Source organism: Nomascus leucogenys, chromosome 20, assembly GCF_006542625.1.
Source record: "Nomascus leucogenys isolate Asia chromosome 20, Asia_NLE_v1, whole genome shotgun sequence".
NCBI classification, from domain to species: Eukaryota; Metazoa; Chordata; class Mammalia; order Primates; family Hylobatidae; genus Nomascus; species Nomascus leucogenys.
This window is the reverse complement of record NC_044400.1, coordinates 27428097-27499142: the sequence shown is the minus strand read 5'-3', so window position 1 is coordinate 27499142 and position 71046 is coordinate 27428097. Positions and strand designations below refer to the sequence as shown.

General features: G+C 45.0%; 2 protein-coding genes and 1 pseudogene across 5 annotated transcripts; 2 read left to right on the top strand and 1 right to left on the bottom strand.

Annotated features, from left to right (window-relative positions):
* Window positions 1-3486: 3486 nt before the first annotated feature.
* TSN (translin) lies at window positions 3487-16152 on the bottom strand. Of its 3 annotated transcripts, none has more exons than XM_003277182.4 (6): window positions 15336-16152; window positions 13846-13939; window positions 12362-12458; window positions 9728-9843; window positions 8297-8376; window positions 3487-6204 (listed from the first exon to the last, which is right to left on the bottom strand). In XM_003277182.4, the coding sequence occupies exons 1-6, from the start codon at window positions 15399-15401 to the stop codon at window positions 5971-5973; spliced, it is 687 nt and encodes a 228-aa protein (XP_003277230.1). In that variant the 5' UTR covers window positions 15402-16152; the 3' UTR covers window positions 3487-5970. The 3 variants fall into 3 exon arrangements, with proteins under 3 accessions (XP_003277230.1, XP_030657300.1, XP_012353282.1); XM_030801440.1 differs by lacking the exon at window positions 15336-16152 and adding an exon at window positions 14487-15190; XM_012497828.2 differs by lacking the exon at window positions 8297-8376 and having other exon boundaries at window positions 6131-6204.
* A 17878-nt stretch (window positions 16153-34030) lies between these two features.
* NIFK (nucleolar protein interacting with the FHA domain of MKI67) lies at window positions 34031-60278 on the top strand. 2 transcript variants are annotated; one of them, XM_030801439.1, is made up of 8 exons: window positions 34031-34314; window positions 35304-35441; window positions 39089-39197; window positions 40189-40400; window positions 42742-42801; window positions 42922-42990; window positions 43366-43452; window positions 59688-60278. In XM_030801439.1, exons 1-8 carry the CDS (start codon window positions 34210-34212, stop codon window positions 59883-59885), a joined length of 978 nt encoding a protein of 325 aa, XP_030657299.1. In that variant the 5' UTR covers window positions 34031-34209; the 3' UTR covers window positions 59886-60278. The 2 variants fall into 2 exon arrangements, with proteins under 2 accessions (XP_030657299.1, XP_003277229.1); XM_003277181.4 differs by lacking the exon at window positions 59688-60278 and having other exon boundaries at window positions 34034-34314; window positions 43366-44295.
* A 2532-nt stretch (window positions 60279-62810) lies between these two features.
* Window positions 62811-62924, top strand: LOC115831972 (annotated as a pseudogene).
* Window positions 62925-71046: the final 8122 nt, after the last annotated feature.

Here is a 71046-nt window from a genome sequence, read left to right as displayed (position 1 = left end):
ACAATCCAACCTTGCCAGTTCCTCCTCGACTCACATGGGTGACATCCCTAACCCCATTAAATGTGATACGTTTCCACGTTGGTGTCAATTATTCTGCCCCAACCAAAATGACCTTCTCCTGGTTCCATGCTTGTCTAAATCTCACCTCTTTCAGTGGCGGCTCACGCCTGTAATCCCAGCACTTTGGGAGGCCAAGGCGGGTGGATGGCCTGAGGTCAGGAGTTCGAGACCAGCCTGGGCAACATGGTGAAACTCCGTCTCTACTAAAAATACAAAAATTAGCTGGGTGTGGTGACACACACCTATAGTCCCAGCTACTCAGGAGGCTCAGGCAGGAGAATTGCTTGAACCCAGGAGGTGGAGGTTGCAGTGAGCCAAGATTGTGCCACTGCACTCCAGCCTGGGCAACAGCGTAAGACTCTGTCTCAAAAAGAAAAAAAAACTCACTTCTTTCATGACCTAGTTCAAGCTACAGCTCCTAAACTATAGCAATTATTCACAAGTTATTTAGAAATTAAGTACTGTGACTATGACATCTTGTCTGTTATTGTCTTGAATTTAAACTCCTAGTAGGGAACCCTCATATATTGCTGGTGGGAATTTAAAATAGTGCAGCCACTTTGGAAACAGATTGGCAGTTTCTTAAAAAACTAAACATAAACTTACCATTTTTACCACAGATTCCTAGGTACCTATCCAAAAGAAATAGAAACTTACGTTCACACACAGACTTGCATGCTAATGTTCAGAGCAGCATTATTCATAATAGCCAAAAAAATGGAAACTTAAATGTGTCGTCATGTGATGAATGTATAGATAAAATGTGGAATATCTGGCCGGACTCATGCCTGTAATCTCAGCACTTTGGGAGGCCGAGGCAGGCAAATCACCTGAGGTCAGGAGTTCGAGACCAGCCTGGCCAACATGGCAAAACCCACCTGGCCAAGATGGCGAAACCCTGTCTCTACTAAAAATACAAAAATTAGCTGGGCATGGTGGCGCACACCTGTAATCCCAGCTATTCGGGAGGTTGACGCAGGAGAATCGCTTGAACCCGACAGGCAAAGATTACAGAGAGCCGAGATCGTGCCACTGCACTCCAGCCTGGGTGATAGAGCAAGACTCTGTCTCAAAAAAAAGAAAATGTGAAATATCCAAACAATGGAATACTACTCAGCAATAAAAACAAACTAACATATGTTATGAACCTTTAAAACATTATGCTAGGTGAAAAGACATGAGATCATATACTGTAGGAGTCTATTTCTATGAAATATCCAGAAAAGGCAAATTTATAGAGATGAAAATTAGATTAGTGTCGCCTAGGGCTGGCAGTAGGAGCAGGGATATTTTGGGGAGATTAAAAAAAAGTTCTAAAACTGATTTATGGTGATGCTTCCACCACAAGGTAAATTAAATCACTGAATCATATACTTGATATGGGTCAATTTTACATGTGAATGTATTTCAATAAAGCTGTTAAAAACAGATCATAGTAGGCACTCAAATATTGGTTGAATATTTAACCTCTTACCTGTTTAATCTCTTTTCTCACCACCTCCTCCCCTGCAACTAGACCTAAACATCTTGAGGGTGAGGACCAAGTCTATTTATTTTCATGCTTATTTTTATGATAAACCACACTTAGCCCAAAGTTAAACATACACTTTGTGCTCTTAACTATTTGTGGATTTGATGTTTGCCTTGTCAGGCTATGAAGGGATGCCATGCAAGAGCATCCAGGAAGAAATGGTCGGTTGGAATGTCAAGGCAGAATAACTGGGTTCTGAATAGCAGCTCTTTCATTTCATAACTATGAACTCACAGCAAGTTAATTGCCCTCTCTAAGTCAAGTCTAAAATAGGGAAAATAGTAGTAGCTACCTCATAGAGTTGTCTTATGTAAGGACAAAATGAGATAACTAAACAGAATGTTTAGCCCAACGCATGGACCACATAGAGCTCGCTGAATGTTGGCTTAAAATGTAACACAAATCCAACGCAAATGCACACATACCAGAGAACTCTGCCAAACAGGAGAGTGGTCCTGGGGCATCTTCTCTCCCTCCCAAACCAATTGGTGTTTATGTGTATATGGAAATATTACAACTATATATTTAACAAATTGAACAAAACATAAGCCCAAACTTCAGTATTTTGTCTATCCATCCTGACTCTCATCCTACAAGATAGGATTTCACTACCTGACCCCCTTGTGGTTTAGCAGGGCCACATGTCTAGCTCTAAACAATGAATTGAGGCTGGGTGTGGTGGCTCACACCTGTAATCCCAACACATTGGGAGGCCAAGGTGGGAGGATCACTTGAGCCCAGGAGTTTGAGACCAGCCTGGGCAACATAGCGAAACCCTGTCTCTATAAAAAATTTTAAAACTTTTAAAAATTTTACAGGCCAGGCATGGTAGCCTGCACCTGTAGTCCCAGCTATTGATACTAGGGAGACTGAGGTGGGAGGATCGCTTGAGCCCAGGAGGTGAAGGTTGCAGTGAGCCCAGATTGCACTAATGCACTCCAGCCCTGGTGACAGAGCCAGACTATCTCCAAAAAAAAAAAAAAAAACAGTAATTGTCAGAGTGACCAGATCATGTATTTGTGCAAGACACTCCACAGCTCCCTCCCTCTCCCACTAAAACTAGCAATGGTCCAGTTAGTGGCTGCTGTCACCCTAAGGACAACATGGAACAGATCCCCAGCTAAGCTGCAATGGAGAGGGAATGTGAGTGAGAAACCTTGTTCTTTGCCTATGAGCTCTGGTGGTGTTCCCACAGGATAACCTAGCCTAACCTGACAGATTAGTCATGGAGCTCCCAGGCTGTAGATTATTTTAAATCCCTCACCCAAAAACTTAAGACCCTTTATTCCCTGGCTTCTGAAACAAGCCACTCTTCCCATTCGGTTAGCCTGACCATTTCTCCACTTTCTCATGGACTCCATTTCCTCTGCCTACCTTCTTAAGCCATGCTGTTAACCAAGAATTTGTCCCCAGCTTGTGACTCTTCTCATTCTACACGCTCTCCAGGGAGATCTTACCCACTTTTGATTTATCCACCTGCCGCTCCACAGTGTCATAAATCCAACACATCCAAAAGCAAATGCATCAGCTGCCCAGCCCCCTCCAGACATGCGATCTTCCTACACTCCTCACCCCAGTGAATGGCACCAAACCTGGGCCAGAAACCTGGCAGCGATGCTAGATTCCTCCCCTTCCTGTCCCATCTCGTCCCACTACCCACAGCACCCAGCCCACTCATTCAACCAACCAGTCCTGGTAATTTTACCGCCCTTAAATGTTTGCTATTGCTGTTGCTGTTGTCCAGGGGAAGGGATATTGTTTATTTCTGCTTGTTTGATGCTTATTACAGTAGACATTTAAAAAAAAAAAAAATTATTTTAGGCTCAGAGAAAGTCTTATTTTGGTGTCAGCCCTGACTGTGGTGCTCTACCTGAAAAGGAGGACAAACAGTTTAATCCAGACCAAGAAACAAGCAAATTTTAATTTCTGAGTACACAATTATGAAACTATGCCAGTAGCAACCTGCATGTTTGTCTCATCTCTTTAGCCACTTAAGGTCTCAAAACACTGCCAAAGCTTCCTTCTCTATTAAACTCCCTTAAGCATTACTCATATTATTATTCAAGTTTAAGATGTGACAAATCTCCCCAAGTGTGTATGGCTGGTTCTCTTCTTATAAATGAATCCATAAGACAGTGTCCCCTAATTCATCTCTATTTTCTCTAACCTGCTTGATTTTCTAAAATTGGAAAAAAGTAATTCCGGTATACTAAAACCAGAGCCCAGGTTTCTCAACATCTTCAGTTAAATGACTTTTAATTCCCCAATCAAGGTATAACACACAAATGTTATCTGCGCTTTACAGTATAGAACTCTGAGCGGCTGGTATCTTTTGGTTAGTGTAACCATTACACAGCAGTATCTGCTTGTCACCCCAGTCTTCTTTAGCCTCAAAAAATATTCAGAATTTGTTATGCACATGGGATATTTCTTACAGCAGCACACTCACTTACAAAAAGACCAAAAAAAAATTTATTGCTTTACAACAAGCCAGCAACAAACACAACTCAATAGTTATAAACATGACACTTCTAAATCCTCAAATGGAATTCCAAGACCAGAGTGTGCTTCTCCACTTAAATAGCATTTGTTAAAACTGAAATCCACAACTTCTGGCAAGTACTTCAATATTCTCAAGCAGAATCAATACTTAAAGAGGTTAAAAAAAAAAAACTATTATCAAACGTATTGCCTTATGTGTGATGATCTAATTTAAAAGCCTTTCATGCTTGATCCTGGCAGTGCTATCACTGCACATTTTAAGTGACCATCATGGGCACTTTTAAGAACCTAACTTCACAAAAAGAGCTGTCACAAGAAAATTGTTCTAAAATCCCAATGCATAATAACTCATGCCTAATTTCAACTGCTTTCCTCGTAATGAAAAAATGTAGTCAGCCTTTAACTTGGCCTGATAAAAGCTGTGAAAGGTATACCAAATGGCCCCTTGTACAAACAGGAAGCCCAAATTGTTGATCAGGCAAGAAAAGGTGACACTTTTAGATACTTCGTATTATTCTGGAAAGCACTTTCCTTTCAGTGGGTGCAAAATAACTATGGATTAAGTCACCATTTTAATCATCTCAATTCAATAGCAAGAGTTTCCTGGCACATACTCTTAGTACTACTTGAAAATTGGGGCGTGGGGGGAAGATCACCAACAGTATTTACATGACTTGCCCCAAACTGTACATTTAAAACATGACTGTTGGGATAGTCACCAACAACCTGAAATTTCTTACTCTAAAACACATTGCCAAATCCCACTGATTTATTTTGTGTGTGCTTTCGTGTTTTTTGTTTTAATATAGAGATGGAGTCTCACTTTGTTGCCCAGACTGGTCTCGAACTCCTGAGCTCAAGCAATCCCCCTGCCTCGGCCTCCCAGTGTGCTGGGATTACAGGTGTGAGCCACCACACCCGGCCTGATTTATTTATAATTCACTATTTTATCTTTCTTCCAGACAAAGCAAAGCATTTTTCTCTAACAACATAATAGTCAGGATTTTGCTTATTAACTTACGTGGGTGGCTTTATACTCCCAGAACAAATGATCTAGCTGACTACTAGGAAAAAGGTTTCATAATTTAGGAATATATCACATCACCTGTTAGTTCCAAATGTACATGAAGACAATTTTTAATTGCTGCAATAGCAGAATATTAAGGCAACATCAGAAAGCAGAGGTGTTTTAAAACACTAAGCCCTACTCCCTGCCTGGTGGAGAACCAAATGATGTTACTAAATCCCTTAATACAAAAACTTTCCAAAATAATCTGTTGAGCTTGACTTTGCAGTTTAATCTTTTATATTTTGATGGCAGTGAGAGAACCTGGGGCTATAACTCCCTTGGCAAAAGAATTCAACATCTGATTTACTCACAATGCTTAAAATAAGGAAGGGAAAATATAAAATAAGTTTTCCTTGCTTGGCAACCGTCTTTTTAATTATCTATTTTTATACCGTATCCAGGCTATGCCTAGGTGTGGATGGCTAACTCGCATATAGAAAATATCAAGCATCACATCTGGAAGAATCACAAACGAGACAATGAACTTCTCAATCAGTACATCAACAGTCAAGGTAAGCAAGAAAAGGACTTTACCAAGAAACTAACATTTACACTTTTTGACAGAACTGAAATACACTGAATTACAGAGCAAATTCACTGAAACAACAAAGAAAATTCTGTAAATGTAAAGGCTATATTTTTTACCCCCAAAAAAGTGTTTCAATTCTGATACTCACACCACAACTGGTTAAGAAAATAAAGCGCAGTGTTTAGCAACTGGGCATCCTAACTACCGTAAGAGGCACTCTGTGCTCACCCCTTCCTGGCAACCGCTGAGGTCAGCAAGGCCAGGAGCAAGGAGAGCCTCCTATTTTTCAACACAAGCTGCTGCCGTCTCCTTATTGAAGCCCCGGATGGAGAGATCATAGACAACCTCCTCTACTTTCTTCACGTCATATTTCAATCCGTCGTAGCGCTTCCTCAGGGAGTCATTTTTCAGGTTGAGAAGGCGGAAACCGGAATCCAGCTCATTGATAAAGGTGGAGATGTGGAGGGGTCGGGAGTAGTCTCCAGCAGTCACGCTGTTGACAGACAGCCTCGACTGTACCAGGAAAGAGAAAACAGGGGCTTATTACAACATGGCTCCTCCTCAGCGCATCTTCCTCTGAATCACAACCAGAAGAACCGCAAGCCTAGACAGCTACGCTGATGTTCTATCTCAGGGTACACGCAAGACAAGACAGGAGCTTCTCTGAAAATAATCCCACTGAAAATGAGACCATTTCTGCCAAGTAAAATTTAATATTACTAACATCTAAAATTTCTCTAATTTCTTAGACTGGCTATTGCATAATAAAGTGTTACATTACACAAGCATCTTTACAGCTCATCTGCTATCATATCGAAGAAATAAACGACAAAGTAATCACAGCAGCTCCACTATCTCTTCCAACCTCGGCCATATGGTGGGCTCACATTTCTAGAGCCCATCTACTAAGCTGCAACTCCAGTCATCTAGAATCAAGTAAGGCAGACTTGGGATAAGAATCTGAAATTAAGTCAGTGTAACCCTGTCTTGAAGGAGAACTAAGATTGATTTCAAGACCCAACTCAAGACTCCCCTTCTCGGTGTCAGTATACAACCCCCCACTGCTCCATTTGACTGGCTTTAAAAAATATATTAAAATAATAAAAAAGATTCCCCTTTCTGTAAAATCCTCTCCACTTTTCCAGGCTTACCTACACCACCCCTTTAGTGCATTCTCAACATACGGGTTTTTTTTGGTCTCACATATGGGTTTTTTGTTGGTTTGTTTTTAACATAAATAGAGAAGGGGTCTTGCTTTGTTGCTTAGGCTGGTGTGGAACTCCTGGCCTCAAGTGATCCTCCCACCTTGGCCTCCAAAACTGCCAGGATTACAAGCGTAAGCCACTGCGCCCGGCCCCAACATGTATGGTCCTAAAGACACCTTACACTTAACAACTAATACTAACAAGATGCTTCATGTTTACTGGTCAGGTGTCTCCAACAAGCCAGACAAGTGGTACAGCCTGCAACTGGACCCCATTATCCATTCTCACCATCTTCCTCAGGTTTTCAGTGCACACATACCCACTCCAATAGACTCCATTTCCGCCTCCCCTGCAGGCAAGGCACCAGAATGTTAACAGAAGTTGTGTGTACAACTTCAAAGAAATGTCCTTAAAGCGGGAGGGCATACCGTTTCCCCTATTTCCTCCTACTGCTGGCTAGAGTGAAGATGTGACTAGAGCAACAGTTCTGGAACATAAGAAAGAAGCTGAAGCTAGAAGAACCTAGGGCCAAAGATCAAGGAATCATCAGACCAGCCCTGGACTGCTTTCCTCTGGAGCAAGGACAAGCAAACTTTTTCTTAACGAGCCAGATAGTAAATATTTACACCTCTGCAGACTGGCACAGTCTCTATCACAACTACTCAATTTTGCTACTGACAGCTTTTTTTTTCTTTAGACTTTACAGGGTAATTTCCCTAGATAGTGATTAAAGGAATAAAGGATTAGAATAACTTATTTATGTAGACAAATGAGTGCCCAAAACAATTACATGAATTAACAGTTACCAGGAATAGATGTTTTGCCACTACCCTAAAAGGAAGAGGTCTTACCATCTGTCAAAAATTCTTAACTCAGTAAGTATGCATTCATCATTTGATCTGGCTTTTCTCTGATGCCTAGTAAACTGTAACACATACAGTGCCAGTCAGTGACTACCTGGTGACTGAGAGATGGCTTAGAAAAGAATTAAGACGTTCTGAATTTTGGTACCCATTTTAAAAACAGACAGTGGGCCGGGCATGGTGGCTCATGCCTATAATCCCAGCACTTTGGGAGGCCGAGGTGGGCAGATCACGAGGTCAGGAGATCGAGACCATCCTGGCTAACACGGTGAAACCCCATCTCTACTAAAAATACAAAAAAAAATTAGTTTGGTGTGGTGGCGGGCGCCTGTAGTCCCAGCTACTCGGGAGGCTCAGGCAGGAGAATGGCGTGAACCCGGGAGGCGGAGCTTGCAGTGAGCCGAGATCACGCCACTGCACTCCAGCCTGGGCAACAGAGTGAGACTCCGTCTCAAAAAAAAAAAAAAAAAAAAAAAAAAAAAAACTGACAGTGAAGCAGAAAGATCGAAAAAGCAACCAGCAAGTTACTGAGCTTACCAGTTCACTGGCAAGAATTAGAACTCCTGAGAGATAATCTTCTACATCCAGATGAAATCCTTTCTCCCGATCTGGCTCAACTAAAAAACACATCAAAATAAAGACATGCTGTGAATGCAAGTTAAGCCTCAGAATATAAAAATATACACATAATTTCTCCCAAAGTAAGTGAAGACAGGATGAATCTTTTAAAAACTGGCTTTTTAATATATTCACACCCTTGGCAACTAGACCTCACTATGGATTTTTTGAGCTCTTAAGCAAAATTCAATTCAGTCTTCCCTCAAACATACTATCAAAAACGGTATCTAGTTGTGTCAGAGAATATACTTCTTGTTAGAAAGCGCATGAGAAAGCATTTAAGAAAGGAGTTATGATATTTGCAACTTTCAAGTGGCTGACAAAGACACACACAAAATGAGAAGATTAAGCAGATGCAGCAAAATGTTAACAAGTGGTAAATCTAAGTGGTGTGTAAACAGGTATTCGTTGTACTATTCTTTCAATTTTTCTGTAGGCTTGAAATTTTAAAAAATTCAATTTTAAAAACTAAAGCAAGTGCAAATGTGTTTGCCAGTGTTATTTTTAGCTTTTACATTTCCAAGCAGAGTCGGCCCTCTGCGCTAACCAACTATGGATAGAAAATATTTGGAAAAAGGCCAGGCGCGGTGGCTCATGCCTGTAATCCCAGCACTTTGGGAGGCTGAGGCGGGCGGATCACCTGAGGTCAGGAGTTCAAGACCAGCCTGACCAACATGGAGAAACCTCATCTCTACCAAAAATACAAAATTAGCCAGGTGTGGTGGTGCATGCCTGTAATTCCAGCTACTCAGGAGGCTGAGGTAGGAGAATTGCTTGAACCCAGGAGGTGGAGGTTGTGGTGAGCTGAGATTGCGTCATTGCACTACAGCCTGGGCAACAAGAGCAAAACTCCATTTCGGGGAAAAAAAAAAAAAATACAAAAAATTAGCTGGGTGTAGTGGCAGGCACCTATAATCCCAGCTACTCGGGAGGCTGAGGCAGGAGAATCACTTGAACCTGGGAGGTGGAGGTTGCAGTGAGCGGAGATTGCGCCACTGCACTCCAGCCTGGGCAACAGAGTGAGACTCTGTCTCAAAAAAAAAAAAATATTTACATAGCACTTATACTGTATTAGATATTTTAAGAAATCTAGAGATGATTTAAAGTATGTGGGAGGATGTGGATAGGTTATATGCAAATACTACACCAGTTATATAAGGGACTTGAACATCCTCAGATTTGGGTATTGGGAGAGCTCTGGAAGCAATCATCCTCAGATACCAAGCTACAACTGTAAGTGGTTTTTAGTTAATTCTTGTTTGTTTTAATAAACAAAGTACAACCACCCTTTCCACCAAAAACTAAGCAACCATGCCTGATTCTGCAGATCCCACTAATAAAGACACTTACTGCCAAGAATTTCTGTAACCGCTTCTCGAGTCACTAGTGTTTCTGTTTCCAAATACACAACAAATGCTGCCAAGAAGACCAAGCGCTGCAACACAAACCTCCAGTGCTCATGAAATCTGCATGAAAATAAGCACATTTAGCCTCCAAGGTTAGGGACCTTCAGAGAGATGGGTTTAACACAGCCACGTTCAAATGGTTTTTCAAATAAAATCTTACACAAACCCCCAATATATAAAGAGAAATACGACATTTAGCATAAATTTTACAAGTTCAAATTTATAACAATTATTTAAGTTTAATCAGTGAGAAATATGGTCTAATTTTGACGAGTATGAAAATTTACGCTGGGTGCAATGGCTCACGCCTGTAATCCCAGCACTTTGAGAAGCAGAGGCAGGTTGATCACCTGAGGTAAGGAGTTCAAGACCAGCCTGGCCAACATGGCAAAACCCCGTCTCTATTAAAAATACAAAAATTAGCCAGGCGTGGTGGCAGGCGCCCATAGTCCCAGCTACTCGGGAGGCTGAGGCATGAGAATTGCTTGAACCCGGGAGGCAGAGGTTGCAGTGAGCAAGATCACACCACTGCACTCCACCCTGAGTGACAGAGTGAGACTCTGTCTCAAAAAAAAAAGACAGAAAAAAAGAAAACAACTGAAGATTACAGATGACAAGAGCAATTGTGCTTTCTAAATTTTATCAGTAAGAACAATGATACTGCTCTGAAAAAAATAAAAATTTGCAACTGATGATTGAAGACAACTGCAGTTATATATCATCCTCAACATATTCCTACATTTTGATTTGAGTGCAGAATACCAAAACAATTCTGATTCACAAAATTACCATTTGCAATCACTAAACAAATGGACTTAAAATAGAATACTGAGCTAGAAGCCTGAAAAAAGGAAATTTTACAACCTGTGGATATTTACGCAATGCCTCCAGATTTTCAAATGTGGCAGTACATTCACAAAAAGGTCTCAATATAATGCAGGTCACACAAACCCTTCCTTCTGAAGGCCAAATCCAGCCAGAGGGCAGCCTGTGTGTGACCTCCAGAGAAGGTGGTCTCTAAAGACCCCACCTGTCCTACTGTCCTACCTCTCTCTGTGCTTCAGCTATTACAACAGCAGTCCCTGACCTTTTCAGCACCAGGGACCAGTTTCGTGGAAGACAATTTTTCCATAGAAGGCGGGCGGATGGTTTCAGGATGAAATTGTTCCACTTCAGATCATCAGGTATTAGATTCTCAAGAGGAGCACGCAATCTAGATCTCTCTCGTGCACAGTCCACAATAGGGTTCGCACTACTATAAGAATCGAATGCTGCCACCAATCTGACAGGAGGTGGAGCTCAGGCAGTGTTGCAAGTGATGGAGAGCAGCTGTAAATACAGATGAAGCTTCACTCGTTCACCCATGGCTCACCTCCTTCTGTGCGTCCCAGTTCCTAACAGGCCACAGACCAGTACCAGCCCATGGCCTGGGAGTTGGGAATCCCTGCCTTACAGCAAGGACAAACAAATCTTTTCTGTAAAGGGCCAAGTAGTAAATATTTTAGGCTTTGTGGGCCACTTTCACTGTTACATATTCTTATCTGGGATTTTCTTTTTTTTAACATCTCTTGAAAACACAAAAGCAATTCTTAGCTCCCAGAGGCAGCAGCCACTAGTGGTTTGTCAACCTCTGCCTTAAAAGAATATTCTCATAAGGTTATACTATCCACCCCTGAAAATACTCATCCTATTTACTGTTGATTCCGATGCAGTTTTTCCCAGTTTAACACCTATGAAACCAAGAGACATTTCACAATCCATGTTTCACAATTTTTTTTTTTTTTTAGATGGAGTCTCACTCTGTTGCCCAGGCTGGAGTGCAATGGCACGATCTCAGCTCACTGCAACCTCCGCCTGCCTGGTTCAAGTGATTCTCCTGCCTTAGCCTCTGAAGTGGCTGGGGTTACAGGCATAAGCCACCATACCTGGCTAATTTTCGTATTTTTAGGAGAGACGGGGTTTCGCCATGCTGGCCAGGCTGTCTCAAACTCCTGACCTCAGGTGATCTGCCCGCCTTGGCCTCCCAAAGTGCTAGGATTACAGACGTGAGCCACCACGCCTGGCCCATGTTTCACATTTATGACTGGCAAAATTTTCCTTCCCTACTGGTACATAAAATAATGGTGTATCTTAAAATCAACAGTGTTGATTTTAGTAAGAAGACATAGCATAAAATATTAGCTAATTACATCACTTGGCAGTGAAATTCAAGCTTCAAAGTAAAACTCGACTCCATATATATACTGCCACCTAATCTCATTATTTCACTAACTATAGTTCATCCAATTTCACGAGAAACTCGAATATAGCAAAAAGATATTCTCACTTTTGACCCTCATACCACATTTTCTAATTGTTTTACTGCAAAAGTAATACATGTTCCTTAAGACTTAGAAAGTAAAAAGAAGAAAAAAATAAAAGCACCAATTTTTGTCATGACCATTGTTAGTTCGGTTCTTTCTCTTTTTGTTACTTCCACACAGGATGTTTGCCTAGTTGTAAGCAATCATTTGGTACACATAATTTTTCTCCTTTTTTTTACTTAACATTATAAAATAATGCCATTTTTCTTACAAACCTGTAATACTGTTCAGCAGGAAATTTGGTCTTCAAAGATGTTAGATGTGTTTTTACTGTACCAAAATGTTCTCGAGCTTTCAAACACCTCTTTGGAACTAATCACAAAAGATAACCAAATGTAATAATGAAAAACTTAACCAAATTTCAAAGACAGTTCTTGCTTAATAATCTAAGTAATCTATCTGGAAATTAATCAACAAAAAAACCTCACAACTAATGTACACATCTGTGCTTTTCAACCTGGCTTTCAAAATATCATCCCCAGTTTCCCTACTAATTAGCTATACTGAAAAATAAACAACTTGCTAAAAGGGAATATATTAGGAGACACACTGGTAATTGGTTTGGTTGTCATAAATAACGTCATCCTTAAGGAGCTGCACACCAGCTGCTATTCCTGTTCACTCCTCAGAGGATGCCTAAAATTGGATTGCTTCTTCCTCCCATATTTGGCAGAAAAAAGCCTTTACCAAGTATTCACAATCAGGATGACCAACTCCGTATCATTAAGAAAAATCACTTGCCTCTGGCACATGTAAATGCATTATTATATCAGTCTTGTATCTGAAAATATACTTCAGCTCCTTTAGCTGTGCTGGCTATACCTTACAATGAAGGTTCCATGTCTAAACTTGACATATTTTATTTTCATTCAAGAGGCTGATTATAAACACATTAATTTGAGAACATTTTATACGGTTAATTTCATATTAAAAGGTATTCAATCACTGAAAGGCTGGATTCAAATACACACAGGTACATACACACACATACACACATACACACATACACACACACACACAAAGGGCCAAATAAAGTCTCTAGATAACACAAAAGAGTTACAAACCCTTGGGCCAGGTGCGGTGGCTCACGCCTGTAATCCCAGCACTTTGGGAGGCCCAGCCAGGCGGATCATCTGAGGTCAGGAGTGCAAGACCAGCCTGCCCAACAAAGTGAAACCCCATCTCTAATAAAAATACAAAAAAAAAAAGTAGCTGGGCGTGATGGCGGGCACCTGTAACACCAGCTACTAGGGAGGCTGAGGCAGGAGAACTGCTTGAACCCGGGAGGCAGAGGTTGCAGTGAGCTGAGATGGCGCCACTGCACTCCAGCCTGGGCAACAAGAGTGAAACTCCATCTCAGAAAAAAAAAATAATTAAAAAAATAATAATAAACCGTTTCCCCGCTTACCCTGAGAATACTGTGCTGGCAGAGAGCTGTACTTTTTTTTTCTAAACAGGAAATGGGTTAAGCAATTGTAATTATCATCAGTAGAATGCCTTCACAATAGAAAACATCTCTGTTTAAACCCTACTGTGTGGAAGTGGAAGAAAAATCAACCAAAATTATCAAATCACCTACTTCTTCAATTTTTACTCACCATAAAGCATGATAGCCATTTTTCATTATAAAACGTCTTCTGGATAGAAACTCTCCCTCTAAATAAGAGACTGATAATTGGATATAAAACAAAGAACTTACTGTCCTGAAACCCAGCACCCTGATGGACCCCTTGCAGTAGAGTTAAAATCTCTCGAGCTGTTTGTTCTAAACTCTGTACAACTTTTCTGATTTCCTAGAGAGAATTAAAAATAAAAATCAGATACTCAACAGAATTATTGTCATACACTCACCAAACACATTAGATAGCTTATGTGATCTATCATAACCAAGTTTGAATCCTGACTTTTCCACTTATTTCCTCTGTAAGACTTCAAAAAGTCACTAAAAAGCCTTAGATTCCTCAGATACCCTTTAAAGGATAATAGCCACCCATTCACCCCAAGTATTCAATTGGGACATTATAATGGATGACGTGTGTGAACGCAACTTGCAAAATGAAGAGTTAAATGCAATGCAAGAGTCGGGTATTTCTAATTCTTTTTCTTCTTTTTTCTTTTTTTTTGAGATGGAGTCTCGCTCTGTCACCCAGGCTGGAGTGCAATGGCGCGATCTCAGCTCACCGCAACCTCCGCCTCCCGGGTTCACGCCATTCTCCTGCTTCAGCCTCCCGAGTAGCTGGGATTACAGGCGTGCGCAACCATGCCCAGTTAATTTTCTTTTATATTTTTAGTAGAGACAGGGTTTCACCATGTTAGCCAGGCTGGTCTCAAACTCCTTACCTCAGGTGATCTGGCCGCCTGGGCCTCCCAAAATGCTGGAATTACAGGCATGAGGCGCCGCTTCCCCGCCTCTAATTCATTTTTAAAATATTCACTGAGCATACTTATGTGCGAGGCACTGTGTAAATACTGGGAAACCAAGCACACAATCCCTTCCCTCTGGCGGTTTAACATACAATGGGGGAGAAGATTTTTCTTTAAATCATCAACATTACACACATTAAAAAAAGTTAATGTGCTACTAGAAAACATAACAGGAAATAGATCGTTTAGACTGTGACGTCAATGAGATAAATACGAGACAATCAGGAAAAGAACGAGAAAGAAGCAAATTCCAGGAAAAGCAGAGGCAGGAAGCTATTTGGGGCACTAGAAAAGGTAAAGTGAACATCATACACAAAGACAGAGAGCATAAACGAGATTGAAGAGAGACCATGTGAGCCACAGTAGAGTCTGATTTTTTATCCCGTGTGGGATAGGAAACCATAGGAGAGTTTTAAGCAGGAGATCACATGTGCTTTTAAGACACCAACAAAAATACACGAAATGCTCATTCGCTGAAGACCAGGGGCTAATCGAGCCTTCGATATAAACAAGTGCTGAAAAGAAGGAAAACTGACACAAACGAGGCAAGTGATGCTGAGAAGCTGAGACTCGAACACGGGGAATCAGGACACAGCAGCAAAATTTGGGGCGGGGGCGGGGAGTGCCTAACCTAAAGCTAGAGGGGAAACAACCAACCCTCGGAGGAGTCCCCACCGCCCGAGACTGAGCGACAGAGGAGGGCCGGGCGAAGTGGCCCAACTAGGCATGGAAAGGCAAAGGGAATAGGGAAGGGAGGGGGCTCGCCTCTCGGATGTCCTGCTCGGCAGCCAAAAAGCCCTGCAGCTCCACGAAGATCTCGCTCACAGACATGGCGCCGGCTGCACAACAATCAGCCAGTGTAGCAAGGGCGGCCAAGGAAGTGGACTCCGGAGGCAACCAGCGCAATCAATCGCAACGGCCGCCGCTATCGCCGCGTCCCCCCGGTCTTACGCCACGACCGTCGCTGGGGTCCTCCGAGACTCGCGGCGCGCCGGAGGGCGGGCTGTCCGCCGCGCTGCCTGAGGCGCCGTCCGCTGCGTTCGGAACCGAGGCGCGCGTCCAAAGGGCAGAGGAGAGGGAGAGTGGGCGGGGCCTCAGTCTGAGGCCTTCAGACAGGCATCGCCAGAAACAACCTGCGAAGGCGGCCCTCGGAGCACGTGGGCCTGAGGGAGGGCGGGGACGGGCTAGTAGGTGGTGCGGGCAAGCGGGGCTGTTTAGCTTATATGTGTGTATTTATTTCATACACAACAACAGTTGGGGAAAATATTTCACAACGAAAGAGTATGCACAAAAAGCAGGTGCAGAAGAATGTAGAGAGAGTTCAGCCTTCGTGAGAAAGTAGGGGGCCAGTGCATTTACATTTCCAAAAAACGGAAAATAAAAGTAACGTATGTAGGACTGTGAGTAGGGAATGGATTGGGAACGAAAATTTTCTGTGCAAATCTTTTATTTTAATGTCTTCTCTGTATGGCTGTATTACCTATTTTTAAATTAAACGGATTTTTTAAGCGTGTGCGGTGGGATGTTTCTCTTTCCACTCACACCTTGCCCTAATTCCCCTTCCATGCCCTATAACGGTTTCCCCTTTGTTCTTGAAGTTATTTCATACGCAAATACTGTGTGTGTGTGTTCTTGAACAGTTATTCCATACACAAATACAGTGTGTGTGTGTTGCACTCTCCAGATGAATTGGAATGATTCTTATCAACTAAATTTAAATTTAATCAAACTAATTTATTGCTTGCTTTGTTTCTGACGTTAGTCTAAACTCTTCACATGAAGGATCATATTTAATTCTCATTATATGAGAATAATTTCATGTCCATGAAGAAGACAGTAAGACCACTAGCACCTACATTTTTAAAAAACTATCGGCCAGGCGCGGTGGCTCACACCTGTAATCCCAGCACTTTGGGAGGCCTAGGCGGGCAGATCATGAGGTCAGGAGTTCGAGACCAGCCTGACCAACATGGTGAAACTCCATCTCTACCAAAGATACGAAAATTAGCCAGCAACTGGGGAGACTGAGGCAGGAGAATCGCTTGAACCCGGGAGGCAGAGGTTGCAGTTGCCGAGATCACACCACTGCACTATAGCCTGGGCAACAGAAAGGCTCCGTCTCAAAAAATAAAAATAAAAAAACCCTTTCTTATCTCCTGTTTGTTCTCCCAAAACCCATTTGTCTGTCCTAAAGAATCCTATTGGTTCTCATACAAACTTTGGTCACCTCTCCGTTTTACCTACTGAGTTACGCACACAAGCCACTAACTGGTTTTTTGTTTCTTTGTTATTTTGTATGTTTTGTTTTTTTTGTTGTTGTTTTGTTCTGTTTCGTTTTTTGGTCTCATTACGTTGCCCAGCCTGGTCTTGAACTCCTGGGCTCAAGAAATCCTCCTGCCTTAGCCTTTCAAAATGCTGGGATTACAGGTATCAACCACTGCACCCAGACATAAACCTCTAACCATTTAGTAGGCTAGCTACTTATTTTGCTAGCATCCATGCAAATAAGCCTTTTTTGGGAGTGTCCTATAAAAAGTTTAATTAGACCCTATTAGTTGATGGTGTTGTTGAATTCTTATATGCCCATGCTGATTTTCTGTTCCGTTAAATCTGTCTTTTGTCAGTTTAATTTGCAGGCCCTGGCTGGGCATGGTGGCTCACACCTGTAATCCCACCACTTTAAGAGGCTAACAAGGAGGATCACTTGAGCCCAAGAGTTCGAAACCAGCCTGGGCAACATAGTGAGACCTCCATCTCTACAAAAAATGTTTTGAAAATTGGCTGAACATGGTAGCACATGCCTGTGGTCCCAGCTACTTCAGAGGCTGAGGTGGGAGGATCACTTGAGCTCAGGAAGCCACGGTTGCAGTGAGCCATGATTGTGCCACTGCACTCAAGCCTGGGTGACAGAGTGAGATCCTGCCTCAAATAAATAATTTTTTTGGAGGCCCCCATAAACTGAACAAAATATAATAAAGAGAAAGCATTTCCTCCCCAATACTAGCTTCATAAAGAAGTGGAAAGTGTTCGCTTCTGGTCTATTACCTGGAAGAGCTTATGCAGATTGCTGTTTATTCTTTACGTAGTTGGTAGAATTCTCTGCTGAAACCTTCTCCAATGAAACCTTCTTTGGAGATCTCTTTTGGGGAATTTTTATTGCAAATTCAATTTCCTAATAGTCATAGTGCTACTCAAAGTATCTTTTTCTTTAAGAGATGGGGTCTCACTCTGTCAGCAGGTGATTCTTCTGCCTCAGCCTACCCAGTAGCTGGGACTGTAGGCACATGCCACCATACCTGGCTAATTTTTATCTTTTTTGGTAGAGATGGGGTCTGGCTACGTTGCCCAGGCTACAAAGTATCTAATATTGGGTGAGCTATGGTAGCTGTGTTTTTTAAAGGAATTGGTTCATTTAGTCTAAGAAGTCAAATGTATTTGAATAGAGTTGTTTATAGTATTTCCTTATATTCTTTTGTCATCTTCAGGTTCTCTAGTGCCACCCTGTATTTCATTCCTGATAGGAGAAATTTATTCATTTTCTCTTTGTTTCTCTTTGTCAATCTTGCTGGAGGTTTATCCATTTTATTGATCTCTTAAAATAACTAGTTGTCTGCTTAATTTTTTTTTTTTGAGATGGAGTCTCACTCTGTCACTCAGGCTGGAGTGCAGTGAGATGATCTCGGTTCACTGCAACCTCCACCTCCTGGGTTCAAATGATTCTCCTGCCTCAGCCTCCTGAGTAGCTGGGATTACAGGCACACACCGCTGTGCCCAACTGATTTTTGTATTTTTAGTAGAGATGGGAGTTCACCATGTTGCCCAGGCCGGCCTTGAACTCCTGACCTCAGGTGACCCACCCACCTCAGGTGACCCACCCACCTCAGCCTCCCAAAGTGCTGGGATTACAGGCATAAGCCACCACGCCCGATTCTGTTTCAATTTCATCAATTTCTGCTCTTTATTATTTTCCTTTTTTTTTTTTTGAGACGGAGTCTCGTTCTGTCGCCCAGGCTGGACTGCAGTGGCGCTATCTCGGCTCACTGCAAGCTCCGCCTCCCGGGTTCACGCCATTCTCCTGCCTCAGCCTCCTGAATAGCTGGGACTACTGGCGCCCGCCACCACGCCCAGCTAATTTTTTGTATTTTTAGTAGAGATGGGGTTTCACCGTGTTAGCCAGGATGGTCTCAATCTCCTGACCTCATGATTCACCCGCCTCAGCCTCCCAATGTGCTGGAATTACAGGCATGAGCCACCGCGCCCGGCCATCTGCTCTTTATTATTTTCTTCTTTCTGCTTGTTTTGGTTTCATTTTACTTTTCTAGGTTCTTGAGATGGAACTTAGATTATTAAGATTTTCCCACTTTTCTAATGGAGGCATTTTAGTGCTGTTAACTTTCCCTCTGGGCACTGCTCTTAGCTGTGTACCACAAATTTTTGGTATGTTGTAGTTTCATTTTTATTTAGTTCAATGTATTTTTTAAATTTCTCTTGTGACTTCCTCTCTAATTGATTATCTAGAAGTATATGGTTTAATTTTCAAGTGTTTAGAGATTTTTCTGTTATTGTGTTATTGATTTCTAGTTTGAGTCTATTATAGTCAGAGAACAAGCTATGATTCAATTCTCCTAAATGTGTTAAGATTTTGTTTAAATAGTCCAGAATATGGTCTCTCTTAGTATATATTCCACAGGCACTTGAAAGGATCTGTTGTTGGGTGGAGTGTCAATTCGGCCCTTTTAGCTGATGATGTTGTTGAGTTCTTCTCTGTCCTGCTGATTTGTCTAGTTGTTCTATTAATTTTTTAAGGGATTTTCTACAGAATCAGTCATTTCATCTGTGAACAAATAGTTTTATTTCTTCTATCCCAATCTATATACTTCCTATTTCCTTTTTCTGTCCTAATGCATTATATAGGACTTCCAGTAAGATATTGGATAGGAATGGAAAAAGGGGACATCCTTGCCTTCTTCCCAACCTTAGAGCCAAAGTGTCCAGTTTCTCACCCTTAACTATGATGTTAGCCGTAGGGTGGTGTTGTTGTTGTTATTGTTTGTTAGTTTTTAGAGGTAGGGTCTTACTTTATCACCCAGGCTGAAGTACAGTGGTGTGATCATAGCTCACTGCAGCCTTGAACTCCTGAGCTCAATTGATCCTCCTGCCTCAGCTTCTAGAGTAGCTGGGACTACAGGTGTGCACCACCATGCTTTGATATTTTTTTTTAAATTTTTTCATAGACATGGGGTCTGGTCATGCTGCTCAGGCTAGTCTTGAACTCCTGGCCTCAAGGGATCCTCCTGCCTACGCCTCCCAAAGTGCTGGAATTATAGGCGTGAGCCACTGCGCCTGGCCTTTGTTTTGGTTTTGGTTTTTTAAGAGACAGGGTCTTGCTCTGTCACCCAGGCTGGAGTGCAATGACATGACCACAGCTCACTGCAGCCTTAACCTACTGGGCTCAAGCAATCTTCCCACCTCAGCCTCCCGAGTAGCTGGGACTATAGGTGTGTGTCATCCTGCCTAAATTTTTTTTATTTTTGGTAGAGATGGAGTCTCACTGTGTTGCTCAGGCTGGTCCTGAACTCCTAGGCTCAAGCAATTCTCCTGCTTTGGCCCCCCAAAGTGTTGGGATTATAGGCATGAGCCACTGCACCTGGCCTTATTCTATCAATTGTCAATAGAGGGGTCTTTAACTATAATTATAGATTTTTTTTTTTTTTTGAGACGGAGTCTCTGTCACCAGGCTGGAGTACAATGGCACAATATCTACTCACTGCAACCTCCGCCTCCTGGGTTCAAGCAATTCTGCCTCAGCCTTCCATGTAGCTGGGACTACAGGTGCACACCACCATGCCCAGCTAATTTTTGTATTTTTAGTAGAGACAGGGTTTCACCATGTTGGCCAGGCTGGTCTTGATCTCTTGACCTCGTGATCCACCGGCCTCAGCCTCCCAAAGTGCTGGGATTACAGGCGTGAGCCACGGCACCCAGCCATAGATTTCTTTATTTCCCCTCTCAGTTCTGTCAGTTTTTGTTTCACAAATTTGCAACTCTGTTGCTTGCTACATACACATTTAGGATTACTATGTCTTCTTAGTGGATAGATTTTTTATGATTATATAATGTTCCTCTCTGTCACTCATCATTTTTTTCTACTGAAGTCTATTTTATCTGATATTTTTATAGCCACTCTTGCTTTCCTTTTATTATTTGCATTATATATGTTTTATCATTTTTTAATTTCAACACTGCCTATATCATTGCCTATATCTTTATATTTGAAGTGAATTTCTTCCAGATAGGATATAGTTGAGTCTTTTTTGTAAAATTCACTCATCAATCTCTGTCTTTTAATTGGTATATTTAAACCATTTATATTCGATGTTATTATTGATGTGTTAGCACTTAAGTCTGCCATTTTGGTTTTTTGCTTTCTGTTTGTTCTCTGTTTTTTATTTGTTTTTTTTTTCTGCCTTCCCGTGAACATTTTTAAGAATTCCACTTTGTCTGCACTGTTTTTGAAAAGATCTCTTTGCACAGCTTTGTGGTTACTCTAAATGTTACGTGTGTGTGTGTGTAGATATTTATCACTGTCTACTGGTATTATAATTTTATTAGCTCAAGTGAAATATAGAAACTTTATTTCCCTATGTCCCTTTACTCTCCCCCATTAATAATAGTTGAATGTTTCCTCTACATACAGTTATAACCACATCAGACAATATTATAATTTTCGCTTCAACAATCAAACATAGTTTAGAAAACTCAAGAGAAGGAAAGTCTATTGAATTTACCCATATTTTTGCTTACTGTGTTCTTTCTTCCTTCCCTTACTGTTTCTTTCCCATTTAGAGAATTTTTTGCCATTCTTTTAGGATAGGTCTGCTGCAACAAATTCTAATAGCTTTCCTTTATCTGCAAATGTCTTGATTTCCCCTTCATTGCTAAAGTATATTTTCCCTGTGTATAGGATTCTAGGCTGACCGTTCTTCACATTCACCCTTTGAAAAATTTGCCACTTTTTTCTAAACTTCAGGGTTTTTAATGAGAAATCTCCTGTCAATTATTTTTCCCTTACAGGTAAAGTCATTTTTTTCCTTTAGCTGCTTTTGAGATTTTTTTTTTGTCTTTAGTTTTCAGAAATACAATTATATTGTGTCTTCACATGGACTTCTTGTGAGTTTATTCTGTTTGGGGTTTGCTTGCTCACCTTCTTAAATCTGTAGGTTTATGTGTCTTCCTAAATTTTGGGAGTCTTTGAACATTTTTTCTTTTTTCTTTTTTTCTTTTTGAGATGGAGTCTCACTCTATCACCCAGGCTAAATGTAGTGGCACAATCACAGCTCACTTCAACCTTGGCCTCACAGGCTCAAGTGATCCTCCCACTTCAGCCTCCCAAGTAGCAGAGACCACAGGCATGCACCACCATGCTTGGCTAATTTTTGTATTTCTTGTAGAGGCAGGGTTTCACATGTTGCTCAGGCTGGTCTTGAACCCCTGGGCTCAAGTGATCCACCTGCCTTGGCCTCCCAAAGTGCTGGGATTATAGGCGTGAGCCACGGTGCCCAGCCTAAACCTTCCCTTCTCTCTCTTCTCCTTCCGAAACTCTGATGACAATAATATTACATCTTTTGTTATAATCTCAGAGGTCCTTGAGGCTGTGTTCGTTTTTTAGCCTATTTTCTCTCTGTTGTTCAGATTTATAATTTTTATTTTTCTGTCTTCCAGTTCATTGATTCTTTCTTCTGCATTCTACATTCTGCCCAAATACTGAGCTTTTATTTTTGTTCACTCTATTTTTCAATTCTAAAATTTCCATTTGGTTTTTTATAGCCTCTATTTTATTGCCAAGACTTTCTGTTTCTTTGTTGAGACTTACTATTTCATTCATTTCAAGTATGTTCAGAATTGCTCGTGGAGGAATTTTAATCATGGTTGCTTTAAAATCTTTATAAGATAATTCTAACATCTTTGTCATCTTGGTATTGGCATCTTTCCTGGCCCACTCAGACTGCTATAACAAAAGCCAAAAACTGGGTGGCTTATAATAACGGAAACTTATTTCTCACAGTTCTGGAAGCTGGGAAGTCCAAGATCTAGGGGCTAGCAAATTCAGTGTCTGCTAAGGACACACTTCCTGGTTCATAAATGACCATCTTTTCACTGTGTCTTCATATGGCAGAAGGGGCTAGGGGGCTCTCCAGGGCCTCTTTTATAAGGTCACTAATCCATGAGAGCTATCCCCTCATGACCAAATCACCTTCCAAAGGCCCTACCTCCTAATACCATCACTTTGGGGAGGTTAGGATTTCAACATATGGATTTGGTGGGGGGAAAACAGTATAAACATTCAGACTATACCAGCATCTATTGATTATCTTGTTTCATTCAGTTTGAGATCTTCCTGGTTCTTGGTATGACAAGTGATTGTCTATTGAAGCCTGAACATTTTTGTATTATGCTATGAAACCCTAGATCTTATTTAAACCTTTCGTTTTAACTGGCTTCTTCTAATACTTCTCCAGCAAGAGGAGGAGGACACTGCCTTGTGTCTTTCTGGTGGAAATATATGGCCAGGTTTCACATTTGGCCTCTGTTGACACCCAAGCGTAGGGGCTTCTCTTTACTGCTAAATGGGGTTGGAAATCCAGGCTCCACAGGTGGTCTCCACCAACACCACCATTACCACTGACATTATCAGCTGGCAGGTTGAAAGCCCCAGCTTCTCTCCTGGCTTTCTCTGACAGCATCATGGCAGGGGTGTTTGGGTGCATCAGCGAGCCTCGTGAGAGTGGAAGTCTAGGCTCCCCACTGGGACTTTGCTGGCATATGTGAGGTATGAGGCAGCAGTGTTTTTTCTGTGTGTTTGGCTGGAGTAGAGCCATTATTGTCCAAAAGTTTTCTGTATGGCCAGAGGTGACAAAAGAAAAAAAAATGAACAGTTTTCTGTCTTGCTAACCTGCTCCTTTCTTGGTCTTTTGGCTAAGGAGAACACGCTTTTGTTGGGACATTTTTTTTAGAGACAGGTTCTCAATCTATCACTCCTGGAGTGCAGTAGTGTGATCACCACTCACTACAGCCTCGACCTCCTAGGCTCAAGTCATCCTCTCATCTCAGCCTCCCAAGTAGCTGGGACTACCAGCATGCACCACCACATCCTGCTAATTTATTTTTTTTGAGACAGAGTTTCGCTCTTGTCACCCAGGCTAGAGTGCAATGGCACGATCTCAGCTCACTGCAACCTCAGCCTCCCAGATTCAAGCAATGCTCCTGCCTCAGCCTCCCAAGTATCTGGGATTACAGGTGCCTGCCACCACACCTGGCTAATTTTTGTATTTTTAGTAGATACGGAGTTTCACCCTGTTGGCCAGGCTGGTCTTGAACTCCTGACCTCAAATGATCCGCCCGCTTCGGCCTACCAAAGTGCTGAGATTACAGGCGCCCACCACTGTGCCTGGCCTTATTTTTGTATTTTCAGTAGATACAGGGTTTCACCATATTGGCCAGGCTGGTCTCGAACTCCTGACCTCAGGTGATCTGCCCACCTTGGCCTCCCAAAGTGCTGTGATTACAGGCATGAGCCACCAGGCCAGCCACTCATCTCAGGTCTTAAATGTTATAACCTGGGGAAACTTTCACGGACATCCCACTCATTCCTCCCGTTCCTTTTACATCTCACCTTTCAACTTGTCATTGAAGGCCCTTACTTCAATGTGTAATCATGTTGTTTGTGCTGTGATCATGTGTTGACGGTACATGTTCAGCCCACCACTCCATTTTGTTCCTCTTCTGTGTTTTTCAGGCAGAGGGCTGGGCGTGCTTGTGGTATTTAGGGGGACAATTACTCCTTATGTTAGGTTATGTATGATAACGATGTGTAACAAACAACCCCCAAATCTCAGTGCTCATGACAAACAGTGATATCCGGCTCCCAGGTCTGGGGCTTCCGAATATGGGCTGCTGCACCGTCACATCTCCTCTGAGAGAGCAGTGGCTGCCTGCAAATGTCTCATGGTGGATGGCACCAGCATAAGAGAATGAGCAAGCACAGAACAGTTAACACCTCACCCAGAACTCACACAGTCTCAAATCCGCACTCATTCCTGCAGTCAAAACAAATCAGTGGTGGGGGGAGCTCAGCGCTGTCTGCAGGAAGGCACAGCAAAGGCAGGGGATGGGGGAGAAGAAACAATGGATAATAGAAGAAACACAGGGGACTGTCCCACTCAGTGCAGGATGTTCCATATCTCTAACAGACCTATCAGTGGCACCACCAAGTCTGTGTGAAAATCCCAAATGCCTCCAACCTTTCCACATGCTCCTAAGGGGGCTGAGTCACCCCCCACCTCATGGCATTGTGAACCCCTTTCAATACCTGGTAGACAACAGATCTGTAGTAAATGAATCAACTTGGCCAAATTGCCCTCCAGTGTAGTTGTAATGATTCATACAGAGTGTTAATGTGTAGATGTCTTAAACATTAACAATCTCATCAGTGGGTAAAGGAGCCTCACTTAACTTTCCAATGTGTTTGAATGATGTTTCTTACATATATATTGAAATTTGGTGGGGGGTGGGGAGATTCCCTATATTTTCTGAACGTCTTTCCATTAAAGTTTTGACCTTTCTTTTACTCCCAGACTGGTTCTTTAACATAGAGAAGCATGCAAAGGCCAGCTGCAGTGGCTCACACCTGTAATCCTAGCACTCTGGGAGGCCAAGGCAGGTGGATCACCTGAGCTCAGGAGTTCAAGACCAACCTGACCAACATGCTGAAACCCTGTCTCTACTAAAAATACAAAAATTAGCCAGGCATCACATAGCCAAGACAATCCTAGGCAAGAAGAACAAAGCTGGAGGCATCACAGTACCTGACTTCAAACTATATTACAAGGCTACAGTAACCAAAACAGCATAGCATTAGTACCAAAACATATAGACCAATGGAACAGAACGGAGGCCTCAGAAATAACACCACACATCTAAAACCATCTGATCTTTGACAAACCTGACACACACAAGCAATGGGGAAAAGATTCCCTATTTAATAAATGGTGTTGGGAAAACTGGCTAGCCGTATGCAGAAAGCTGAAACTGGACCCTTTCCTTATACCTTATACAAAAATCAACACAAGATGGATCAAACACTTAAACGTAAGACTGAGGACCATGATACCATTCAGGACATAGGCATGGGCAAAGACTTCATGTCTAAAACACCAAAAGCAATGGCAACAAAAGCCAAAATTGACAAATGGGATCTAATTAAACTAAAGAGCTTCTACACAGCAAAAGAAACTATCATCAGAGTGAACAGGCAACCTACAGAATGGGAGAAATTTTGCAATCTATCCATCTGACAAAGGGCTAATATCCAGAATCTACAAAGAACTTAAACAAATTTACAAGAAAAAAAAACCCCATCAAAAAATGGGCAAAGAATATGAACAGACACTTCTCAAAAGAAGACATTTATGCAGCCAACAGACATATGAAAAAATGCTCATCATCACTGGTCATTAGAGAAATGCAAATCAAAACCACAATGAGATACCATCTCATGCCAGTTAGAATGGTGATCATTAAAAAGTCAATAAACAACAGATGCTGGAGAGGTTGTAGAAAAATGGGAATGCTTTTACACTGTGCGTGGGAGTGTAAATTAGTTCAACCATTGTGGAAGACAGTGTGGCGATTCCTCAAGGATCTAGAACTAGAAATACCATTTGACCCAGCCATCCCATTACTGAGCATATACCCAAAGGATTATAAATCATTCTATGATAAAGACACATGCACACATATGTTTACTGTGGCACTATTAACAATAGCAAAGACTTGGAACCAACCCAAATGTCCATTAATGATAGGCTGGATTAAGAAAATGTGGCACATATACATCATGGAATACTATGCAGCCATAAAAAAGGATGAGTTCATGTCCTTGTAGGGACATGGATGAAGCTGGAAACTATCATTCTCAGCAAACTGTCACAAGATCAGAAAACCAAACACCACGTGTTCTCACTCATAAGTGGGAGTTGAACAATGGGAACACATGGACATAGGGAGGGGAACATCACACACCGGGGCCTGTCGGGGGGTGGGGGGTTAGGGGAGGGATAATATTAGGAGAAATACCTAAGGTAGGTGACGGGTTGACGGGTGCAGCAAACCACCATGGCACATGTATAGCTATGTAACAAAACTCCACATTCTGCACATGTAACCCAGAACTTAAAGTATAATTTTTAAAAAAAGAAAAAAAAAATAACGTGATGTGGAAGGCATTCACAAGTGAATTAAATGTTATGATTTAAAGTTAAAAAAAAGCTATTTATTTGGTTTAGGTATGAAGTTAAACTAGGATTCTAGAATTAATTGAGGTGCTTTCCTTTTTTATTTTTCGGGTCTGAAACAGTTGATAGGGTATATAGTATCATTCTTATTCAATAAAAATTTGGTGGAACTTACCCATAAAGCCATCTGAGCCTGTTAACATTTTTAGGGATATGTGTGCCCCTTCATTTTATTCCATGGTTGTTAGTATATTTAAGTAGTCGATCCTATCTTGAGTTTATTTTTTCCACTTTTATTATCTTTAAAAATTTGGCTTAAATGTTCACATTTGTTACCAAAAAGCAGTGTGTAGATTACACATAACAACAACAACAACAACAAAAATTAGCCAGCATGGTGGCACATGCCTGTAATCCCAGCTACTTGGGAGGCTGAGACAGGAGAATTGCTTGAAGCCAGGAGGTGGAGGTTGCAGTGAGCCAAGATCACACCACTGCACTTCAGCCTGGGCAACAAGAGTGAAATTCCATCTCAAAAAAAGGAAAAAGAAAGGAAAGGAAAAGAAAGGAAATGAAAGGGAAAAGGAAAAGGAAAGGAGCATGCAAAGGATGGAAAATATAGCCGGGTCCTAGCCAATGGCCTGGACAACAAGTTCCACAAAGACATGGAGCAACTCAAGGAGATTCAGGCCCACAGAGGGCTGTGCCACTTCTGGGGCCTTTGTGTCCAGAGCCCGCATGCCAGACCACTGGCAGCTGGGGCAATACTGTGGTCTGCCCAGGAAGAAATAAGTCTGTAGGTCTTGTCTGTTTAAAAAAGTTTATATAACTAAAATAAATTTTTAAAAAAAAGGACAGTTGTGGCCAGGCGCCATGGCTCATGCCTGTAATCCCAACACTGGGAGGCCAAGGTGGGAAGACTGCTTGAGCCCAGGAGGTGGAGGCTGCAGTGAGCCGTGATCGCCTAGCTACACTCTAGCCTGGGTAACAGAGTGAGACTCTGTCTCTTAAAATAAATAAATGCATAAAAAATAACCCTTGTCACATAAAAATGATCATCTCATTGTGTCTTATAATATTTTATTTTATTTTTAGAATCAGGCAAAGGGATTCTAGGGATGGGCCTGAAAGGGGCAGCTCTGTGCTTGTTTATTACATGGGTACACTGCATACTGGTGGTGACTGGGTTTCCAGTGTACTCATCACCCACGCAGTGAACATCGTCCCAGCACATAATTTTTCAAGCCTCTTCCCCCTCCCACCTCCTCTCTTTTGGAGTCCCCAGTATCTGTCATTTCTATTTTTATGTCCATGTGTACCCACTGTTTAGCTCCCACTTATGAGAATATGAAGTATTCGATTTTCTGTTTCTGGGTTAGCTCACCTAGGATAATGGCCTCCAGTTCCATCCATGTTGCTACAAAGGACATGATTTCATTCTCCTTTATGACTGCAGTGGTTTATAAATTTTAAAATAATTTTGAAATGCAAACATTTTTAATGTTTCATGCAGCAAATGCACATACCATGTGTTTTAACCCAGTTCCTTATCATAGGCTATTTAGATTGTTTCCAGTTCTTCCTATTATAAATGGCATAGTGATGCTTTGTAAGCCCTTATCAGGATTTAAGATCATTTCTTTTGATAGGTCCTATTTTTAAAGTTCTTGACACATTTTGTCACATCACTACCCAGAGAAGTTGAATTTCCACCCCCTGCCCACCAGAGCCTGGGTGAGCCGCTATGTCTGCCCCTTTCCCAACATGAATATGATGAACACAGTAGACATTTGGGCTAATTTAAGGGTGAAATGATGCCTCATTTAATAGCCCAGAAGGCCAGATAATTGGAGCTGCACTTCTGCAAGGTTCCTTGAATGGCAGGAGGGGGTGGAAACAAGACTGGTTGGAAGTTGAGGCCTGCAGTAGGAGAACAGAGAAAAGGGTTGGGGACCTGGGTGATGAGGGAGGGTGATGAGCCCAGCAGGAGACAGGCTTCAGGCTGGGAAGAGGGTGCCACAGTGAGGACTGCAAGCCCCACAGGACCCAGGACACCCACACCCCTTACTGAAAGGCAGGAAACGATCCTGTGATGGGGAGGGGATGGGGTGAGTCAGCACAGGGGCCATCAGAGGGAATCCAGGCCCTCTGGGCACCCCACTCTCCACTCTCCCCCACCCTTTCTAGCAGTCCACCAGCCTCCCATGGGACACTGCCAGACTTGGTGTCTAGTCTTGGGGCCGTACATGTTAAACCTCACACAGGGCAGAGCATGGCAGAAATGATGGCCAATCCCAGCAGAAGAGGAAGGAAATTTCCCTCACTGCTTCAGATCACATGGCCCTGAATTCTCTGCAGACTGGAATTTATGGAGGCCACACTGTTGAGGTGACACAAACAAGGGTTTCTCCCCACTTCTTCCTACAGAGCTGCCCCTTTCAGGCCCATCCCTAGAATCCCTTTGCTGGACTGAATGTGTTCCCCCAAAATTCCTATGTCGAAGCCCTGATCCCCATTCTGATGGTGGGAAAAGATGGGGCCTGTGGGAGGTGATGAGGTCATGAGGTGGAGCCCCATGATGCGATTAGGGACCTTATAAGAAGAGACACCGGGGAGCTTGCTTCTCTCTCAGCCATGTGAGGACACTACTGAAGACACTTCATACAAACCAGGAAGTGGGTCCTCAACAGACACCAACCTCCCAACACCCTGATCATGGACTTGCAGCCTCCAGAACTGTGAGAAGTAAACGTCTGTTGTTTATAAGCCACCTGGTCTATGATATTTTTGTTATAGTAACCCGAACATACTAAGAAATCCTGTGACCAAGTAAGGGACAGCTGGGCTGGATATCGGAGTGGCTCATCAGGCAACCCCACAGGGAAGAGGCAGAGTGGTGGGGAGGGAGAGGAACACAGGAGGGGGAAGAGAGACAGGGCTGAGCAGTGGGGGGAACCTCAGCCCCACCCCAGAGAGCCCTCTCCATCCTGGTCTCTCATGTGCCCTGACTCACCCTGCTGCCTGCCCAGCCCTGCCACCGGCCCTCCTCAATTTCTGTGCTTGGCCCCCAATAGGTGCTCCAGGCCACAGGTGATAAGGGTGGGATGGCATCGGGGGGGAGGACGCCTGGGTGATTCGTGCAGGAAGAGAAGCAGGTGACACACACTGAGGACTCACTAGTCCACTCGGGGCTGTATGGAAATGCCCAGAGGCATTTTGATTGTTACAATGAGCAGGGGACGAGGGTACAAAAGTCGTGTGCACAGGACGGTCCAGCTCAGTGAAGAACTGTCCCACCCAAAGTGTCAGTAGCTCCCCATCTACATGCAAAATCAGAAGGAAGAATTAAAAACAAACAAACAAACAAAAACATCAAAAGAAGAAAGGGAAGGAGGAAGGAAGGGAGAGAGGGAGGGAAGGAGGAGAGGGGGCCTGGCATCCATCTGTGAGCATCCCGGAGGTCCTCCAGGACCTGCCCTAACAGGCAACGAGAACCCGACATACCAAGACAGGCCCAGGACCAGTGCTGTCCTCAGACCACACAGGCTGTGCAGCAACTGTATTTTTCCCTGTGGCTGCCAGGATAACTTACCACAAACGGAAAGGCTTAAAACAACAGAAACATATTCTCTCACAATTGTGGATGCTGGTGGCAGCATCACTCCAACTTCTGCTTTGCCCATCACATGGCATTCTGTGTATGTGCACGCCCAAAATGCTCTCTTCTCATAGGACACTGGTCATGGTTTACGGCTAACCCAAACCCAACAGGACCTCATCTTTGTTTTGTTTTGTTTTGAGACAGAATCTTGCTCTGTCGCCAGGCTGGAGTGCAATGGCACAATCTCGGCTCACTGCAACCTCTGCCTCCCGGGTTCAAGCGATTCTCCCACCGCAACCTCCTGAGTAGCTGGGATTACAGGCACATGCCACCAAGCTTGGCTAATTTTTGTATTTTTAGTAGAGATGGAGTTTCACCATGTTGGCCAGGCTAGTCTCGAACTCCTGACCTCGAGTGATCTGCCCGCCTCAGCCTCCAAAAGTGCTGGGATTACAGGTGTGAGCCACCATGCCCGGTCATGACCTCATCTTAATGTGATTCCATCCTCAAAGACTCTCCAAGTACAGTCTCATTCACATGTACCCATGTACCAGCGATTAGGACTTGAACAAATCTTTTGGAGGGTGACAGAATACATTCTGCCCCAGAATTCTGACCCAGTAATCAATGCCACAGATCTCTATTCCTGCTTCTGAGTGTGGTCTATGGAGTATCGGCCTCTTCTGGAAACTTGATAGGAACACAGAACCTGGGCCACCTCAGACTTACTGAATCAGCACCTGTCTGGTCCCAAGGGCCCCAGGCAATCCACATGCTCATTCAAGTTTGAGAAGCCTTGGATCACTACCCACCTAGGGGGATGTAAGGCAAGGCCAGGAACTCAAAGAGGTGGAAGTGACTGGGAAAACCTGAGAAAGGATTTCCATAGAGAATTGCTTGCTGTCATTCCTTCCCGTATCCTCATCTCCCCTAAGTAGCTATGAGACATGTCAAGATTCCATCTTCAGGAAGGAGGGGAGTGTTCACACACACACACACACACACACACACACACACACACGAGGACACAGATGGTACCTTCAGGGAACCAGTGAACTTGGTCTACATCCTCTGGAATTTGGGGGATACAGGCACTTGTACCTGGTTTATACACCAACATCTATGATGCCAGCCAGGAGGCCTGCCTGGCAGCAATGCAGAGTGCAATCCCATGGCAGTGACAGACAAAACATGTGGCCCTTCTTAAAGGATCAGGATGATAAAGTCCACTTGGAAAGGCCCTTCCAGGAGGAGCCTCTGGGCACAGAGCTGACCTCGGCTGGCAGGCAGGTGGAGTCATGAGCAGCCAGGTGAGGGACACCTCAAAAGTGTGCTTGGAGACAAGGTGCCAGCAACCTGGCATTTGCCGCCTCTGAAACTCCCTGGCCACGTGGCACCTGCCAGCAAGGAGCCCCTTTCTGCTTTCTCCTCCCTCTCTTCCCTGTCCTAATCCTGGAAAGCCCAAAAACAGAAACTGGGGCGTACAGAGAAAGTGGAGCCAAGAAGAAAGACGATGTGGACTGAGCTGGGGAGAGGAGACATTTGATATTAGATTTTGAACGCGTGGAACATGCTTCTATTGACTGACATCTGAGGAGCAATCACAAGTGCGGGGCTCTTCCCAAGATTTCATCCTGGGGGGAGCAAGAACAAGCCCATGGAAAGGGGCAGCCCTGAAAAAGAATCAAATTGCTCTTGCTCGCTCACTCCTGAAAATCCAGCCTACCCATGAAAACAGAATGGGAAGGGAGCGCTTAACTGGAATAACTGACTTTGCCACAGGGTCAGGGATGCCCCCTTGGGGGTGACGGTGGCGCTGTGCCGGAGGGTGCAGGGGTGAAGGAGGCGAAGACTGTGAGCGTGGGAGGCATGTCTGTCAGAGGAAGTGGGCTGGCCTCGCTTGGCACTCCCTCCCAGGGCCACAGGCCCACAGGCCACTCGTCGGGCACACACACCCTGGGCCGCCTTCACGGCTTCCAGAACACTGGCCGCAGCTATCCCCTGACACAGCTGTGCTTGATCTGTCGCTCTCGCCTCACCTCCCTGCTTCCCCGGCAATCCACTCTCCATCCTTCCTCTCCACCCAGTTACTCACTAGTATAATAGTATTTGAAAGGTACAAACAGGCCGGGTGCGGTGGCTCACGCCTGTAATCCCAGCACTTTGGGAGGCCGAGGCGGGTAGATCACTTAAGGTTAGGGGTTCGCGACCAGCCTGGCCAAAATGGCGAAACCTCGTTTCTACTAAAAATACAAAAATTAGCCGGGAGTAGTGGTGCACACCTGTAGTCCCAGCTACTCGGGAGGCTGAGGAAGGAGAATTGCTTGAACCCAGGAGGTGGAGGTTGCAGTGAGTGAGCCAAGATCGCGCCACTGCACTCCAGCCTGGACGACAGAACAAGACTCCGTCTCAAAAAAAAAAAAAAGAAAGATGCAAACAGCCACAGCCTCGCTTTAAACCCGCATATCCCCTCGCATTTACAACAAAACCCCAGTTTCATACTTTGACAACACAGAGTCATGGGGCTCCAGCCTGCCGCCTCGCAGCTCTTCCCTCCTGTGCTGGGCTCCAACCCCACTGCCGCGTCCTTCTTTCTAGACCTAGGAACACTGTGCAGGCCTGTCCGGTCCAGCGGACGGCAGGCGCTCAGGTCTCCACACCCCGCTCTTTAGCCTTCAGGCCTCGGTGCTAACGCCACCTCCTAAGGGGGACCCTCCTGCGCCACCCAGTGTGCCTCTCCCCCACGAGGCTCTTCGATCTCTTAAAGCAGCCATGCTGCCCCCAGGCTGTAAGTTCTCTTAAGGGCCGAAGACGGACGGGGCCACACGGGAGGGCTCACACACAAGTGAGTGAAAGAATAACCAAATTAGGGCCGGGCACGGTGGCTCACGCCTGTTATCCCAGCACTTTGAGAGGCTGAGGCGGGTGGATCACCTGAGGTCAGGAGTTCGAGACTAGCCTGACCAACATGGTGAAACCCCGTTTCTACTAAAAATACAAATTTAGCCGGGCGTGGTGGCGGGCGCCTGTAATCAGCTACTCGGAAGACTGAGGCAGGAGAATCGCTTGAACCCGGGAGGCGGAAGTTGGAAGTTGCAGTGAGCCGAGATTGCGCCATTGCACTCCAGCCTGGGCAACCAAAGCGAAACTCTGTCTCAAAAATAATAATAATAATAATAATAAGCAAATTGAGGAATGAGAGCAGCATCTCAAGGACACAGGTACTGTTTTGGAATTTATTTTAGACCTTCTTTGAAAGTAGGCGTGAACGTAATTGTTTCAGGCACTCTTAAGCGAAGCCAACCGGCGCCCCGACAGCCGAGGGTGCGGGGGCTCCCCACGGCCCAGCCCCGGACCTAGACCCCGACCCCGCTGCCGCGCCTCGCCCCGCCCCCGCGCCTCGGCGCTACTCACGCCCCGCCCTCCGCGCCTCGTCACGCCCCATGTCGCGCCTCCGCGCGACTCCTGCCTCTCCCAGTCTCTCGCCATGACCTCGTACTCCGCCCTCGCCCCTCGGCGCAATTTATGCCCCGCCCCGCGCCTCGCCACACCCTCTGTCCCGCCCCCGCTTCCCCGGGCAACTCCTGCTCCAACCCCGCGCCCGACTCATGGCCCTCCCCGCCCCTCGCCACGCCTCGCCTCCGCGCTTCGCCACGCCCCTGTCCTGCCTCTACTTCCGCCTCGGGGGAGGTGGGAGCCCGACGTTTCCGGGAGCGCCGCGTGGTTAGCGTCGGCCGCTTTTGGCATGGCGACTCTCTCTGGCCCGGCTGGGCCAATCCTGTCGCTTAACCCGCAGGAAGATGTCGAGTTTCAAAAGGAGGTGGCGCAGGTTCGCAAGCGCATAACCCAGGTGAGCAGGCACCCTGGCCCAGGCTGCGAGCGGGGACGTTGGACCGGGTCTGTGGGGTATCTGGGGTTGCACGGTTCCCGGCCCGGGCGCCCCTTGCCTTCGCGCACGCCTTCATTACCTCCAGCGTCTCCCGAGTGGATTCGACCGAATCAGGGACCGACCTTTTAAGCTTGCAGGCCACGGTTTCCGAGACGAAAGGGTTTACGCTGGTCGGTAAATGATGGAGGGGTTTGGCCGCTGAGGCCTTGGAGCCTTCATGTGGAGGGTAAGGGGGAAGTATTGGGGTGACGGAAGCAGTGGAAGGAACCAGCTGGAGGGAATAGGCTCCCATACCACAGGTTATCTCCGGGTTAGAGCTGTCACGCTTCCGCATTTTCCCCAAAAATGGGGGCCCCAGACTTAACACATTCGGGAAGTTTGTATGCCGGGTTGGTGATCTGGGAGTTATTAGAGTATTTGCCAGGTTCCACTTGCTGACTAGGGCCCTGACATCGCTTATACTTTCTGTGGTTTTTAGCATAAAATACACAGAAAAACTTAGAAGTTCTTGTTACAGAGGTAAGGGTATGATGACTGAGACGCTGAAAGGCTAATCTGTACCGTGTGAGTTAACAAGCCTATCGAAAATTTTTCGATGAAGTGCGAGTAAACAGTAATATGCATACCAAATTGAAGCCTACATTTATGTAGAGTTCTCTGGGTAGAAGATCTAAAATGGCTTGTTCAAAGATGTCCTTGCTTATCCGTTGATTGACATACTTATTGAGCACTAATATTATACTGGGTGCTGGGATGCCAGGCCGGAAAGATAGTTGACTACTGCTTGACCATGGCCTTTGTGGGGAGAGAAACACTAAACAGCCAGTTCTTTAATGACTACTGTGGTAAGTGGAAATGCAGAGTAGGTCCTTGGGCCGAGGGCTAGGGATTTTGTTACAATGTGATTTTCTTATTTATATATTTAATTTACCTGGTCTTTACGTCTTCAGCGAAAAAAACAAGAACAACTTACTCCTGGAGTAGTCTATGTACGCCACCTACCTAACCTACTTAACGAAACCCAGATCTTTTCGTATTTCTCCCAGTTTGGCACTGTGACACGGTTCAGGCTGTCCAGAAGTAAAAGGGTAAGATTTTTGCAGTTGGATTTAATGTTTTGTTTTTCAAATGTGTATTATCCTTGACATTAAAGAGCACGTTCACACATACATTATTGCTTATTAGATTTCATTCCAAAAAGGAGAGTGGAGAAGGTTTAGAATCTGAAACAGCTACAGGAGCAAAATCAGTATTATTGTAAAAGTTTGTTTTTTTCATTTCTCCAAATCCTTACATTAAATTGACAGTCTTGGTAAATGAACTTCAGTATGAGGTCCAGGTTTATACATCTTCTTGTATTAGCCTCTGGTCCAAGCTTCCTTATAATAGCAAAGATTTATATAGTGAATAGTTAAAGATGAGGACTCTGGAGTTGGACTGCCGGGGTTTGGGGCCAGGCTCTACACCTTACTAGTTAGTGATATGACCTTACCATGCTTCAGTGTTGTGATCTGTTAAATATAAGTAAAACTTCCTGGGAGTATTTAGTCAAAGGTTAAATATAAAGTCTTTAGAGTATTGCTTGGCACACAATAAACACTATATAATTACTCTTTGTGTCATACCTGCCTTCTAATGAGAAAAAGCTTTACATAGCTTGTTTCAATAGTAGAGGAGTGACCCACTTTCTTTTCTTTCCCCGCACATAAACTTTAATTGGTTGTAGCTATAGACACCTATTTGATTTAGCATGTGGGGGATAGGGTGTGCATCCATCATCTGTTAGTTGTCCTAAAGATACAGATTGTAGGTAGAATTGAGGTCCCTTTTGTACCCTTCCCAGTGCTCTTCACCTTCTCCTTTAATTAGGGAATTAAATTCACAAATCCAGTTTTCTTTTTTTTTTTTTTGAGACTGAGGCTTGCACTGTCGCCCGGGCTGGAGTGCAGTGGTGCAATCTCAGCTCACTGCAACCTCCTCCTCCCAGGTTCAAGCGATTCTCCTTGCGTCACCTTCCCAAGTAGCTGGGATTACAGGCGCCTGCCACCAAATTTTTTCTGTGTTTTACTAGAGACGGGGTTTCACTGTGTTGGCCAGGCTGGTCTCGAACTCCTGACCTTGTGATCCTCCCGCCTCAGCCTCCCAAAGTGCTAGGATTACAGGTATGAGCCACTGCGCGCGGCCACAAATTCAGTTTTCATTGCTATATATGTTTATAAGTTTTTATTGTATATATGTACGACAATACATATGTGTACGTATATAAATGTACATGCAGTATTAGCACTTTGGGAGGCCGAGGCGGGCAGATCACGAGGTCAGGAGATCGAGACCATGGTGAAACCCCGTCTCTACTAAAAAAAAATACAAAAAAAAAAATTAGCCGGGCGTGGTGGCAGGCGCCTGTAGTCCCAGCTACTCGGAGAGGCTGAGGCAGGAGAATGGCGTGAACCCGGGAGGCGGAGCTTGCAGTGAGCTGAGATTGCGCCACTGCACTCCAGCCTGGGCGACAGAGCAAGACTCCATCTCAAAAAAAAAAAAAAAAAATCTATCATTCTTCAGCTGAATTTTTTTATTCAATAATCTGAGCTTTATCTGTGTAACTCTGTTGCCTTTGTTATTATCATTGCTCGTTACTTAGGCTACTAAAGTTTATCCACCCTCCTATTGAACATTAGGTTTTGTTTTTGGGGGCAATCTCGGCTCACTGCAACCTCCGCCTCCCAGATTCAAGTGATTCTCTTTCCTTACCCTCCTGAGTGGCTGGGATTACAGGTACCGGCCACTGCACCTGGCTAATTTTTGTATTTTTAGTAGAAACAGTGTTTCACCATGTTTTGGCCAGGCTGGTCTCGAACTCCTGACCTCAGGTGATCCGCCCACCTCAGCCTCCCAAGGTGCTGGGATTGCAAGCATGAGCGAGCCACTGTGCCTAGCCCGAACATTAGGTTTTTTAATATTTTTAACTCTTTAGATTAAGCTGCTAGGAACAATCTTTGTACAGGTATAGACAGATTTTTCTAGAAGAGTATTTTGCAGACTTTGGCTGACAATAAGAAGTAAGTTTTTACCATCACAAAGAAGATGAGGGTTTTAAAAAAAGAAGTTTTACAGCACAAACCAGCACACATACACATGCATGTAAGCATAACTGAAATAAAAGCCAAATGAGACAATATTTAAACTTGTTTTGTGTGATGTGCTGATTTCCTATTTCATTCTTTTTTTTTTTTTCGGTTTTTGTTTTGTTGTGTTTGAGACGGAGTCTCACTCTGTCCCCCAGGCTGGAGTGCAGTGGCACAGTTCCTCAGCTGACTGCGATGTCTGCCTCCCGTATTCAAGTGATTCTTCTGCCCCAGCCTCCCAAGTAGCTGGGATTATAGGTGCCTGCCACCATGCCTGGCTAATTTTTTTTTTTTCTTTTTTTTAAATAGAGTCTCACTCTGTTGCCCAGGCTGGAGTGCAGTGGCACAGTCTTGGCTCCCTGCACCCTCAGCCTCTCAGATTCAAGTGATTCTCCTGCCTCAGCCTCCTGAATAGCTGGGATTATAGGCATGCGCCACCATGCCCAGCTAATTTTTGTATTTTTAGTAGAGATGGGGTTTCACCATATTGGTCAGGATGATTTCGAACTCCCAATCTGAGGTGATCCGCCTGCCTCAGCCTCCCAAAGTGCGGGGATTACAGGTGTGAGCCACTGTGCCCGGCCTACTTTTGTATTTTTAGTAGAGACACGGTTTCACCATTTTGGCCAGGCTGGTCTCGAACTCCTGATCTCAGGTGATCCACCCACCTCAGCCTCCCGGAGTGCTGGGATTACAGGCATGAGCCACCTCTCTTGGCCTAGTTTTTCTTTTTTGAGATGGACTCTTGTTCTGTCACCCAGGCTGGAGTGCAGTGACGCGTTCTCAGCTCACTACAACCTCTGCCTCTTGGGTTCAAGTGATTCTCCCGGCTCAGCCTCCCGAGTAGCTGGGATTACAGGTGCGTGTCACCATGCCCAGCTAATTTTTTGTATTTTTAGTAAAGACGGGGTTTCACCATGTTGGCCAGGCTGGTCTCAAATCCCTGACCTCGAGATCCACCCGCCTTGACCTCCCAAAGTGAATATTTTGTATTTTTAGTAGAGATGGGGTTTCACCATGTTGACCAGGCTGGTCTTGAACTCCTGACCTCAGATGATCCACCCTCCTTGGCCTCCCAAAGTGCTGGGATTGCAGGGGTGAGCCACCGCGCCTGGCCTTCCCCTCCCTTTTGAGTGTTGGGATTATAAATGGATTTTGAGGGATTTAAATTTTTCCCAGAATCCACCTGTTGAAGATAATTAAGATGAGACTCAGTTGTGGAAGTGTCCAAGTTGCTTGTTATTGACACAACTGTTGCTGGAAATGAGCCTCCTGATTCCCGTTGTTAAGCCATGTGACTTTTAAGTTGAAGGCTTTGTTAATATCATGGGATGTTGTTACTGAGTAAATTCCAGCCATAGGAATTGTGTATTTATCATATGTAACCAAAATCCCAAGAATACCAGAAAATCAGCTGTGTGTTCAGACTTGTGCATCTTTTCTTTTTCCCATAACAGTCCCCAGAATATGTGAATTGAAGTCAGAATTAAGCATGTCATAATATTTGATAAGGGGCTAATATACATTATTTAAAATAATGGCATTTTAGGAATTTGATGATGCGTTCAAATTTAATTGTTCTACTTTTTGTGGCGGTTTCTCTGTTGCAGACTGGAAATAGCAAAGGCTATGCATTTGTGGAGTTTGAGTCTGAGGATGTTGCCAAGATAGTTGCTGAAACAATGAACAACTACCTGTTTGGTGAAAGACTCTTGGAGTGTAAGTGCTCCTGTCTTACCGAAGAGTTGCCTGGGTGCCTGCTGCTGGTGGGTGACTGTGGTGGGAAAGGCGGCTTGCCTAGCTGCTTGGACATGCCACTTCATCTCTGGGATGACTCTTACAGAATGGTGCAAGGATTTCAGTGTATGTTGCAGGCAGATTCTAATTGGAATTTTAAAATCTCCTAGCCTGAGAGCTGTTTTTACCCTAAATGGAACTGGACAAGTCACCTTGGGGACACATGGGAGGAGCAACTAACTCATTCTTATGGGCTGTGAAAGGCTTCTCTAAGGAAGTATAATTGACATTGAAACCTGGAGACTAAACAGGAGCGAGCCAGGTGAAGGGGACAGGAGTGAAGACAGACCATTCCTGGCTGAGGGACAGTGAATGCCAAACCAATGATGCCTAACCATTCAGCTGTGAGAGAATGTGAGGAAAGGTAGCAAGAGATGAGGGAGCAAGAAGAGGCTTCAGGTCAGGTTACTGCAGGCCTTCTAAGTCAGCAAGTTCCGAATTTATCCTGAGGGCAGTGGGGATAGCATCAAAGGTCAGGAATCGCATTGCAAAATCTGTCTAAATGGCAATGGCTGTAGCTCTTCCACATGAGAGAAGCCAGAGGGAGTGGAGGAGTGACAACACCAGATGAGTAGTTTATCCTGCAGAAAGGAGCCAGTGCAGCCCCTTACCCTGCAGTCCATAGGGTGCAGACAGCATCCCTGTCCAGATCCTGCTGCCCTTGGGAGGCAAAGTGAAGTTTCTAGCTTCCCTGTGCCCATGGTGGCATGTGGCCGTCTTAGGTACCCAAGTTCACAGCTGACAAGGCTGCCCAGGTAGTGCCTCTCTATTCACTTCCCATTGCTGTGAGAGAAGCTGGGATTACAGGTGTGAGCCACTGTACCCAGCCATATTTTGTTGTGTGAGGAATGGCACTGGGGAGATTGTAAAGTTAGCATTAAAATACCTTTATGTTTTTTCTTTTTAAAAATAGGTCATTTTATGCCACCTGAAAAAGTACATAAAGAACTCTTTAAAGACTGGAATATTCCATTTAAGCAGCCATCATATCCATCAGTGAAACGGTATAATCGGAATAGGACACTAACACAAAAGCTACGGATGGAGGAGCGATTTAAAAAGAAAGAAAGATTACTCAGGAAGAAATTAGCTAAAAAAGGAATTGATTATGATTTTCCTTCTTTGGTAAATATTCGTGGAATCTTTTTTGTGGTTTCTTGTGGGGAGGGAAGGGGGCAGCTTTGTACCTTATAAAGTACCTAGCCTAGCACTTATCACAATCTCAACCCACTGCAACCTCCACATCCTGGGTTCAAGCGATTCTCCTGCCTCTAGCCTCCCAAGTAGCTGGGATTACAGGCGCACACCACCACACCTGGCTAATTTTTGTATTTTTAGTAGAGACGGGCTTTCTCCATGTTGCCCAGGCTGGTCTCGAACTCCTGACCTCAGGTGATCCGCCCACCTCAGCGTCCCAAAGTGTTGGGATTATAGGCGTGAGCCACTGTGCCCAGCCAGTTTTTTGACTAAACTTTTTTTTCTTTTTTGAGATGGAGTTTTGCCCTTGTTTCCCAGGCTAGAGTGCAATGGTGTGATCTTGGCTCACCGCAACCTCCGCCTCTGGGGTTCAAATGATTCTCCTGCCTCAGCCTCCTGAGTAGCTGGCATTACAGGCACGCACCACCACCCCGGCTAATTTTGTATTTTTAGTAGAGACAGGGTTTCTCCATGTTGGTCAGGCTGGTCTCGAACTCCTGATCTCAGGTGATCCGCCCACCTCGGCCACCCAAAGTGCTGGGATTACAGGCATGAGCCACCGCACCCGGCCTTCTTTTTTTTTTTTTTTTTTTTTTTTTTTTGAGACAGAGTCTTGCTGTGTTGCCCAGGCTGGAGTGCAGTGGCACAATCTTAGCTCATTGCAACCTCCACCTCCCAGGTTCAAGCGATTCTCCTGCCTCACCCTCATGAACAGCTGAGATTACAGGTCCGTGCCACCATACCTGGCTAATTTTTTGTATTTTTAGTAGAAATGGGGTTTCTCCATGTTGGTCAGTCTGGTCTCGAACTCTTGACCTCAGGTGATCCATCCACCTCAGCCTGCAAAAGTGCTGGGATTACAGGTGTGAGCCACCATGCCTGGCCTGACTAAACTTTTGAAACATTCCAATGTAGGTTCTTCCTAAAACATTATGAGACCAGATTCTGTTATTTCCGTTATACAGAAGAGGAAACTTCTTTTAAGGAGATAATCTGATTTGTTTAGCTTCCATGATCTGTTTTAAGTTACTGAAGTAAACCCACTATTTAACTAAAGACTATAATACTCTTAGATTACCATTTATTAGCCAGTTGAGGTAGTGTGTGCCTGTAGTCCTTGCTACTCAGGAGGCTGAGGCAACAGGATCTCCTGAGCCTAGGATTTAAAGTTTGCAGTGAGCTGTGATTGTACCATTGCACTCCAGCCTCAGCAACAGAGCAAGACCGTATCGCTAAAAAAAGAAAAAGATTGCCATTCAGAGGTGACACTGCCAGAATTAAGTCTTTGGTTTACTATATGCTGTAAGTAGATACCAAAACACTGAACCTTTCCTTCATCTGTCACAGTAAGGAGAGCTATGTCTTTTATTATAGATCAAGAATGAAGCTCATTATGGTATGGCTAGTATAGGTAAAGGTCTCATTCTTTTTTTTTTTTTGAGACAGAGTCTCCCTCTGTTGCCTAGGCTGGAGTGCAGTGGCACTATCTCGGCTCACTGCAACCTCCGCCTCCCGGGTTCAAGCGATTCTCCTGCCTCAGCCCCGCCAAGTAGCTGGGACTACGGGCGCACACCACCACACCCAGCTAATTTTTTGTATTTTTTTTAGTAGAGATAGGGTTTCACCATGTCAGCCAGGCTGGTCTCGAACTCCTGACCTCATGATCCACAAACCTTGGCCTCCCAAAGTGCTGGGATTGTAGGCGTGAGCCTCTGCGCCCAGCCAATTTACTAGGTTTTTAACCTTATCCAGAAACTAGATGACCGTCTTATCCTCCTTTGGCTCAATTCTCAGTGGTTAATTTTTTGCCCAAATCCCAAATATTGTCTTTAATAGCATTAGAATATTTCGCCAAGGCCTTAGGCCCTGGTACTCTTGTGAACCATTTAGGAACTGAGACAGTGAAACTTGAAAAGAGGCATGCAAGCACTGCTTTTCCTGCACCCTGTTTGTGACTTAGGAGATGGGGGTGGCCTGCCTTTGCACATTCTTCCTGCTTCCACCCTCCTGAATTCAGGATTCTGTGTATCAATGAGCTCCAGGTTCTGGCCTTGCCTTCAACCTCTGCAGCTCTGTCAATTCCTCTACTGGGTTTTTCCTAGTTTTGCCCTTTACTTGAGATAATTCACTGTATTTATGAGTTTTGATTTTTTAAATTGAAATACTCTTGTCATTTAGGGAGGATTTACTGATAATATATATGAGGATCTAATGCTAAGTTTAGAAAGAAACGATATGAGACTGTCAATTTCTAACTTCTTTATTAAAGATTTTACAGAAAACGGAAAGTATTTCAAAAACTAATCATCAGACGTCTACAAAAGGCCAGGTAAAATGTTTTTTATCCTTTTACATGTAAGATATTAGAGAAGGATAAGTAGGAAAACATATTCAAGACTACTATAGCTGATCAATATTCCAATTGATGTCTTTTAACATTTATTTTAAGGTTTTACGTAAGAAGAAGAAAAAAGTTTCAGGTACTCTTGACACTCCTGAGAAGACTGTGGATAGCCAGGTAAAATGGTTTTCAATACTCCAGACAGCAGATATTATAGAAATAATTTGAAGGAGGAAAAGCAGTTTCTGCTACTCTCATTTTAAGATTTCAAATTAAATATTGTGACATTTGGTAGATCTTTATTGTTGATTTAGCAATTTTCTGCCTAAAACCTTATAATGGAACATGCTATATTTGTTAATTGTGAATTTCTGTACTAAGTTTGATAAGCATCTAAGTTTTTTATTCTTTGCAATAGTATCACCAAAAGATGGTAACAGAGCTAAAATAATGGGGTATAACTTGTAAAAAGAGAGGAGAGGTGATATTTTTGGGTAAAGTCATAATCGTGTTTTACATTTATGTATTATAATCTTTACTTGTTGAGTCCAGGGCCCCACACCAGTTTGTACACCAACATTTTTGGAGAGGCGAAAATCTGAAGTGGCTGAACTGAATGATGATGATAAAGATGATGAAATAATTTTCAAACAGCCCATATCCTGTGTAAAAGAAGAAATACAAGAGACTCAAACACCTACACATTCACGGAAAAAAAGACGAAGAAAAAGCAATCAGTGATTTTCAGTGTATTATATTTCTTCTGAAAAATATAATATTTTTATGAGAGTGGACTTTGTATTTTACTAGGTACAATGAAATACAACCTTTGACAAGATTTTCAGAGGAAAAATACACTGGTCAAGTTAAGGAAAGCAGTGTGTAATTTTGGATTGCCTGCCCTTGGCTGAAATACAGGGGTGCATACCAGCTTGCAGTGGTTTGGCTGACATTTCCTGTTTCTCCTGGCCTCTAGTTTTCTTTTGATATTTCATAGCTCTCCTTAGTTTACTCTGCCTGGGTAGAAAGTTGACCACTAACTGCAGGTTTAAGTACTAAACTGCAGCCTTTTCTGTCGCCAGCAGTTAAAGACCACCAATCTTGTTTGTCCACCTACATGGTTTGTCAGGGACATTTAACTCATGGGGGTGCTTTAGAATTCAACATCAGATGGTTGAAGCTGGAAATTTAATTATATGTAGAGTGAGAAGGTAGTTCCAGTGTTAGCACAGATTTGTTTATGTGTTCAGATTTTAATAGAGATTCAAAAATGACTCATTTTTTCCAATAATGTTAAATTAGTTTTGGTTGTGCTAGCATGAATTAATAACCACCATTTTATACCAGTATCATCAGTGAAGCATTGTATTTCAAGATTCAAACAATAACCAGCAATTAAACTCTTTTTCTACAGTTTATTTGTTTGTGAGTAGGACTTGGGAGTCATTGGGAAAAAAAAATAGTAAATTTTCCCCTTCATTAGAAAATTCAGATTCAAGGCCGGGCACGGTGGCTCACGCTTGTAATCCTAGCACTTTGGGAGGCCGAGGTGGGTGGATCACGAGGTCAGGAGATCGAGACCACGGTGAAACCCCGTCTCTACTAAAAATAAAAAAATTAGCCGGGCGTGGTGGTGGGCACCTGTAGTCCCAGCTACTCGGAGAGGCTGAGGCAAGAGAATGGCGTGAACCCGGGAGGCGGAGCTTGCGGTGAGCCGAGATTGCACCACTGCACTCCAGCCTGGGCGACAGAGCGAGACTCTGTCTCAAAAAAAAAGAAAATTCAGATTCATTAAAAACATTGCCATCAGATGTAGTAGCTTGTGCCTGTAATCCCAGCACTTTGGGAGGCTGAGGCAGGAGGATCACTTAAGGCTAGGAGTTGGAGACCAGCCTGGGCAACATGATGAGAGCCCCTCTACAAAAAATTTTAAAAATGAAGCCAGGCACGGTGGCTCGCGCCTGTAATCCCAGTACTTTGGGAGGCTCATGAGGCAGGTGGATCATGAGGTCAAGAGATCAAGACCATCCTGGCCAACATGGTGAAAACCCATCTCTACTAAAAATACAAAAATTAGATGGGCGTGGTGGCACTACCTGTAGTCCCAGCTACTTGGGAGGCTGAGGCAGGAGAATTGCGTGAACCCAGGAAGCGGAGGTTGCAGTGGGCCAAGATCGCGCCACTGCACTCCAGCCTGGTGACAGGAGACTGTCTCAAAAAAAAAAAAAAAAAAAAAAAAAAAATGAGCTGGGCATGATGACGCATGCCTGTAGTCCCGCTTAGGTGACTGAGGTGAAAGGATCACTGAGCCCAGGAGTTTGAGACTACAGTGACCTGTGGTTGCACCATTGCACTCCAGCCAGAGTGACAGAGCAAGACCTTGTCTCTTAAAAAAAACCCTGGGTGCAGTGGCTCACGCCTGTAATCCCAGCCTGACCAACATGGAGAAACCCCGTCTCTACTAAAAATACAAAATTAGCCAGCCGTGGTGGCGCATGCCTATAATCCCAGCTACTCAGGAGGCTAAGGCAGGAGAATTGGTTGAACCCGGGAGGCGGAAGTGCAGTGAGCCAAGATCGCACCATTGCACTCCAGGCTGGGCAACGAGCAAGAACTCCGTCTCAAAAAACAAACCAAAAAAAATTCATTATCACTCTCTTAAAAAAAAAAAAATTTTAATTCATTGCCACTAACCATTCTTTCATCTAGCATTTCTTAAGTCTTTAATATGATACAGGGCTAGGGGTTCTGATGCAAAATAGAGTTGGTTTTAAGTACATGCAAAGAGCAGATTAGATCTCTAGAACAGTTCCTGGCACATAGAAGATTTAGTATGTATTTGTTAAATAATACCCTATTTGAACCGCCTCTGAACTTTGTGGATTTGGACATCTGTCTGGTTTCCCCTGGGAAAGCATCAGATAAGGTTCTCCATGTGAAGACATAAGTCTTGTGTTTGATCTTAAGGGGCATGTGCATTCAAACACATACATGTACGTGGCAAGATGAACTGAGTATTTCTCCCTTCCTGAACGACCACCTGCCACCCCCCTTATTTGTTTGTTTAGAGATGGAGTCTCACTCAATGTTACCCAGGCTAGGCTGCAGTTGCACCATCTCTGCTCACTGCAACCTCTACCTCCCTGGTTCAAGTGATTCTCCTGCCTCAGTCTCCTGAGTGCTTAGGATTACAGGCGTGCACCACCACGCCCAGCTGATTTTTGTTTTATTAGAGACAGGATTTCACCATGTTGGGCAGGTTGGTCTCGAACTCCTGGCCTCAAGTGATCCACCCGGCTCCGCCTCCCAAAGTCCTGGGATTACAGGCATGAGCCACCACGCCCAGCCAGCTATAGACATTTTTTGTAAAAAAATTTTTTAATGGAAAAGTGTATATCAAAATTAACTCAGTTATCAAACTAAGTAGGTTTTTCCCTGTTTCTTTTTTGTTTTTTTAATTGAAACAGGTCTTGCTATGTTGCCCACAGTGTTCTTGAATTCCTGGGGTCAAACGATCCTCTTGCCTCAGTCTCCTAAAGTGCTGGGATTACTAGCATGAGCCACCAGGCCAGCCATTTTTTGCTTTCTTAATTTTTAAAAATTAATGAGGTTTGTGTTGCTGTTATATATAATCAGACAAAAAGCTATAAAGGAAAAAAAGAATTAGTCCACAGACAAGTTTCAGTTGGAGCCTGACATTTCACAAGCTGTGTATTGGCCATAAGATGGAGTGTCGAGTGAATAGATGCCATAGAAATGACCTTTGAATGGCGAATGAATGAAGTTGACACAAGTTCAGAACGGGGTTTTCCATTACTATCGTTTGGAATACAGCGTGGCCAAAGCCAAGGCAACTGGTCACTGTGACTGGAAATTGTAGCCCTGGCTGATTGTGGTATGAGACTGCTAATATGAATTCTAAAATCTCACTTTAATGCAGCAAAGGCTATTTCTTGAAGTGGTTGGGGAGAAAGTACAGCACATGAAAATGATAGAGAATTCACATTTCAGTGTATGTAAATAAAGACACTGGAATGCAGCCACACTTATGTGTGTATGCTGTATGCTGTCTATGGCTACTTTTCTGCTATAGGAACTCAGTTGTAACAGGCCATATGTGGTCCTCTGCTTAGCGCTGCTGCTGGATGCACTACAGATTGTGTATTTCATCATTGGAGTAGTCCCAACTCATAGGAAAGCATCAGAAGAGTTAGATGTTTAAAATGGAGTATCAGCTGGGTGCAGTGGCTCACACCTGTTAATCCCAGTACTTTAGGAGGCCAAGGCAGGCATATCGCCTGAGGTCAGGAGTTCAAGACCAGCCTAGCCAACATGGTGAAACCTCATCTCTACTGAAAATACAAAAAACTGGGCTGGGCACAGTGGCTCACACCTGTAATCCCAGCACTTTAGGAGGCTGAGGCAGGCAGATCACGAGGTCAAGAGATTGAGACCATCCTGGCTAACATGGTGAAACCCCCGTCTCTACTAAAAATACAAAATATTAGCCGGGCATGGTGGCGGGCGCCTGTAGTCCCAGCTACTCGGGAGGCTGAGGCAGGAGAATTGTTTGAACCCCAGAGGCAGAGGTTGCAGTGATCCGAGATCACGCCACTGCACTCAAGCCTGGGCGATAGAGTGAGACTCCATCTCAAAAAAATAAATAAATACAAAAAATTGGCCGGGCGCAGTGGCTCACGCCTGTAATCCCAGCACTTTGGGAGGCTGAGGTGGATGGATCACCTGAGGTCAGTAGTTAAAGACCAGCATGTCTAACCTGGCGAAACCCGTCTCTACTAAAAATACAAAAAGTTAGCCAGGCATGGTGGCCAGCACCTGTAATTGCAGCTACTCAGGAGGCTGAGGCAGGAGAATCACTTGAACCTGGGAAGCCAAGGTTGCAGTAAGCTGAGATCATGCCACTGTACTCCAGCCTGGGTGACAGAGCAAGACTGACCTGAAAAAAAAAATCTCTTAAAACAATCAGCCTGAATTGTCATAGAGAAACCTAATTTCTGCCTTTTGACCATAAAATAGGAAGTAATAATGACTTTTCAACACTTGTACTCCATTTAAGGACTCAGGTGGCCGGGCGCGGTGGCTTGCGCCTGTAATCCCAGCACTTCGGGAAGCCAAGGCAGGCAGATCACGAGGTCAGGAGTTCAAGACCAGCCTGGCCAGCATGGGGAAACCCCTTGTCTGCTAAAAATACAAAAAAAGGGCGCGGTGGCTCACGCTTGTAATCCCAGCACTTTGGGAGGCCGAGGCAGGCGGATCACGAGGTCAGGAGATCGAGACCACGGTGAAACCCCGTCTCTACTAAAAATACAAAAAAAATTAGCCAGGCGTGGTGGCGGGCGCCTGTAGTCCCAGCTACTCGGAGAGGCTGAGGCAGGAGAATGGCGTGAACCCGGGAAGCGGAGCTTGCAGTGAGCCAAGATTGCGCCACTGCACTCCAGCCTAGGTGAAAAAGCAAGACTCCGTCTCAAAAAAAAAAAAAAATTAAAAAAATAAATAAAAATACAAAAAAATTAGCCGTGTGTGGTGGCCCGCGCCTGTAATCCCAGCTACTTGGGAGGCTGAGGCAGGAGAATCACTTGAACCTGGGAGGCAGAGGTTGCAGTGAGCCAAGATCGCACCACTGCACGCCAGCCTAGGTGACAGGGCGAGACTCCATCTCAAAAAATAAAAATAAAAAAAGGACTCAGGCATAACATGAAGTATGCAATAATAATTAACATTTATTACGTTTGTATATGTAAGGTACTATTGTAAACATTTAAAATATTTGAACTCGTTTCCTCAGAAAAACTCTAAAGATATTACTATTCCCATCTGAAAGATGAGTAAACTGAAGCCCAGGGAGCTTAGGTAGCTTGCCCACAGATTGTCTATGGTGACCCAGTTGAATTGACTCAAGTTCTTAATGTTTACTTTCAGTGGGATTAGCATAAATGCTAGATTATTCCTGGCCATGGAAAGGAAAAGGGCTGGGGGCAATGCCTCACGCCTGTCATCCCAGCACTTTGAGAGGCTGAGATGACATGAAGGATTGCGTGAGCCCTGGAGTTTGAGACACCAGTGAGCACTGGAGGGCACCACCGCACTCCAGTCTGGGTAAGAGAGCAAGACCCCCTCTCTGAAAATAAACAAAAAACAGGGAGAAGTGAAAGACAAGACCTAGTGACTTTCCTTTTTTGTTGTTGTTGTTGTTGAGACAGTCTCGCTGTGATGCCCAGGCTGGAGTGCAGTAGTGCGATCTCAGCTCACTGCAACCTTTGCCTCCTTGGTTCAAGCGATTCTTCTGCCTCAGCCTCCCGAGTTGCTGGGATTACAGGTGCCTGCCCCCAAACTTGGCTAACTTTTGTATTTTTAGTAGAAACGGGGCTTCACCATGTTAGCCAGGATGGTTTTGAACTCCTGACCTCAAGCGATCCACCCACCTCAGCCTCCCAAAGTGCTGAGATTACAGGCGTGAGCCACCACACCTGGCTGACTTTCCTTTTTTGCTGTTTTGTTTTTCTTCTCCAAGTTATTGGTAGAGGGACCTAGTGACTTTATGAATTGGCGGCAGAAATGGGGCACTGGGGCACACATGGAATGAAGAAGGCTAACAAGATTTCTATTCTTAAATGCTCAGCCTTGAAATAACTCAGAGCAATATAACGCTAGGTGGCAATAGATCCCAGGCACTTGAAATTTACAGTCAGCCTGGCACGGTGGCATGAGCCTGAAGTCCCAGCTTCTGAGAAGGCTGAAGCAGGCAGAGAAAATCTACAGTTAACTCATTGCACTTAAAGAGAATGGCAAAAATCCAAAATTATTAAAGGGGTTTATACCCTACTGTTAACTTTTTTTTTTTTTTTTTTTTTTTTTTTGAGACAGAGTCTCGCTCTGTTGCCCAGGCTGGAGTGCAGTGGTGCAATCTCGGCTCACTGCAACCTCCATCTCCTGGGCTCAAGCAATTCTCCTACCTCAGCCTCCAGAGTAGCTGGGATTATAGGTGCCTGCCACCATGCCCAGCCAATTTTTGCATTTTTAGTACAGATGGGGCTTCACCACATTGGCCAGGCTGGTCTTGAACTCCTGACCTCAGGTGATCCACCCACCTCGGCCTCCCAAAGTACTGGGATTACAGGCATGAGCCACTGCGCATGGCTGGAGTCTCACTCTTTTTACCCAGGCTGGAGCACACTGGTGCGATCTCGGTTCGCTGCAGCTTCCGCCTCCCAGGTTCAAGCGATTCTCCTGCCTCAGCCTCCTGAGTAGCTGAGATTACAGGTACCCAACACGACACCCGACTAATTTTGTATTTTTAGTAGAGACGGGGTTTCACCATGTTGGCCAGGCTGGCCTTGAACTCCTGACCTCAGGTGACCCACCTGCCTCGGCCTCCCAGAATGCTGGGATTACAGGTGTGAGCCACCACACCCAACCTCAGCCCACCAATTTCTACACTACTACAGGACAGAAACTACCACTATCAAATGCCCTTTAAGCAATTGGGTGCTTAGGAAACATCTTTCTAATAATTGACAATTGGTGAAAATATATTTGCCAAATGGGTTTGGGTCACCAGCAATACAACATTCCGATGACATGAACCATGAAAATATTTACCTTATGAATTTGTGTATAAAAATGAAGAAATATAACTTCAGTTAATTTTACAATATTTATGGGCAAATTTTTTTTTTTCTTTTAATAGAGATGGAGTCTCACTATATTGCCCAGGCTGGTCTCCAACTCCTGGCCTCAAGCAGTCCTCCCACCTTGACCTCCCAAAATGCTGGAATTATAGGCGTGAGCCACTGTGCATGGCCAAAGCAGTTTTGGTTTGGTTTATGTTGGTTTTTAGAGACAGGATCTCACTGTGTCACCCAGGCTAGAGCGCAGTAGCATGATAATAGCTCACTGCAGCCTCGAACTACTGGCCTAAGGTGATCCTCCCACCTTGGCCTCCTGAGTGGCTGAAACTATAGTAACTTGCATGAGGCCCGGCTAATTTTTTTTTTTTTTTTTTTTCTTGAGACAGAGTTTTGCTCTTGTCGCCCAGGGTAGAGTGTAATGGCATGGTCTCGGCTCACTGCAACCTCCGCCTCCCAGGTTCAAGTCATTCTCCTGCCTCAGCCTCCGGAGTAGATGGGATTACAGGCATCTGTAGCCACCACGCCCAGCTATTTTTTTGTATTTTTAGTAGAAATGGGGTTTCAGCATGTTGACCAGGCTGATCTCAAACTCCTGACTGACCTCAGGTGATCTGCCTGCCTCCCAAAGCACTGGGATTATAGGCGTGAGCCACCGAGCCCAGCCTTTTTTATTTTGTTTTTAGAAATGGGTCCTCAGTATGTTGCCCAGGCTGGTCTGGAATTCCTGGCCTCAAGTGATCCTCCTGCCTCAGTGTCCCAAATTGCTAGGATTACAGGCATGAGCCACTGCCTGTGGCCAGCAAGTAATTGTATATAATTACATACAGTGTATATAATGTTCTTAGGTATATATTAAAATGATGGCTCTATGTAAAAAGAAAGTTTCGGCCGGGCGCAGTGGCTCACTCCTGTAATCCTAATACTTGGGAGGCTGAGGCAGGCGGATCACTTGAGGTCAGGAGTTTAAGACCATCCTGGCCAACATGGTGAAACCCCATCTCTACTAAAAATACAAAATTAGCCGGGTGTCCTGTCGGGTGCCTGTAATCCCAGGTGGGAGGCTGAAGCAGGAGAATCACTTGAACCTGGGAGCTGGAGATTGCAGTGAGCTGAGATCGCACCATTGCACTCCAACCTGTCAACAGAGCGAGACTCCATCTCAAAAATAAATAAATAAATAATTTTACACAAGAGAACTTTGCTTTAGTACCACAATCACTGTAAACACAATCTGTAGCCCTTGGTGTTCAGAGTACATTTCCTGTTTTCCAGTCACTGGGCTATTTTGGTTTTACTTCTTATTCATGAGGCCTGAACTATAAACACGAAGTAAACACTGGACTTAGAATTTGGAGCATTTTTCTAGTTCAGCTAGTAAACCTCAACATTTTGGAAATATTTTTCAAGTTATATGTAAGTGATCTATTTCTGTCCTTTTTCTCTCCAAAACAAATAAAAACAAAATAATAAAACAATTTGGCTAGTTAGGGTTTACCTGAGATCAGGAATTAATGTCCCGTCCCATTGATCCAATTAGGGAATGTTTCACATACCTATCTACAAATTTATCCTGTTGCAGTAACCAATCTGTTTCATAATTAAGTAGCTTACCAATTATTGCAGTGGCCTGCTCTGCTTCAATTTGTATTAACAAAAAGAAAATGAACTTGTAGCAGTATTGCAGACATTACTTTTCTTTGCTGATAGGAGCCAATTTTGGAATCTCCCCTGTTGTAAATAAATGCTGTCAACCCTACAAAGTCCAGGAAAAGAAATTCAGACATTTGATACTTGCCAAACATAGTTTCCACAGCAAATGTGCCATGAGTAATGCTGTTGTTTTCTGTAGCTTCATTCACAGGTTCTGTGACTTGGTTATTCAAAAGAGGAGTTCACTGGTTTTAGGGAAAGTAGGACTCTTGCAAGAGGAACCAGGGGAAATATCCTAATTATTTGTCCCCAAAGAGAAAATGTTGAGATGTTTTTGGCAGTGATGCAGGATACTCATTGGCAGTTTTTTATTCTGAAGGACTGTGTTAATTTTTCTTCTATTTCTCCTTTAACACTTGGCTAGATGATAAATATTGTGGCTTTTCTCTAATTAACTTTTTTTTTTTAAGACCAAGTTTCGTTCCTGTCACCTGGTCTGGAGTGCAATGGTGCGATCTCGGCTCACTGCAACTTCCGCCTCCCTTGTTCAAGCGATTCTCCTGCCTGAGCCTCCCGAGTAGCTGGGATTACAGGCATGAGCCACCACGCGCATCTAATTTTGTATTTTTAGTAGAGACGGGGTTTCTCCATGTTGTTCACGCTAGTCTCGAACTCCCGACCTCAGGTGATTCGCCCACCTTGGCCTCTCAAAGTGTTGGGATTACAGGCATGAGCCACCGCGCCCAGCCTTCTAATCAACTTTATAAAAAACGAAAACCACTGCCAAGGCATTCCTGGTATAATTTTAAAAACTGCACCCAGTAGTTTAGTAAATGCAAACTGTATAACTTCCCTACCTTGCAAATTTGTACTTAGCCAGCTATCTGATTTGATGTTAATGTAGAAGCAGCCATAAAAAGGCATCTTATTCAGTCGGCTCCTTATTTTCCTGTGACTTTTTTTTCCATTTAATTTATTATCTGAATAGGTAATACATGCAAATGGTATGAAAATTCACATGGCTTGAGAAGGTATCTCTGTCCCAGGCATTGCTCCTCTGCCCCAGTCCCCTGACCAGCTTGCTACTCAAGTGGACATGCCACCATCCTCCCCAGCTTCCCAGGCAGTATCCCCAGTGATGGGGACAGGGCTGGCACATCACATTTGTTTAATGAATGAATGCATTCAAAACATTCGTGAGTGCCCACCATGTGTCAAGCACTGGGGATCAGCAGTGAACAAAACAAAAATTCCTGACCCCATGAGGCTTATATTCAGCATTGCGAGACAAGCAATTACCAGATAAAGAAGTAAAGAAGGTCGGGCACAGTGGCTCACACTTGTAATCCCAGCATTTTGGGAGGCCGAGGCGGGCAGATCACCTGAGATCGGGAGTTCGAGACCAGCCTGGCCAACATGGTGAAACCCTGTCTCTACTAAAAATACAAAAAAATTAGCCAGGCGTGGTGGTGGGAGCCTGTAATCCCATCTACTTGGGAGGCTGAGGCAGGAGAATTGCTTGAACCCGGGAGGCAGAGGTTGTAGTGAGCAGAGATGCCATTGCACTCCAGCCTGGTTGACAGAGGGAGACTCCATCTCAAAAAAAAAAAAAAGAAGTAAAGAAGTACATTCTGTGGCACAAATGGTAAGTACTGTGGAGAAAAATAAAACAAGAAATGGGCTTAGGGACTTCTAGAGGTGGAAGTGGGACTGCCATTTTCAGTGGGTGATCAGGAAGGCCTCATACTGAACATGACATTTGAGTGGAGACCCTTTTGAGGAAGTGAGGGAGCCATGCAGAGATCTTGGAGGAAAAGCTTTTAAGGCAGAGGGAACAGCAAGTGCAAAGGCCCAGAGGCCAACCAGGCTGGGTTATTTTATTATTTTTACTTTTTTAGAGTTGGGGCTCACTCTGTCATCCAGGTGGGAGTGCAGTGGCATGATTATAGCTCACCACAGCCTCGAATTCCTGGGCTCAAGCATTCCTCCCGCCTTGGCCTCTTGAGTAGCTGAGACTACAGGTGTGGTTATTTTAGAAACAGCAAGGGCACCAGTGTAGCTGGAACAGAGTTGCCAAGGGGGAGGTAGAGATGGACAGTAAACAGGTGTGTCAGGACCGTGGAGGCCACTGTAAACCATTGGCTTTGACTCTGAGTGAGTCAGGAGCATCAGTGGGTTTACATTGTAAGGGATCAATGCTCAATATTGCAGCACTGAGAATAGACTGTAAGGACACACAGGAGGTTGATGCTATTGCAGTAATCCAGATGGACGTCAGTGGTAGGTTGGACCTGGTGATAGCAAGGAAAGTGAAAAGTGCTCACATTCTGGATAAATGTTGAAAGTAGGCCGGGCGTAGTGGCTCACCCCTGTAATCCCAGCACTTTGGGAGATGGAGGTGGATGGATCACTTGTGCCCAGGAGTCTGAGACCAGCCTGGGCAACATAGAGAGACCCCATCTTTACAAAAAATAAAAAATTAGCTGGGCATGGTGGCACATGCCTGTAGTCCCAGCTACTTGGGAGGGTAAGGCGGGAGGATAACTTGAGCCTGGGAGGTCGAAGCTGCAGTGAGCTGAGATCACGCCACTGCGCTCCAGCCTGGGTGACAGAGATTCCTCTGTCTCAAAAAAAAAAAAAAAAAAAAAAGTGGCTGACAGATGTAGCTGATGATTTTGATATGAATGTGAGAGGGAAAAAGAGGAGTCAAGTTTGACACCGAGGACTTTGACCTGAGCAACTGGAAGAAGGGAGGTGCCTTGGCTGAGATGAGGAAGGCTGTGGGAAGATGTTTGAAGGAAGAGTAGAGATCAGAAGTCATGCTTTAAAAATGGTAAGTTTGATGCTCCTGATAGTTACGGGGTGAGACAGAGTGTGCAGCTGGAGAGAAGCCTGTGGTTCACAGGAGAGTTCTGAGCTGGAGACATCAGTTCAGGAGACAGCCATGAGAGCCAGTGAGATCAAAAAGGAGCAAGGGCCCTGGAGCCCTCCTGGAGCCCTCTCATGTCTAGAGGCCAGGACAGTGGGCGGGAACCAGCAGATGACACCGAAAAGTAGAAATAGCGAGGTGAGGAAAAAGCCAGTGCGCTGTGTCTCGGAAGTCAAGTGAAGAGGCTGTTACCCAGGGGGAGAAAGTGATCAGCTGGGCCCCATGTTGCTAGACATGTTAAGATGCAGTCTGAAAGTGGACAATTGGATTGAGCAATCTGGCAGTGACCTTACACTAGGAGAGCTAAGCAAGTTTCCAGCCTTGAAATTGTATAATCCTTTTAGTTTTTTGGGTTTTATTTTTATTTTTTGAGGCTGAGTCTTGCTCTATTGCCCAGGCTGGAGTGAAGTGGCACCATCTCGACTCACTGCAACTGCCGCCTCTTGGGTTCAACCAATTCTCGTACCTCAGCCTCTTGAGTAGCTGGGATTACAGGCACTCACCATACCCAGCTAATTTTTGTATTTTTAGTAGAGACGGGGGCTTCACCATGTTGACCAGGCTGGTCTTGAACTCCTGACCTCAATCCACCCGCCTCAGCCTCCCAGAGTGTTGGGATTACAGGCGTGCGCCATCGCGCCTGGCCTAGCCTTTCAGTTTATACAAGCTATTATATTTCAAATTAAACAATGAAGGAAGAGCCAAATAACACTAAAGCAGTCCCCTCATCAGAGGTAACATGGCACCTCCCACATCGAAGAGCAAGGGTAGGAAGCATGGAGCCCCCCAGCTGTTCTTGAAACTATGACTGCCCTCATCATTTTTGGGACATTACTTCTACCTGAGCCCTCTTGATTGGAGTCAAAATTGAAACCCAAGTCAGCCTGATTCCAAGGGCTATGTCCCTTTCTCCTTATGACATTTTTATTTCTTTTTAGAGCAAAATGTTTTCACCAGCTTCTGGAAGTTACAAATCCATTTTCTTCATCTTTTGCTCTGCTTTAGAAAAATGTGAAACTGAATGGCCGGGTGCGGTGTCTCACGCCTGTAATCCCAGCACTTTAGGAGGCCAAGGTGGGCGGATCACGAGGTCAGGAGATGGAGACCATCCTGGCTAACACGGTGAAATTCTATGTCTACTAAAAATACAAAAAAGATTAGCCAGGCATGGTGGCGGGCGCCTGTAGTCCCAGCTACTCAGCAGGCTGAGGTAGGAGAATCGCTTGAACCTGGGAGGCGGAGGTTGCAGTGAGCCAAGATCATGCCACTGTACTCCAGCCTGGGCTACAGAGTGAGACTCTGTCAGAAAGAAAGAAAAGAAAAGGAAAGGAAAGAAAGAAAGAGAGAGAGAGAAAGAAAGGGAGGGAGGGAAGAAGGAAAAGAAAGAGAAAGAAAAAGATGTGAAACTGTACGGTAGGGTAGTTTTCTTTTTCCAAACATTTTTTGTGCTGCTTATTGGTCTGAAAAATATTCTTCTAATCAATAATTATATACTTGAGACATTCATGGACAGGCTAAGAATGAGAGGATCCCTTTGGAAGGAACAAGGCAACAAAGACCCCAGTTCATAGAAGATCATACTTTTATTAGGGAGCTTGCCTCAAACTTCTCCTGTGATGCTTAGCATCCAAACTAGTGTAAGGTAAATGATTCCTCCTAGCTGAGTCCTTGTCTTGTGCTTAACCGTGCGTCCCAGATCAGTCCTGTGCATGGTTCTTATTCTCTTTACTCTCACTTAGTGGGATTGGGAGCAAAGAATGCAGATTTTTTTTTTTTTTCACTCTGTTGCCCAGGCTGGAGTGCAGTGGCATCATCTCGGCTCACTGCACTTCTGCCTCCCTGGTTCAAGTGATTCTCGTGCCTCAGCCTCCTGAGTAGCTGGGATTACAGGCGTGCGTCACCACACCCCGCTAATGTTTTTATTTTAATAGAGACGGGGTTTGACCATGTTGGCCAGGCTGGTCTCAAACTCCTGACCTCAGGTGATCCACCTGCCTCAGCCTCTCAAAGTGCTGGGATTACAGTTGGGAGTCACTGCACCCGGCCGGGGTGCAGATTTTACATCTACCTCTACAGACCATGGATTTGGCCACAGAAATTCACCTGTGGCATATCAGAGTATAATTGGCACAGTGTTTTCTTTCTTTATTAACGGTATATAAATCGTGGAGTGTCTTACATCCACAAGCGTCTTGGATTTGATGAATTATGATGCTGGCCACATGCTGCAAGCTGTCCAAGGCCCTATCTAGGCTGCTGTAGGTGCCCCACGGTTGCTATGCTCACCTGTATCTCTTTTAGTCCCCAGTACGTCATGTTTTTCTATCAGTGTTAGCTACTTATTTTCTTACTTCCCCCATTCATTCAATGAAAATCATTCTCCATAACTCATTTTCCTTCTTTGGAAATGGCACTCTGTAAACCAGAGGCATTGTCTTTTATTTCTTCTCTTACTGCATTAATTTTTTTGCCTCCCAGGAAATGAAATTAACTACATTCCATAAAGCCCCGGCTGCAGTGGTGGGGAAGGCAGGAGACCCAAGGCAGAAGTCAGGGATGGAGATTGTCTTCCGGGCATGTGGGAACTTGCTGGGGTGCCATGGTGTAGCCCCCTTCCCTTTCTGAGCCTAGGCACTTGTATCAGGGAAAGAAGTCACTGAATTCACCAGTCAAGGTCCCTCCTGCCCTAACTTCTAGAGTTCATTTGAGCTCCACAAATCCTCACTGGAGAAGAAGTTCTGATGTGACCCCCAGCCTGCCCTGGTGAGGGACAGCTCCAAGACTGTGCTGACCAGAGCAATCAGTGCCTCCTCTCTGGCAGAGTAAATAGCCACAGTCAACGCACCTCCCACAACCACGCTCCTCCACCACCTTGACTGATCTGTCCTACTTGTCACAGATCAGTGTCTAACATCAGAGAGCATTTCTGAGGTACAAAAACTGGGAACACAGGAAGGTGGGCACAAACTCAAAAAGCCAGAGGGACAGACCCCACTGTAATTGTTTACCATCTGTCTGCCTCAGACTGTGTCCCGTTCAACCTTGTGCCCACCCCCACCTGATCCCCCAGACTTGGCAATCAACTGCACAGAACACGTACCCAGGAAGTGCCAAGGGAGTGAATAGTTCAGATGTGGGCGTGAGAGAAGTGTCCAATGAGTTCATTCATTGGAAAGGAGGAAATTATCTGATGCCACTGTGGGTGTTAGGGAAGACCTAAGATTCAGCACACCATGCTAGGAAACGCCTAAGAAACACAGGAGGACTGTGGCAGACGTCTGCTGTTTCTGGTTCCCAGCCTCGTTGGCCTTGCACGTTTGCCTCCCAATTTTCTTTGAATTCACCACCTCTCCCCACTCTAGTCAACCCATGCGAGTCTCCCTTTCAAATCAACCCATGTGAGTGACCCCAGCAAGAGGTCCTGCCAGTGGCAACAAGGCCCAGGCCGCAGGGACAGACATGTTATAAAGTTTGAGCAAATGAGAGTCCTCCCTAGGACTCTTGCTAGAACTACTGGGGTAGGCACACTTCCCACAGTGTCTCCAAACTCGGAGGAGCAGCTGGCGGCCCTTTCATCACCACAGGGAGCCCTGACCCAAGAATAAAGCCAGCCCCAAAGCCAAACCAAGAGATGGAAGGACATGGTTTCCTGATGCCCTTGTCTGAGTCCCTCAATCTAGCCATGCATGACATTCCCTAGACTTTTCAGTAAGGTGTGCTAATAATTTTCTTTTTCACCCCAAAACCAGTTTGAGTTAAATTTCTGTCACAGGAGGCAAAAACGTCCTAATATAGGCAACAGATTTTTTTTATTATTAATTGGCTGATTTGTTGGGCATAGTGGCACACACCTGTAGTCCCAACTATCTGGGATATGGGAGTACTGCTTGAGTCCAGGAGTTTGAGAGACCAGTCTGGGCAATATAGCGAGACTCTGTCTTTAAAAAAAAAAAAAAAAAAAGAAAGGAGGCTGGGTGTGGTGGCTCACTCCTGTAATCCCAGCACTTTGGGAGGCTGAGGCGGGCGGATTACCTGAGGTCGGGAGTTCAAGACTAGCCTGAGCAACATGGCGAAACCCTGTCTCTACTAAAAATACAAAATTAGCTGGGCGTGGTGGTGCATGCCTGTAATCCCAGCTACTCAGGAGGCTGAGGCAGGAGAATTGTTTGAATCCGGGAGGTGGAAGTTGCAGTGAGCCGAGATCGTGCCATTACACTCCAGCCTGGGCAACAAGAGCAAAACACCATCTCAAAAAAAAAAAAAAAAAACCCTGGTGTGATTCCATCCTGCACGGCTGTTCTCCCAGTTTAGGGGCTGATGCAAAGGATGAATTGCACATTGTTGAAGCAGAGGCAGTGAATTACAAAGGCAGTCCAATTAAAGTAACACTGGCAACTTTGAAAATGTCTGTACAGCCAAAGGATTCCCTTGGGGGCTTTGAAATCACACCACCAGTGGTCTTACGGTTGAAGTGTGGTTCAGGGCCAATGCATATTAGTGGACAGCACTTAGTAGCTGTGGAGGAAGATGCAGAGTCAGAAGATGAAGAGGAGGAGGATGTGAAACTCTTAAGTGTATCTGGAAAGCGGTCAGCCCGTGGAGGTGGTAGCAAGGTTCCACAGAAAAAAGTAAAAGTTGCTGCTGATGAAGATGAAGATGATGATGATGATGATGACGATTTTGATGATGGGGAAGCTGAAGAAAAAGCGCCGGTGAAGAAATCTATACGAGATACTCCAGCCAAAAATGCACAAAAGTCAAATCAGAATGGAAAAGACTCAAAACCATCAACACCAAGATCAAAAGGACAAGACTCCTTCAAAAAAACAGGAAAAAACTCCTAAAACACCGAAAGGACCTAGTTCCATAGAAGACATTAAAGCAAAAATGCAAGCAAGGATAGAAAAAGCGCATTGAACAGTCCTGAGCACTACTGGTAAATTAAGCCCAAAGATGGGGAGAAAGGAAAAGGAGAGACAAATATAGTCCATACTGAGTGTCATCAACAATCCAGACTGAAGTCCTATTTTAATCTCAATCCCCTTTTCTGATTTGCCACCCATGCCTCTTCAGGCTGGAAATAATCTCGTTCTTGGTTCCCTAAAGCACTTTCTTCCGACTGCAGTGATTCAGTGAACCTTGCCCTTTCCTTTCTATTAATTGTGCATTTGCCTCACCTCTGACAATGTTTTAAGTCGCCTTTGTATCTCCTTAGCTGCTCAATAAGTATTTGAATGAATTAAAAAAAAAGAAAAGAGAAAAAGAAAGGAAAGAAAACAGAAAAAAAAAGATAAACTGGCAGATTTGAAACAATTGTAGGTTTAAGAGGAAAGACGTATAACGAATAGCTGGGAATGACACCGTCAGAGATGGGCTCAAGAGCCGTGGTGGGAAGAGGCCCGCTGCCAGCGCCACCCCTGCTCCCGCCCTGCTGATGTGGTCACAGGGAGGGGCTGCAGTGGACTCAAGAACATTCCTGTCATCCTGATGAAGTCAGAAAATAGAAACTTCACTCTTTTGTCTTCCTGTTAGCAGGTGTTTGGAAGCCTTCAAACAGTTTGCAAAAGTCTCAGCAAGCTGAGAGCAGGGGCTCTTGGAAGCCCATGGGGGATGTTTGGCACCTGTTTTGCTGGTAAAATGCGAGGAAGTCCATACGTACTCTTGCCACCCCCAGTGTGACCAGAGGGAAGTTTCTCCCCTCTTTACGTTGTAAATGTCTTGCATAATTTAGCCTCTCTTTTCCTGGTTAAACGTTACCCACAGCTGCCTGCTGAATGGAAAAATGACCAACAAATTACCAGGCAGGTATGTGTCTGTGAAGAATTTCCCACCAACCAGCAGGGATGTTGACCTTTCATTTTAACAACCTGGGGTTGTGAGACCATAAAAATCACTTGTGCAGAGGGTATAGGGTTGCAATTAATTGTTCCTCACAGATGCTACATGTGTCAGGAAGTGAGGGCTTTCTCTGATGATATAATGACCTTCATTCAGCCGGGCGCGGTGGCTCACGCTTGTAATCCCAGCACTTTGGGAGGCCGAGGCGGGTGGATCACGAGGTCAGGAGATCGAGACCATGGTGAAACCCCGTCTCTACTAAAAATACAAAAACTTAGCCGGGCGTGGTGGCGGGCGCCTGTAGTCCCAGCTACTCGGAGAGGCTGAGGCAGGAGAATGGCGTGAACCCGGGAGGCGGAGCTTGCAGTGAGCCGAGATTGCGCCACTGCACTCCAGCCTGGGCGACAGAGCAAGACTCCGTCTCAAAAAAAAAAAAAAAAAAAAAAAAAAGACCTTCATTCAGCCACCAGATCCTTTAAGCAGGTAACACAAGCCCAGTGGCAGAGTTTTTATTTTTTCCTTTAAAAAGCCATGTTTTCAGAGATTAAAAATTTGTTCTGCTTGCATTGAAGTAGGCCTTAAAAACAAAACAGATTTTTTTTTTTTTTTTTTTTTTGAGACGAAGTCTCACTCTGTCGCCAGGTTGGAGTGCAATGGTGTGATCTCAGCTCACTGCAACCTCTGCCTCCCCGGTTCGAGCAATTCTGCCTCAGCCTCCCAAGTAGCTGGGACTACAGGCATATGCCACCATGCCCGGCTAACTTTTGTACTTTTAGTAGAGATGGGGTTTCACCACATTGGCCAGGCTGGTCTCAAACTCCTGACCTAGGTGATCTGCCCGCCTTGGCCTCCCAAAGTGCTGGAATTACAGGCGTGAGCCATGGCGCCTGGTCCAAAACAGGCTTTAATGTCAGTTTATTGCACCTCAGCCTCTCAAAGCACTGGGATTACAGGTGTGAGCCCACCATGTCCAGCTGTTGAATGAGTTTTGACAAATACATACACTGGTGCAACCAGCCCCACAATCAAAATGCAGAATAATTCCATCACCCCAAAGTTCCCTCGTGCTCCTTTGTGGCCAATCTCCTCCCACAACCCCTGGTTCCAGGCTATGACTGATCTCATTTCTGACCCTATAGTTTGTCTTCTCTATAATTTCCTTTTTTTTTTTTTTTTTTTTTTTGAGATGGAGTCTCACTCTGCCACCCAGGCTGGAGTGCAGTGGCACGATCTCAGCTCACTGCAACCTCCCCTTTCCTGAGTTCAAGTGATTCTCCTGCCCCAGCCTCCCAAGTAGCTGGGACTGCAGGTGCCTGCCATCACGCCTGGCTAAACTTTTCTATAATTTCATATGAATGGAATCATATAGCATGGACTCATTTTTCTCTGTTTCACAGACCATAAGCATTTTGAGATCATCCATGTATCAGTAGTTCTTTTTATTGCTCGGTGAATGAAGCACAGTTTGTCCATTCACCAGCTGATAGACGTTTTAATTGCTTCCAGTTTTATGCTATCATTAATAAAGCACTTATAAATATTCATGTACGAGGCTTTGAATGAACATATGTTTTTATTTCTCTTGGATAAATACATACAAGTTGGATCTCTGGGTTATATGATAAATTTATTCTAACTTTATAGGAACCTGCCAAACTATTTCCAACAGCAATGTATGGGAGTCCCAGTTGCTCTACATCCTTGCCAATATTTTGTATAGTCAGAATTTTCAATTTTAGCCACTCTAGTGGGTGTTTAGTGATACCTCATTGTAGTTTTAATTTTGGCCCCTCATTTGACAGAGAATCATAGGCAGAAGAGTCAGAGCTTGGACTTCGCACCCATGGTCTTTTGAAGGCCACAGGCAGGGAAGGCAATGCCCATGCACCCAGGTCAAAACATGGGAGAAAATCTTACCCTGTGGAGGAAAAACCCACTTGTGGATTTGTTTCAAAACTTAGTTTAGATCTTTTGAGTTTTCACACTCGTGTGAGATATGCCTCCCTCAAACCTTGTTACTACCTTGGCACATTACATATCTGATGTGAAAATTAAATAAAAAAGAAAAGAAAAAAAAAGTTTAGTTTGCGAGGGAAACTCATTACCCACCTGTATTGTAATGGAGATGAATCTCCTAGAGCAATCTAAACTTGAGGCTTTTCTGGTTTTGAAAGGGGAAGAGCTGGCTTGGAGCTCCACACACTGGGCCACGATCTTGACCTCAATCTCCTCAATCCTCCTGGGCATCTCTTCAGGACCGTGGTCAGAGAACAGATAAATTAACAGTGTGTCAGGCACCGTTCCACACATTGGTGACCTGGGCCCTGTCCTTATAGCGCTTACTATCCCACGAGGAAGGCAGATGCCAAACAAGTGATTATAAGTTGTGTGCTATGGAAAGCAGGCGCAGTAAGCCAGGGGCACATGATAAGGGGACTTAACCCAACCCCAGCAGCAGGAAAGTGCCCAAGCCTTCTAGGAAGGGAAAGAATGCACACCAGGCTCTGGGGAGGAACTAGCAGTGTGAGTTAGAGGAACCCAGGGAAATCCAATATGGTCATGGCCTAAGAAAGAGCCTGACAAGAACACAGAGGCCAGGGTTAAGGCAGCAGGATAGGGCCTGGGCCTTTGTTTTTTCCCAAGTTCCCAAACTGTCCTGATGGCAACCAAAGTTTAAGAACCACAGCCTAAGAACAAGCCGCCAGCCTACCTCTCCTGAACCAAACACAGCCCCTGGTTGGATGGGAGTTGATTCCTCCAGAGCGCCCTGTCTTAAGCCTCCACACTGTGAATTCTCTATCACTTCTTTAATCTTTTTCCACACAGTGGGTTTTTTTCACTATTATATGGCTTTATTTACTTTATTTATTTTAGAGATGGAGTCTCTCTCTGTCACCCAGGCTAGAGTGCAATGGCGTGATCTCTGCTCACTGCAACCTCTGCCTCCCGGGTTCAAGCAGTTCCGGCCACAGCTTTCCCAGTAGCTGGGATTACAGGCGCCCATCACCATTCCTGTAAAATTTTTGTACTTTTAGTAGAGACAGGATTTTGTCATGTTGGCCAGGCTGGTCTCGAACTCCTGACCTCAAGTGCCCGCCTTGGCCTCCTAAAGTGCTGAGATTACAGGAGTGAGCCACCATGCCCAGCCTATTTATTTATTTACTTACTTATTTTTTTGAGACAGAGTCTCGAACTGTTGCCCAGGCTGGAGTGCAGTGGTGCCATCTCAGCTCACTGCAAACTCCGCCTCCCGGGTTCATGCCATTTTCCTGCCTCAGCCTCCCGAGCAGCTGGGACTACAGGCGCCTGCCACCATGCCCGGCTAATTTTTTTTTGTATTTTTAGTAGAGACGGGGTTTCACTGTGTTAGCCAGGATGGTCTCGATCTCCTAACCTTGTGATCTGCCCGCCTCGGCCTCCCAAAGTGCTGGGATTACAGGCATGAGCCACTGCACCCCAGCCTATTTATTTTTTAAATCAACTTTATTTAAGTATAATTTACAAACACTAAAGTTTACCAATTTTAAATAAAATATTCAATGGGTTTCAACAAATCCATGCAGTTGTAAAACCACCATTACTCCAACCATCACTCTTGCCCCTTTGCAGTCAAGCCCCTTCCCCCATTCCCAGCTCCAGGTGGCCACTGATCGGCTTTCTGAAACAACGGTTCTGCCTTTCTGTTCTTTCTTGTAAATACAGTATGTGGTGTTCTGTGTCTAGTTTCTTTTTTTTTTTTTTTTTTTGAGACGGAGTCTCGCTCTGTCGCCCAGGCTGGAGTGCAGTGGCGCGATCTCGACTCACTGCAAGCTCCGCCTCCTGGGTTCACGCCATTCTCCTGCCTCAGCCTCTCCAAGTAGCTGGGACTACAGGCGCCCGCCACCACGCCCGGCTAATTTTTTGTATTTTTAGTAGAGACAGGGTTTCACCGTGGTCTCGATCTCCTGACCTCGTGATCCGCCCGCCTCGGCCTCCCAAAGTGCTGGGATTACAAGCGTGAGCCACCGCGCCCGGCCGTTCTGTGTCTAGTTTCTGTCATTTAGCATAATGCTTTAGAGATTCATCTATGTCACGTGTATCAGTAATTCATTTTTTAAAATTTCTAAGCAGTGTTCCACTGTATCAATTACTACAATTTGTTCACCAATTGATGAGCATTTGGATTGTTTCCAGTGGTTGGCTATTAGAAATGAAACTTTTGTGAAAGACAAGTACAAGTTTTTTTTGTGAACGTTTCCATTTCTTGTGAGTAGATAACTCAGGAGTGAAATGCTAGGTCATAGGTATGTTTACTATTTTTTTTTTTAAAGACGGAGTTTCGTTCTTGTTGCCCAGGCTGGAGTGCAATGGTGCCATCTCGGCTCACCGCAGCCTCTGCCTCCTGGGATCAAGTGATTCTCCTGCCTCAGCCTCCCAAGTAGCTGGGATTACAGGCGTATGCCACCACGCTCGGCTAATTTTGTATTTTTAGTAGAGATGGGGTTTCTCCATGTTGGTCAGGCTGGCCTTGAACTCCCAACCTCAGGTGATCCACCTGCCTCAGCCTCCCAAAGTGCTGGGATTATAGGCATGAGCCACTGCGCCCAGCTGGTATGTTTATAAGAATCTCCCAGAAGCCAGGCCTGGTGGCATGTGCCCATAGCCCTAGCTATTCAAGAGGCTGAATTAAAACCCAGTTGTGTTTGAATAAAAGCACTGTCAGGCCAGGTGCGGTAGCTCCCACCTGTAATCCCAACACTTTGGAAGGCCGAGGCAGGCAGATTGCTTGAGGTCAGGAGTTCGATTCTACCCTGGCCAACATGGAGAAACCCCGTCTCTACTAAAAATACAAAAATCAGCCGTGTATGGTGGCACATGCCTGTGGTCCCAGCTACTCGGGAGGCTGAGGCAGGAGAATCGCTTGAACCTGGGAGGCGGAGGTTGCAGTGAGCCAAGATTGCGCCACTGCACTCCAGCCTGGGCAACAGAGCGAGACAGTCTTAAAAAAAAAAAAAAAAAAAAGAAACAACAAAAAAAGCACTCTCACTGCAGAAAGGAAAATAGATTGAAAGGGACCAAAGGCCAGTTAAGCATCTTTTACAGTAATTTAGGTGGGAGGCTTTGAGAGGGAGTTAGAAAACCTCTGGTCAACATTTATATCAGTAGACAAAGGGGCTGCAGGAAGAGGGATAGGAAAGAAGAATTGACCTTTGCATGTGCTGAGTGCACAGACGAACCGTGAACTTGATCAGTGTTGGGCTGTGAGTGAGTCACGGAGCCTGGCAAAGATCTGTTCCTGACTGTGCTTGGGGACTGGGGATCCCACCAATGGGAACTGGTGGGAACAAAGACAAGAGACAGTTCTGTAACCACCCAGGAGGTTCACCTTGCCCACTGCCTAGACAGAGCCTATTCATCAAGACAGGGGAATTGCAGTAGAGAAAGAGTAATTTACGCAGAGCTGGCTGTGTGGGAGACTGGAGATTTATTATTACTCAAATCAGTCTCTCCAAGCATTCGGGGAGCAGAGCCTTTTTTTTTTTTTTTTTTTTTTTTTTTTTTGAGACAGAGTCTCGCTATTGCCCAGGCTGGAGTGCAGAGGCGCAATCTCGGCTCACTGCAAGCTCTGCCTCCTGGGTTCATGCCATTCTCCTGCCTCAACCTCCCAGGTACCTGGGACTATAGGCACCCACCACCACACCAGCTTTTCTATTTTTTAGTAGAGACAGGATTTCACCATGTTAACCAGGATGGTCTCGATCTCCTGACCTTGTGATCCGCCCGCCCCGGCCTCCCAAAGTGCTGGGATTACAGGCTTGAGCCACCGCGCCCGGCATTTTTTCTATTTTTTAGTAGAGACGGGGTTTCGCCGTGTTAGCCAGGATGGTCTCGATCTCCTGACCTCGTGACCCGCCCGCCTCGGCTTCCCAAAGTGTTGGGATTACAGGCGTGAGCCACCGTGCCCGGCATCTGGGATGCAGAGCTTTTAAAGATAATTTGGTGGGTGAGGGGAAGCCGGTGAGCCGAAAGTGCTGATTGGTCAGGTCAGAGATGAAATCATAGGGAGTCGAGGCTGCCTTCTTGTGCTGAGTCAGTTCATGGGTGGGGGCCACAAGATCAGATGAGCCAGTTTATTGATCTGGGTGGTGCCAGCTGATCCATCAAATGCAAGGTCTGAAGAATATCTCAGGCACTGATCTTAGGAGCAGTGTAGGGAGGGTCAGAATCTTGTAGCCTCCAGCTGCATGACTCCTAAACCACAATTTGTAACCTTGTAGCCAGTGTTAGTACTACAAAGGCAGTCTAGTCCTCAGGCAAGAAGGAGGTGAGCTTGGGAAAGGGCTGTTACCATCTTTGTTTAAACTATAAACTAAGTTTCTCCCAAAGTTAGTTTAGCCTATGCCCAGGAAAGAACAAGGATAGCTTAGAGGTTAGAAGCAAGATGGAGTTGGTGAAGTTAGATCTCTTTCACTGTCTCAGTCATAATTTTGCAAAGGCAGTTTCAGTTCTTATCTCCTTGGCTGAGACCAGAAAATAAATTATCACAGGAATGGAGTTGTAAGTAGTGGCTGGTTGTCTTTTGAAATAACACCATGTCACAACAGCATTCAATTATTATTAATTTACAGAGCAGCTAATCTTGATGGGCACTATCAGATATGGGTATGGATATGGGTGAGACATTTACCCTTCCTTCAAGTTGCTCATAGTTTAGTAAGTGAGCAAACTGACCGTGCTGACTGTGGTTTCTTTCTTTTTTTTTTTTTTGAGACAGAGTCTTGCTCTTGTCTCTTGTCACCCAGGCTGGAGGGCAATGGCACAATCTTGGCTCTCTGCAACCTCTGCCTCCCAGATTCAAGTGATTCTCCTGCCTCAGCCTCTTGAGTAGCTGGGATTACAGGAACCCGCCACCTCACCCGGCTAATTTTTGTATTTTTTTTAGTAGAGACGGGGTTTCGCCATGTTGGCTAGGCTAGTCTTGAACTCCTGACCTCATGATCCGCCAGCCTTGGCCTCCCAAAGTGCTGGGATTACAGGCATGAGCCACTGTGCCCAGCCCTGACTGTGGTGTGGTTTCTAACACTGTCTCTACAGGAAGCTGTCTCTCTAACAGTCTCTCAGCTCTTAACCTATTTATTTGTATCCTCTTACTGAGTGGGCCCAATACCTGTGAAAGGGCAGCTGTGTAACAGCATCACCACAACTCTGTTGTACAAGTTGAAGTTCATTGCATTAACTTTGAAGGATTAATTAATATAGTGTCTGTCTCCCAGGATTCCTACAGGACATGCTGCTAAGGGCTCAGGCCAGGAGTGGGCTCCATCCTCATCTTTTTTTCAGAAGCTACAGAAGCAATTGTTTTCACCCCCATACTCAGAACGAGTGAAATGGGGGTTGCCAGAAGAAAGTACTTCACGACCACAGAGTGGTTATCAAAATATGCCAATCAGCCACACAGCTCCCAGCTCACCAGATTTGTCAAAGGGCCTATCAGCTCTAAGGGTTCCTGTGGAGAAAAATGCTCATTTATTGGGAGACAGAAAGGAGAGCTTTGGCTGAAACCACTTTGCCTTCACCAGCAACTTTTTAATCCCTTTGTCTGGTGCATGAAATCAGTTCCCAGAACACGGAGGTTATTAATAACTGTGGGACCTTTTCCCAGTCTCCAGATCAATTGGCAGAAGCCTCTGGTTATTTCCTTCTGGATGCTTCTATTATTTGGAGCTGGGAGGTGACCTCCTCCTCAAAACCCGTACAGATTTTCACCTGGCTTGGGAATTACACAGTCACCCACCAGCCCCCAGCCTTGCCTCCTCTCCACTCTTCCCTGGCTGGGCTGGCTCAGTGCAAGGCTGGTGTCTTTGCTTCCGCCGAGAGACTACGTGCTGTCCAGTGGAGTCTAGCACGTACCTCTCCTCCCACTGGTTCCTCACTGCCAGGTGCGGTCCAGGGCGTTGATCCGGATCCATGGAGCCAGCCTGATTTAGAATCAGTCACTTTGAGCTGGCTCCTTTCCTCAAGCTTGGCAGAGGTCCTAGCATCAGCTGCTGGGCAGGTGCTGAGCAAGGCTGAGGTCTTAACTTGGGGACACTGGGGGGGACATTTCTCCAGGAGGAGCTGCTGTGATCGGCAGGACTCAGTAGAGGGAGTGTCTTACATGTAGGGCTTCCCCCTTCTCTCCCTCTTGCTTCCTTCCTGCGGGGGCCAAGCCATGCCTGTGGCTTTACCAGGATCTCAGTGCAGGAAATGTTGCAGCTTCTCTGACTCTCATCTGCTCTCTCAGCTCCAGGTCGCCCCTTGCTTGCTGGCCGCATCACAAGGAATGGCCCTCAGCACCCGAACCCAGACGGGCACAGTGGGCTGGACAAATCTGGGTCATACTGGCTAAACACCGTTAGCTCCCCTGTGAAATGAAAGCAAGAGCCTTCGCCTTGCGAGGCCGAGGGAGGTGGGGGCAAAGCACCTCCCATGCGGGCACAGTGGGCCTCTACTGAGGGTTTGATCATTAGGAGCGTTGTCACCTCTGAGAGCTGACCTCATATCTCCCCACAAACCTGCTCACCCGGTCTGCTTCCTGTCTGGGTGGATGGCATCATCACTCATAGTCACTCAGACTGAACAAAGCAGCTCTCTTCTGGCTCATCTTGCACTGGCCTATTTGTATGTGTGTGTGTGTGGTAAATATACCTAAAATGTATATTTTTTTGAGACAGGGTCTCACTCTGTTGCCAAGGCTGGAGTACAGTGGAACCATCTCGGCTCACTGCAGCCTCCACCTCCAGGACTCAAACCATCCTCCCACCTCAGCCTCTGAAGTAGCTGAGACTACAGGTGCATACCACCATGCCCAGCTGATTTTTGTATTTCTTTGTAGAGACAAGGTTTCACCATGTTACCCAGGTTGGTGGGGTTTGTTTGTTTGTTTGTTTGTTTGTTTTGAGACAGTCTCGCTCTTTCTCCCAGGCTAGAGTGAAATGGCACGATCTTGGCTCACTGCAACCTCTGCCTCCTGGGTTCAAGCAATTCTCCTGCCTCAGCCTCCAGAGTAGCTGGAATTATAGGCGCCCACCACCACGCCCGGCCGATTTTTGTATTTTTATTAGAGACGGGGTTTCACCATGTTGGCCAGCATGGTCTCGAACTCCTACCTGCCTCGGCCTCCCAAAGTGCTGGGATTACAGGCATGAGTCATTGTGCCTGGACCCAGGCTGGTTTTGAACTCCTAAGCTCAAGCTACCCGCCTGCCTCAGCCTCCCCAAGTGCAGGGATTATAGGCACGAGCCACCGCACCCAGCCTAAAATGTAGCATCTTAACCATTTTTAAGTGTGCAGTTGAGTGGCATTAAGTACATTCATTCGCATTGTTGTGCAGCCATCACCACCACCCATCCACAGAACTTTTTCACACTCTCCAGCTGAAACTCTGCGCCCATTAAATGCTCACTTCCCGTTCCCCTCTCCTCTCAGGCCCTGGCAACCACCATTTTACTTTCTATCACTACAAATTTGACTACTCTAGGGACCTCATGTAAGTGGAATCATACAGGATGTGTCCTTTTGTGTCTGGCTTATCTCATTTATCACAATGTTCGTAATGTTCATCCGTGTAGTAGCACGTGTCAGAATCTCCTTGCTTTTTCAGGCTGAATAATATTCCATTGTATGTATATACCACATTTTGTTTATCCACTCATTGGTCTATTTTTTTTTTTTCCAGATGGAGTCTTGCTGTGTCTCCCAGGCTGGAGTGCAGTGGCACAATCTTGGCTCACTGCAACCGCCGCCTCCTGGGTTCAAGAATTCTCCTCCCTTAGCCTCCTGAGTAGCTGAGATTACAGGTGTGTGCTACCATGGCCGGCTAATTTTTGTATTTTTAGTAGAGACAGGGTTTCATCATGTTGGCTAGGCTGGTCTCGAACTCCTGACCTCAGGTGATCCATCCACCTCGGCCTCCCAAAGTGCTGGGATTATGATCTATTTTTTAAAAGGACTTTTGGATAGGAAATTAGCACACAGAGCTTTAAAACCCACCCACTACAGAAAAGGATAGGGTGCCTCTTGTCTCCTGGTGGCCCGACGGCAGGGCATCCTTTGGGCCTCTCTCCCCTGCCCTCTCCCTGTCCACAGTCCTCTGTCTTTCCCTCAGCAGTGTCCTTCCTGTTGGTCTTCCTCTCTGTTCCCACTGCC

Coding starts and splice junctions, on each gene's coding strand:
- TSN (XM_030801440.1), bottom strand. CDS start 14,738: ATGTTTTCTAGTAGCACATTAACTTTTTTTAATGTGTGTAATGTTGAT. Junction 9,844..12,361: donor CCTGCTGAACAGTATTACAG/GTTTGTAAGAAA, acceptor ATTTTCATGCAG/ATTTCATGAGCACTGGAGGT. Junction 6,205..8,296: donor TAATTCTTGCCAGTGAACTG/GTAAGCTCAGTA, acceptor TTCCTGGTACAG/TCGAGGCTGTCTGTCAACAG.
- NIFK (XM_030801439.1), top strand. CDS start 34,210: ATGGCGACTCTCTCTGGCCCGGCTGGGCCAATCCTGTCGCTTAACCCG. Junction 34,315..35,303: donor TTCGCAAGCGCATAACCCAG/GTGAGCAGGCAC, acceptor TTACGTCTTCAG/CGAAAAAAACAAGAACAACT. Junction 40,401..42,741: donor ATTATGATTTTCCTTCTTTG/GTAAATATTCGT, acceptor TCTTTATTAAAG/ATTTTACAGAAAACGGAAAG.